Source organism: Gracilinanus agilis, chromosome 1 (genome assembly GCF_016433145.1).
Source record: "Gracilinanus agilis isolate LMUSP501 chromosome 1, AgileGrace, whole genome shotgun sequence".
Taxonomy (NCBI): Eukaryota; Metazoa; Chordata; class Mammalia; order Didelphimorphia; family Didelphidae; genus Gracilinanus; species Gracilinanus agilis.
The window spans coordinates 271,952,154-272,021,082 of NC_058130.1; the positions used below are offsets into that span (position 1 = coordinate 271,952,154).

At 38.0% G+C, this 68,929-nt stretch overlaps 1 protein-coding gene across 2 annotated transcripts; it reads right to left on the reverse strand.

Annotated features, from left to right (window-relative positions):
• Positions 1-27,065: 27,065 nt before the first annotated feature.
• TMED7 (transmembrane p24 trafficking protein 7) lies at positions 27,066-43,567 on the reverse strand. Of its 2 annotated transcripts, XM_044661844.1 has the most exons (4): positions 43,055-43,567; positions 35,236-35,481; positions 31,768-31,895; positions 27,066-27,179 (listed from the first exon to the last, which is right to left on the reverse strand). In XM_044661844.1, coding segments are annotated over exons 1-4 (534 nt in total). In that variant the 5' UTR covers positions 43,214-43,567; the 3' UTR covers positions 27,066-27,178. The 2 variants fall into 2 exon arrangements, with proteins under 2 accessions (XP_044517779.1, XP_044517771.1); XM_044661836.1 differs by lacking the exon at positions 27,066-27,179 and having other exon boundaries at positions 28,921-31,895.
• Between the last annotated feature and the right edge of the window lie 25,362 nt (positions 43,568-68,929).

A 68,929-nucleotide genomic window follows, 5' to 3' on the forward strand; every position in this document is an offset into this window, starting at 1 on the left:
ACCACAAAGAGTTGGACATGACCAATTGACTAAGCAACAACAATATAGTATATATATATATGTATATATGACATATGTGTTGGATATACATATAAATCATATAGTTAAAGATGTATGTATTTCTGTATACTTGCCAGTGCTTGTGAATTCTTGCTGCAGAGAGGCCCAGATGACATTCCATCATTCATTTATCTTTTATGGGAAATAACTAATATCTGTTATATAGTTCCATTGTCAACAATGTTTTTCTCCCCCCTCCTGTTATGTTTTTTCAGCCCACCACCTTTTCTTTTTTTTCTTTTTTTAAAAAAACCCTTACCTCCCATCTTAGAGTCAATACTGTGTATTGGTTCCAAGGCAGAAGAGTGGTAAGGGTAGGCAATGGGAGTGAAGTGACTTGCCCAGGGTCACAGAGCTAGAAAGTATCTGAGGTCAGATTTGAACCTGCCACCCTTTTCAACACTGATCTGATTCTCTCCCACACTCCCACTTCCTTAGAATCTTTTGGGATTATTTCATTATATTGATGAAACTTTTATCTCTAAACAAACAAACAAACAAACAAACAACAACAACAAAAAAAAAAACCAGAGGGATAGTCTTCAAGTTCTTCCACTTTCTAGTCTTACAGGGAAAGTGGCTTGGATTAATGCTCCATGATTATAAACTGCTTGTAGGTGGGACACAAGCATAGCCTTTCTACTTTCTATTTTTTAAAAATTTCTTTTAATTTCTACTTTCTATTTCAATTAGCATTGGCACTGGTAAAAAAAGAGGAACTTATGTCACCCCAAAAAGGAAAAAGCAATGTAATTTGCTAAGAAAAATCTCGACTATTGCATATTTCCACTTAATAATGGTCATTTACATTTATGTGACACTTTACAGTTTATTAAAGGCTGTGAAATAAGTAGTAGAAAGGTTCATTTAGTAAAATCATGAGATATTTTTCTTTTAAGCTATACAATTCTATAATCAGATAACTGACATGGGAACTGAGAGTTCAGTGATGATATTCTTTAGGTCCTTGTTTAAGAATAGACTGATAGATGTATAGTAATAGGGGCAGCCAGGTAGCACAGTGAAAAGTGCACAAGGCCTAGAGACAGAAAGACTCATCTTCTTGAGTTCAAATCTGGCCTCAGACATTTACTAACCGTGTGAGTCTGGGCAAATCAATTAACCCTGTTTGCCTCAGTTTCCTCATCTGCAAAATGAACTGGAGAAGGAAATGGCAAATCACTTCAGTATCTCTGTCAAGAAAATCACAAAATAGGGTCATGAAGAGTCCAACACAACTGAAATGATTCAATGACAACAAATGTATAGCTTAAACTTGTATGGCAGCTTAATGTTTTTTTAAACCCTTACCTTCAGTCTTAGTATCAATAGGAAGTTTTATTTCAAGGGCAGAAGAGTGGTAATGGCTAGACATTTGAGGTTAAATGACTTGTCCACGGTCACACAACTAGGAAGTGTCTGAGGCCCCATTTGAACCCAGGACCACCTGGCTTTTTATACACTGAGTCACCTAGCAGCTTAAATACCAATCAGAGATTCACCAAATAGCTGGCTGTTTGTTTTTTGTTTTGTTTTGTTTTTTAAATACTGAGAATCCTTATCTTAAATTACAGAGGCTATTTCCTAGCCTTATCCCACACTGGCTTGGGATCTTTGACATGCTCTATTTCCCACCTGGGCCAGTTTGCCTGTCCTTAGGCAATCTAGTAGTTCCCTGATCTGGGGTTCCACTATCAGTGTTTCCCAAACTTTTTTGGCCTACTGCCGCTTTTCCAGAAAAAATATTACTTAGCACCCCCTGGAAATTATGAAATTATTTATTGAACTCAGAATAGAATGAAATACAAAAAAAAGTGTGGCCATGACTGCTACGCTGATTTGCTGCAGCACCCACCAGGGGGCGGTAGCACCCACTTTGGGAATCACTGGGCTATATTATGATTAGCTTAGACCAGCATAGCTCAGAATGCTCGGACTGAAAAGATCCACTGTGCCTGAGCCTCTCTGATAGCTGGGATTATAAGATGTCTCTACCACTCTAGTCTAAGAATTATATGGCTCTAAAAGGCAAAAGAGAATTGTGCTAGGCATTTATTTGTTTAGGAAGGGAATTCAGTAAAAGTTAAGGATCTCTTCTAAAGAGACTATCAAAGGATTATAAAGAAAATCTCAGTGATTCCATTGGTGTGGTTACTCCTTTCATCTATTCACCTGCAGATGAAGGGAACAATCCATCCAGACCTCAGTGTAGGGTCTTCATGAGCTGCTGTGGACTCAAAAGATTCTCCATCTTGTGGCCAGCCTTTTGGTAATGAATCTTTCTACACTTAATGAGGCTGGTCCTCAGCAAAGAGTCACACAATATACTTCAACAGCAGTACCAAAATCATTCTGTTCATCACTTCTTATAGCACACTAGTATTCCATTGCCATCCTATGCCACAATTTGTTCAGCCGTTCTCCAACGGATGGATATCCTTTCAGTTTCCAATTTTTTGTCACCACAAAAAGAGCTGCTACAAATATTTTTGTACAAGCAAGTCCTTTACCCCATTTTTTCTCTTAATCTCTTTGAGATTCAGACCTAATAGTGGTTACTAGATCAAAGGGTATACACAGTTTTATAGCCCTTTGGGCATCTTTCTAAATTGCCCTCCAGAATGGCTGGATCAACTCCACCAACAATGCATCTGTGTCCTAATTTTGCTGCATCCCTTCCAACATTCATCATTTTCCTATACTATAAAATTGGCCAATCTGATAGGTATACCTCAGGTACCTCAGAATTGTTTAGATGGGTGGGATTTAGCAAATCCTACCAGAGATCTCATTTTTCTGGCATAACTTTTTAGATTTCAGAATAACTTCCAATCAATCAATCAAAGAGCATTTATTAATGTATTTCAGGACAAATGCAGCATTGTTGTTGTTCAGTTGTGTCCAACTCTTCATGACCCCCATGGATCATACTATCCACATGGTTTTCTTTTCTTTTCTTTTTAAAAACCCTTACCTTTTGCTCTAAAATTGATACTAAGAGTTAATTCCAAGGCAGAAGACAGTAAGGGCGAGGTAGTTGAGGTTAAGTGACTTGCCCAAAGTTACACAGCTAGGAAGTATCTGAGGCAGACTCGGACCCTTCAGGGCAGGCTCTCTACTTACTGAGCTACCTAGCAGCTCCCCCTGTTTTTGTTGTTGTTGTTGTGGTTTTGGCAAAGATGTTGGAGTGGTTTGCCATTCTCTTCTCCAATAGATTAAGGCAAATAGAGGTTAAGTGACTTGCCCAGGGTCACACAGCTGTAAGTGTCTGAGGCTGGATTTGGACTCAGGTTTTCCTAATTTCTGGCCTAGCATTCTATCTACTGAGCAATCTAGCTGCTCTAGATGAAGCATAGTTTAATAAATAGGAAGATGGTCTCAACCTTGAGGTCACAAAAACTGGGGTTCAAGTCCTCCCTCTGAGGAAAACTGGTCATTTGACCCTGTAACATTTCAGTGCCTCATGTACTCTGAGACTAGAAAGTGTGAGGTATAACTAGGTAAGGAAATTTCTTCATCTAATTTCCTATAATGTAGCTATAAAATCATAAGTACAGTCTTTTAAAAAGGGATAGTCGCAGTGCTATAAATACTAAAGTAAGAATGTCTTATCTTTAGTGTCTAAACAATAATAATGATGATGATGATGATAACTAGCATTTAAATAATGCTTCACAAATTATCTCATTTGATCCTCCTAACCACCATAGGTTTAGAATTCGGTGCTATTATCCCCATTTTACAGATAAGGAAACTTAGGCTGACAGGCTAAGAGCTGACATACCCAGGGCTATACAACTGGTGAGTATCTGAGGCCAAGTTCTTCCTCTAGTCTTCCTGATGCCAAATCCAGCACTCTATCTATTGGGCCTCCTAAATGCCTGCTTTCATGTCAGCTTGAAGCACAGAAGCAACATTTGGTGGTTATAGAATAATAGTTATTTTCAGCAGAATTCAGAAACAGGAACTACATAGCCTGCTTAGCTGGCAAAAACAAAAAAACAAAAGGCAAGGAAAAACGATTATCGAAACAACTCTCCCAATATTTAAGTCCCTTTAAGATTTACAAAACACTTTCCTCACCCAGCAACCCTATGAGATAAGTAAAGAGTGGTTAGCTGCTTGTGGGCTACGGTCATCAGTTTGAGAATTCTGACCTGTCCATTTCTAGCCAGCTTGGGCAGCCTTGTGGCACTCGGCTCCTGGGAGTATGTGCCGGAGTTGGTGCAGGCTCCCAGGCAAGGTTTTAGCCCACTGCAACTCAGAACTCCCAGGCTCAAGCAACGCATTAGTCTCAGCGTCTCTGGAAGGAGGGATGACAGACTTGCTCCACCATGTTGTAATAATTATTAAGTGATAATAATTATAGGGCAAGTAGGTGGAACAGTAGACAGAGTGCTCTAATTATCACTAAAATAATATGTAATATGATAATAAAAGGGGAGCTAAGTAGCTCAATGGATAAAGCGCTAAGCCTGGAGTCAGAAAATCTGGCCTCAGACACTAGTGGCTAGGCAAGACACTGCTTTAATCCACTAGAAAAGGAAATGGCAAATCACTCTAGTATCTTTGCCAGGAAAATCCCACAGACAATATGATCCACGGAGTCATGAAGAGTTGGACACAACTCAACAATAACATATAAAACATTATTTTACTTGCCCGATGTAATTTCAATTATTTAATATTTTATCCAAAGTATTAAAAATGGCCAACAATAAAACTCATTATAGTTTTTGGTATACATTATATAGGTGGCACAGTGGATAGAGCACTAGGCCTGGAGTCAGAAAGACTTGAGTTCAAATCCTGCCTCAGACACTTACTGGCTCTGTGATCCTGGGCAAGTCACTTAACCCTGTTTGCTTCAGTTTCCTCATCCATAAAATGAGCTGGAGAAGGAAATGGCAGACCACTTCACTTTGCCAAGAAAACCCCAAAGGGGGTCATGAAGAATTGGACATGATTGAACAATAACAATAAAAAATTAAACAGTTGCTCCTTTGAATAGAGGATAGACACTGGACTTATTTCAGTGGCCTAGGAAACTCCCAGGTGAGGTCACTTTCTCTATGAATGTAGGTCAGCACCTCTTCTATTATTTATAGTCTCCAAGAATTGCCCAGAACAAAAAATTGGAAAATGGGGGGGATGTCCTTCGATTGGGGAATGGCTGAACAAATTATGGTTTCTGTTGGTGATAGAATACTATTGTGCAGAAAGGAATGATGTGAACTGGGAAGACCTCCAGGAACTGATGCAGAGTGAAAGGAGCAAAACCAGGAGAACTGTGGCACAATTGAATGTAATGGACTTCTCTACTAGCAGCTTGCAATGATCCAGGACAATTCTGAGGGACCTATGAGAAAGAATACTATTCACATCCAGAGAAAGAACTGTGGGAGCAGAAATACAGAAGAAAACCAACTGCTTGATCACATAGTTCGATGGGTATGTGATTGGGGATGTAGACTCCAAACAATCACCCTAGTGCAGATATTAATAATATGGAAATAGGTCTTGATCAATGACACATGGAAAACCCAGTTGAATTGCTCAGTGGGGTGGGAGGAGAGGAGGGAAAGAACGTGATTCATGTAACCATGTAAAAAATATCCTAAAATAAATAAATAAATAAACTTAAAAAAAAAATTGCCCAGAAAACTGAGTTGTGTCTTGCTAAGAGTCACACAGCCAGTATGAGGAAAATGAGGCTGAGGGAAATTAAATGACTTGCCTAAGGTCACAAGGCACAAGCTTGAATTCAGGTCTTATTGACCACAAAATCAGTTCTCTATATACTGTGCCACTTGCTGCTTCTCTTTGTTTTAATGCAATTCTGAAAATTAGCTTAAATCCAATAGACCAGAGAAGTCCAATTCAAGGCAAAAGCACATTAAGAAGTACTGAAAAATTCCATTAAAATATGACATTCACTAGTTGCATGTGGCTGATATTGCTTCATCTTACAGGGAATGAGGGAAGAAGGGAGTGGGGGAAAAAAACAAAAACGTTCTACCCTTGCTGCCTTTTGATATGGGGTTCACACTCCCTATTGCTGGCACTGTTCTGCTATAGCACTAATGAACTCAGTTTTTAAGGGATGTCAAAAACTTTATTCAGTCCATGGCAGTGCCCCTGCCAAATCTAAGAGGTATAGACTCAGTGACTATCCCTCTAATTTCATTATTTTTCACATTCCCTAAAAGAGGCAACTACATGGCTCTGGACTTGGTATCAGGAAGACCCGAATTAAAATCTGGTCTCAGATACTTAGTAGCTGTGTGACTTTGGGTAAGTCCCTTGACTTCTATTTGCTTTAATCCACTATAGTATCTTTGCCAAGAAAACTGGATAGGGGAAGCTAGTGGATAGAGAGCCAGACCCAGAGATGGGAGGTTCTGGATTCAAATCTAACCTCAGACACTTCCTAGGTATGTGACCCTAGGCAAGTCCCCTAACCCCAATAGCCTAGCTCTTACTGCTCTTCTGTCTTAGAACCAATATCTAGTTTTAATTCTAAGAAGATAAAGATTTTATAAAAAGAAAAAAGAAAACTATGGACAGTCCAGTCCACAGCATCACAGAGAATCAGATAGGACTGAACAACAATTTAGTAGATAATGGGATGGCCACAAGGCTTTGCACTTTGCTAACATTTTCAATACCTATGTTATCTGACTTCTTTCAGTGACTAATCAAGGGGGTGGCAATAGGGGCCTCCTCTCAAGCTAGTGCAGCTTTATGTTTGATCTTAACTCAATTAAGTCCTGGGTTGAATCCTGCCTCTGCTACCAGATCCTTGGTGAGCCTTTGTTTCCTCATCTGTAAAATAAGGACAACAATACTTGCAATACCTACTCAGTGGATTTTTTTGAAGCTCAAATAAGACAGTACAGTTATCCCTCACTGTATCACGGGTTAAAAAAAATCTAATTCTGTATCAAGGAGTTTTCGCTACATCATGGGATTTTCATTCAAGTTGTAGTATAGCATGTCACTGGTGAGTGAGTATCCATGTAGAATTTTTTGTTGCTAAAATTATATAGATTTAAGAGTGTAGAAAGTGTTTAAGAGCATATGGATTATTTATAAGAGAGTCGAAAAAATTTAAAGGAGAGTGGAAGAGGTTTATAAAGCCTTAAAATACACATAAATAATAAAATAAATATAATGGTGACATTTTGAGGATTTTCACCTATTGTGGGGGTCTCTGGAACTTAAATATATTGATTCCAAGGCAGAAGAGGTGTAAGGGCTAGTGATTCACCCAAGGTCACACAGCTAGGAAGTGTCTGAGGTCACATTTGAACCTCGGTCCTCCTGACTCCAGACTTGGTACTCTATCCATTGAGCCACTTGGCTGTTCTGCTTATATTATTTTTATTTAATTTTTTAATTATCAGGATAAGCTCCAATAAGAGCTTAATCTAGCATTATTAGTCTCAGTCTGGGCTTGAAGTGAAGAAGACCTGGGAACATGAGTTTTTGGGTGACCTTGGGCAAGTTGTTTCTTGAGCCACCAGCAAATTTCTACAAATTATAGGTGGTTTTGTTTCTAGCTCTCCATCTCAGGAGAGATGTATTCACAATGATAAAATTGCAGGTCCTTTATAATGATAATAACAATAACAATGTTTATTATTATTTCTGACTATGCCAGAGCAGAGGAAGGAATATTTTTAAAAAACCCTACTTTTACCCACAAATCCTTCATTTCGGTTTCATATGTGGGTTTTCAAAGTTACCAGAAAGTTCTTTTGGCTTTTTCATTCCTTCCCCACATAAGAGGATGACGCTTAGTGAGCTTGACTCAACCGCTTCCTTCCCCCTCCCACTCTGCTCCTCAGCCCCCTCCATCCCTATTCGTGCCCATCCATGCTCATCCATCCTGGCACACCGAACTGGAGGGCAGGTGAGAGCCAAGCCCACTTCCCGAAAGGGCGATGTCAGAGATCCACCTTGTCCCAAACTTCGTGAACTTGCCTGTTAGTTCGTCCTTCTTCCTCCTCTTTTTCCTTAGGGAACGGGCGTGCGTGGGATGGGTGAGGGTAGAAGGGTCCTCAGGTGTCCCAAACTCGTCCCATCTCCCGCCTCTACGGCGCAAGTGGCCGCGCCGACCGAAGACAGCTGCAGCAGTCACTCGGGGCGAGCTCTTAGCAGCAGCGGAAGTTGGGGCCACAGATAACCACACCCTCAGAAAGAGGGACTTTGTTTAACCTTTGAAATGGTTTCGTCCCCTTTGCTAAAACTTACAGTCAAGAGCAGACTTTGTGCTATTGGAGCTAACTACGGGCTGTTGAAGGAAAAAAAAGTGAATAAAGAAAAAGTGGAAAAAAGTTTCCTTGGCGAAAACTGGTAACTTTCCCCTCTTTCAGAGTGATCTCTGTTGCGATCTCATAGGATCACGGATTTAGAGCTGGACTTTGGACATCAGCTAGTCCGTCCTGATCTGTTCACGGTTGAACTGAGTGAGGCTTTGGGAGGTGAAGTAACAAAGTGTCAGGAAGTGTCAGTGACAGAATTTTAACCCAGAACCTCAAATCTTTCTTCTAAAAATTCAATTAATTAATTAATTAAGACTATTTCCCCCGTGGTTATATGATTCATTTTCTTTCCTTCCCCTCCTCCTACCCCACTCCCGCAGCCAATGAGCAATTCCACTGGGTTTTACATGATCAGGACCTATTTCCATATTATTAATATAATAAAGTGATCAATTAGAGTCTACATCTCTAATCACGTCCCCATCGAACCATGTGATCGAGGAAATATTTTTCTTTTGTGTTTCTACTCCCACAGTTCTTTCTCTGGATGTGGGTAGTGTTCTTTCTCATAAATCCTGCCGAACTGTCCTGGATTATTGCATTTCTGCTAGTAGAGAAGTCCATTATACTTGATTGTGCCACAGTGTCTCTGTCTCTGTGTATATAAGGTTTTCCTGGTTCTGCTCCTTTCACTCTGCAACAATTCCTGGAGGTTGTTCCAGTTCACATGGAATTCCTCCAGTTCATTATTCCTTTGAGCACAATAGTATTCCATCACCAACAGATACCTCAGTTTGTTCAGCCATTCCCCAATAGAAGGGCATCCTCTCACTTTAAGACCTCAGATTTTAAGCCAGCACTTTTATTTATTTATTTCCATATTATTAACTTTTTTTCAAACATTTATTAATATTCATTTTTAACATGGTTACATGATTCATGCTCCTCCTTTCCCCTTCGCCCCCGCGCCCCCCCCCCCCCCATGGCCGNCTACGTGCAACTTTTCAGGAACTCTCCTTTTATCATTATACATTACTTTTATTTGAAAAAATCGTTACAATTGTGATTATTGTTATGTAATCGTGTATGCTGTATTTATTGTTAATAACCATAGAATAAATTATCTTTTTTCTCTCAAAACCAAATATATCTATTAAAGTTCACCTGTTGAAATAAAAATCAACATTTGATTAACCAAGTCCAGGAAAAAATGAGAGCAACATCAGCTAAGAAGAAAAGGACTGGATGGGACACCAGCCATCAAATTGTAGGCTCCTCAAGGGCAAGAGTTTTCTTTTACCTCTCTTCGAATCCTAAGCACTCAGCATAGTACCTCATACATAGTTGTTCATCTTCCTTCCTTCCTTCCTTCCTTCCTTCCTTCCTTCCTTCCTTCCTTCCTTCCTTCCTTCCTTCCTTCCTTCCTTTCTTCCCTCCCTCCATGACTTTCTGTCTTAGCAACAATTCTAAGACGGGGCAAGGGCTAGGCAAATGGAGTTAAGTGACTTGCCCAGAGTCACATAGTTAGGAAATATCTGAACCCAGTTCCTCTTGACTCCAGGCCTGGCACTCTATTCTCTCTCCACCTAGCTGCCCCTAATTCAAGGGTTAAATGGTCTTCTTACCTTTTGGTCAAAGGAGGAAGACTAGAGGAGAGTGGACAGAAGGGGAAGAATAAAGGAAAGAAATGATTACCCAAAGTAACTGGACTCTGGAGAATGTCCCCTCTCTAGAAGAGGGTGTGGTGCAGCAAAACAATCTCTCCCTTGCTTCTTTCTTATGTCCCCTCTCCTGCTACCCATCCAAGACTTCTTTGATGCCTCTATAAGTAAGAAGGGGAGCCTAATATCACTTTCTGCGAATTTGGCTATTATGTAGCCTGAAGTTTCCAAAAGCCTTACACTAAGCAGATGGAAAAGAGAAGAAAACACGGTCCTATAGGGGTCTGATCTGGCTCACTTTCTTAGAGTCCACATATTCTCCTTAGTGTCTGGGGCACCATAAATTAGGAGAACTTCCACCAGTTGTGTTCCTCCTATTGTCAGGAGTTAGTACTCACTGATAATGGCATGGGCATTGTACCCCCAAAACCATAGAAGTGTTTCAGGCAAACTATAAGCAGGGAAAATTCCTTTGCTCCCTTCTCTCCTTGTGACTCCTAACCCAAAACATCTGATAGCTCCTATAAGACCCTGAGAGGATTATCCTCCTTGGATCATCCTTTAGATTTGAGGTGGACAGAGAGATACACCCCCAGGCTATGCCTTGATACCATCAGGCTGTATCTAAGACATTTACCTGTCATATCCCCTAAACTATGAGGGTCACCTCCTATGTCTTCAGGCAGACCCTGCTCAGATGACCAAACACTCCTGCCCATCCCTCAGTGCACACCACTCTAAAGTCACATCTTCACTGTGGCACAAAGTCACGTCTTTACCATGGCACAGTCATGTCTTCACCATGGCACAAAGTCATGTCTTCACTGTTGTAAAGAGTATAAAGACCCCAGAAATCATGTTGTCTGGGAACAGCTTTCCCAGCTATGCTGTTCCCCCTAGGAGGCAGTCTTCCTGGCCAGATTTAACATTACCTTGTAAGTTAATAAATTTTTTTTCTTCTTAAATAAATAAATAAAATGCTTTTTTTATTTTTAAGCTAAGGTTTGGAGGCTTGCATCCTTGCAAAAGATACCCTTCATGAACCCCAGGGGTTCACCTCAATCCTCCCACAACAATAATAAATTAGATTTATCAACTGGCTTTTTAAAAGGAATATTTACTTTAAAGACAGAAAAAAATTATTTAACATACAGACACACACAAATCCTACATGACATTGATCCCATTCAGTTTATGCCCAGTTTCATCCTGGCTGCTAGGTTGAGTTTTTTTTTTAACATTTATTAATATACATTTTTAACATGGTTACCTGATTCATGCTCCTCCTATCCCCTTCACCCCCCACCCCCCGCAATCCCCCCACCCATGGCCGATGCGCATTTCCACTAGTTTTGTCATGTGTCCTTGATCAAGACCAATTTCCAAATTGTTGGTAGTTGCATTGGTGTGGTAGTTTCGAGTCCACACCCTCAATCACATCCACCCCGACCCTTGCGTTCAAGCAGTTGTTTCAGGTTGAGTTTTTGTCTCAAGCTTCTGTCAGCCTGGGTCCCAAAGGTCACTCCTTGGTCCTCGGAGCATCAGTGTTGAAGCTGACTATGAAACCCAAACCTTGGAATGTCAGGATGCTGGTGTGTTGTCCAGAGTTTTTAAATTTCAGGAAGTTGGAGAAACCATTCCATTCATTTAGAATGGAAAAGAACAGACTAAGAAGTTTTAGAAAATGCAGCAAGTATGGAAGGGGACAGAGAGGAAAGAAGGAAGAAAGAAAAAAAAGAAAAGAAAGAAAAAAAAAAGAAAAATTATGTGGAAGGATGTTAGAAAAACTTTTATGTATTTCACAGTTTTGCTTAGTGCTAATGCTGACTTGCACTTGACAGATGAGCATGAAACTTTTGATGAGAGATCCTCAAAATCTTTTTGTTTTCTCTTATGCCTCTGTTAACAGAAGAGCTTTCTTTTTCTTGTAATGATAAGCTTCCTGATTCTCTTGCAGGCAGTAAGGAGGGAGGGGGGAACTGTCCTTGTTTGGTCCAAAGGAGAGAAGTTTCCATTGCTGCTCATGTAAAAGAAAAAATTATTTTTCTTAACAGGGCACTTGGCCTAATGGAATATTGAATAAATATTATAACAAATAAATAAAATTTAAATTTATATATAAAATATAGGGAAATGGTAGAAAACAACTAATGACTTATATATGAATTTTGGAAGCCTTTGGTGAGAAACTTAAACTCAGATACTCCAGAACTGTGGTGTCAAATTCATCTGGAAAGAAATTCCCGTAGGCTGCATATTGACTTAGAAAAACACAAATTCACACCATCTATTTTGTATTAAAATTTTTAGATTAGAAAATTTCAGTGTTTGATAGCCCCATCTGTCAAACTTAAATAGAAAAAGGGATCAAAGGTTAGTTACATATCCACCTATAAAACTACACATTAATATTATCTGTGTTCTATTGTATTTTTATTTATTTTATTAAATATTTCCCAATTACATTTAATCTAGGAGTGTGTTTTCTCTTAAGATCTTATATTTTATTGTATTCCTCCCCCATTACAGGTAGAGACAATTTTTAACATTTTGTTTTCTTACATCTTGCAATCTGAATTCTCTCCCTGACCCATCCCCAAGATAGCAAATGATCTGATAGAGATTGTAAATTGCTATCATGCAATACATATTTCTATATTTATAATGTTGTAAAAGAAGACATAAATTGCACATACAAGAAAAACTCATGAAGAATATGAAATGAAAAATGTTATGTTTTTATTTACCTTCAGATTCTATCAGTTCCTTCTGTGGTGGTAGACAGCAGCAAGTGTGTTTTATATTTCTGATCTAGTCCATTTTACAGATAAGGAAACTGAGGCTTAGGGAGAAGGAGAGTGGCTTGCCCAAAATCACACAGGTAGTAAATAGCAGAGCCAAGATTCAAATTTAAGTTTACTCATTACACTGCACTGCTTCCCTTACAACTAACTAGACTTAGGATCAAAAACCTTTTATTTTCAAAAAGAATTAAAAATTCATCTCTTGTTTTTTGTTTTTGATGAACCTTTTTTTTTTGTTTCCTGGTTGATAGGATAGGGAGTAAAATTTACACATAGCAGGAAAAACATGGAAGTAGGAATCAGTAAATTTACTCTATAGTCCTGGTTTTGTTACTAATTAAGCAGGTCAAAGTCTCTGGGCCTCAGTTTCCTCATATATAAAATGGGAAGTTTGTGGGTGAGGTTGAGATTTTTTCCAGCACTGAAATGTTACGTGCTAGTTGTGGTCCTTCACTCATTTTTCAGTCGTATCTGACTCCTCCTGATTCTGCTAGGGTGTTTTCTTGGCAAAGATATTAGAGTTGTTTGCCATTCTCTTCTCCAACTCATTTTACAGATGAGGAAATTGAGGCCAACAGGGTTAAATGACTTGTTGAGGGTCACATAGCAAGTAAGTGTCTGAGGCCACATTTAAATTCAGGTCTTCTTGACTGATGTCTGGTACTTTTGATGGTCTATTTCAGGCCTGACTCACTAGCTCCCCCAACTTGTCTTTGTTATCACCTTCATTCAAGGTGCCTGTTATATTCAATAATCTGGGAAGAGATGGATGCCACCTTGACTGACAGGGATGGCAGTTGAGAGACTTGGAATGTTCCCAGGTGCCGTGAGCCAGGGGCAAATGTCAGTTAGCCCCACCCTATATATACACCCTGACAGCTACTTTGAGGAGGTCTCTGGACTCAGAGGCTGAGAACTGTGTTGAGATCTCTTTATCATCTCTGATGACAGTTTAGTTGATATGGAAATAAGGACAGGACAAGGGAGTTGTCTTTTATCTCATGCTTCCAGCTCTGGCTCCAGGAGCATGGAGTTTATTATATATATTTCAAGACTCATTTCACACAAAAGAACCCCCCTGAAACTTTGTAGATGCGCAGAAGCTACAAATTATGTCACATCAAAACGCAAAACATTGGCTTCAGAATAGACCAAGGCCAAGGCTGAATTTTAGACTGGTTTCTTATCAGAAAGCCAAGTTGCGGAGTATCCCTCTCAGGGTCGAATTGCCCCCCCCCCCCCAAGATTTTGGCCTTGGCTATACCAGGCAGCAGCATTCCTTGCTGTGTTAACAGTGTTAACCCTTTAAATTCAGGTTTTCTAGGAATGTAAAGCTTTTCAATAAAGTCACAATACTTTTCAACAAGAAATCACAAGGATCACAATCTCTTATTGGCTTCCCACAGAACTGGAGATCACAGATTTCTGCAAACCTCTGTGGTTCAATCTGGGCAGTGGGTGGCTGACTGAAGGGTGGTTGAAGGGTGGCCAGGAGGTTGAAGAAGAAGAGGGTAGGAAAGCCTGAATCTACTTCTTGCTAGACTGTGAGAGCTAGTGAATCATCAACACTATTGGTGACAGAACTGAGAGAATAAAGACCATGAACACATCTGCAGCAATAGCCTTCCCTATTCTCTGGCTTGGATGTGACCAGATCCGGCCAGAGATAGAGGGAGAAGTGAAATCTCAAGCCTCCACCTGATTAGTAGCCTCCAGTCTTGATTGTTAATTAGTCTAATAGATAATAGATCAATAGGGTTTCCAATCCCCAATCCTTGACCTTGTTATCCTTTCCCTACTTATAGATAAAGAGTGTTCAATAACAAGTACCTTCCTGAGTGGTCTTTCTATCATGGCCCTTGGGAAGGGAGTCAAACGCAGTCAGATCCTGAACATTATCCAAGGCTGATCAATAGCCCATTACCTATCTATCCAACCCCAGGTCTGGCCTGGAGAAGTTAACCATCTATCTAACCTCTCAAGGGTCCTTACTTGGGCAGCTGTTAAAGGAATTTCTAACAGGTTATCAACCAAACCTGTTAGAGAGAAGGGGATAACTTACAGCAGCAGCCAGGGTGATAGGAGTAGGTGCTCCTCCCACCAACTGCAGCTGAAGAGATCATAGACAGATACACATCATCACCATCATTATACATCTATATCTCTCTCTACCCCATTATTTCTTTAACATGCCCCATATAATTTCTGCCAGCTTATGTCTCCTATTAACATGTGCACAATGTAAGATGCCTGTTACATGCTATAGATTTACATGTTACATGCAAGGGAAGGATGCACAAAGCTTCCCACTTCACTTCTATTTTGTTCTATGTAATGACCAAATGTTTTGGATTTTAAAAAGGTTTTTACTATTGCTTATATCTTGGAAAACTAATAGCAGTATCACCTTTTATTTCTAGATCAAGTATCCATTTAAACTTTATCTTGTATATGATGTGAGATGTTGGTTTGTTCCTAGTTTCTGCCATACTATCTAGTTTTCCCAGAAGTCTTTGTCAAATAGTGAGTTCTTCCCCTCCAAAGCTAGGATCTTTGGGTTTACTGAACACTAGGTTACTATGGCCATTAACTACTATATTACTTAACCTATTCAATCGATCTATTATTCTATTTTTTTAGCCAGTACTATATTGTTTGAATGATTAAAGCTTTATAATATGGTTTGAGACCTGATATGGCTAGGTCTCCTTTCATATTTTTTAAAATTCATTTCCTTGATATTCTTGACCTTTTGTTATTTTTCTAGCTCTGTGAAATAATTTTTGGGTAGTTTTGTTGTGGGAGAGCTTGATGTTAATCTGGTTCTGGTTTGGGAGAGTATTCTCTTAAAGAGTTACCAGGCTTAAAAAAAAAAGAATTATCAGGCTTCAATGAATATTTAAAAATAGAGGAATTTATTGAGTTGAATGTCTGGGAAGCAGGTGGAGGTAAAAACTGCTGGTAAAGTCTGCCTTCCTGAAGAGGGTCCAGGATTTTTATATCTTAAAATATGTGACTAGAAATGGAGGCAGGGGATATACAAGTGACTTTCCTATGTAGGGTGACTTACAGAGTCTGGGATAGAAGCATAGGTATTCTTCATCATAAAGAAAGGTGAAATGCATATCTCAGAGAACGTTTGAGATGCAAAAGTTAGGTACATATGTGAGCTTATCAGAATACTAAGGGAAATGCTCCTAAAATATGCTGTTTTTGTTCTTTTAGTTGCATCAAAGCTGGTTTTCTTTAGCTAGCACTCCAAGGGACCCAGGATTGGGAAATTCTTCAAATAATCTTTGGCCTGAGATTTCTCTAGAGCAGGGGTCGGCAATGTATGGCTCTCGAGCCATATCTGGCTTCACCCTTCGACCTGCCAGTCCCCACAGAGCCCCAGGATGTGCCCCAGGGGGCCCTTCAGCCCCCACCCCATATTCCAGAGCCTTCCGCCTCCATCTTCCTCCTTCCACAGGCTCTCAAGGCCAAAAAGGTCGCCTACCATTGAGACTTGGGGTGTCCAGGGGGCCCTCTATCCCCATGCCAATCTGATTAATATGGCACTGAATTGGCAAATAAATTTAGCTAGATTTGTCATTTTTATTATATTGGCTTGACTTATCTGTGAGCAATTAATGTTTTTCCAATTGTTTAGGTGATTTTATTTGTGTGAAAAGTGTTTTGTAATTGTGTTAATATTTAGCAGGCATTTTATATTGTCCAAAGTTGTTTTAAATGGAATTTCTTTTTCTAGCTCTTGCTATTGGACTTTGTTGGTGGTAAATAGAAATGCTGATAATACCATAAACAAATTAGGGGAACACAAAATAGTTTACCTGTCATACTTTAGGATAGGGGATAAATTTGTGACTAGACAAGAAAAAGAAAACATTATAAAAGATGAAATGGATAATTTTGATTACATTACATTAAAAAAGGTTTTGTACAAACCAAACTAATGCAATCAAGATTAGAAGGGAAACAAGTTGGGGAAAAAAAGTAGCACAAGTGTCTGACAAAGATCTCATTTCTCAACTATATGGAGAACTGAGCTAAATTTATAAGAATACAAAACATTCCTCAATTAATAAAAGGTCAAAGGATATGTGCAGGTGGTTCTCAGATGAAGAAAACATAGCTATATGAAAAAGTGCTTCAAATCAATACTAATTAGAGATATATAGATTAAAATAATTCTGAATAACAACCTCACACTTAATAGATTGACTAATATGACCAAAAAGGAAATCAGTAGATGTTGGAAGGGAAAATTGGGCCACTAATACACTGTTGGTGAAACTATGAACTGATACAACCATTTTAGAGAGCAATCTAGAACCATGCCCAAAGGGCCATAAAACTATGCATCTCCTTGACCCAGCAATACCACCACAGGGTCTGTATCCCAAAGAGATGAAGGATGGGTGAAAGGAGCTACTCATACCAAAATATTTTTAGCAGCTGTTTTTGTAGTTATAAAGATTTGGAAACTGAAGGATGTCCATTAAATGGGCTGAACAAGTTGTGGTATATGTTTGTAATGGAGTAATATTGTGCCATAAGAAATGAAGAATGGATAGGGGGCAGCTGGGTAGCTCAGTGAATTGAGAGCCAGGCCTAGAGACGGGAGGTCCTAGGTTAAAATCTGGCCTCAGACACTTCCCAGCTGTGTGACCCTGGGCAAGTCACTTGACTCTCATTGCCCACCCTTATCACTCTTCCATCTAGGAGCCAATACACAGAAGTTAAGGGTTTAAAAAGAAAAAAAAAAAAGAAATGAAGAATGGGATGAGTTCAGAAAAACCTGGAAAGACTTATATGAACTGATGCAAAGTAAAGTGAGCAGAACCAGGAGAACACTGTATATAGTAATGGGAAAATTACACAATTATCAATGGTGAAAGACTAAACTATTATCAGCAAAGCAAGGTTCCAAGATAACTCCAAAGATCACATGATGAAAAATTCTATCCACAGCCAAAGAAAGAATTAGTGGAGTCTGATTGCAGATCAAAGCATGCCATTTTTCACTTTCTTTCATGAGTTATAACTGTGATATGTGTCTTCTTTCATGGCATCAGTAATATGGAAATCTATATTGCATGATAGCAATGATGTATGTAGTATAGAGAGAGGGGGTCATATAGTTTTTTCAAGCTTTGGCTGAGTTCTAAAAGCAGTTAGGGGTTTGGAATCTTGAGGAAAAGTACAGTTGGTTTGGGTCTCCCGTGGAGGGAGGTTGTCTGACCATCCAAGCTGCTTCCTTACCTATCTGTAGTATTGAAATTTAGCCTAGCTTTGAAATATTTATTTAAGAAATTGTTATTTTGGATAAACCCTTTATATCTTCCTTCCCAATATTATTTCCTACCTTCCCTCCCTTACCTTGCATATCTGTGAAGTTAATAAGGAGAGTAATTAGAGAGGAGTTCAAATCTGTAAAGGGTTAATTAATATTTGACAGTATTAGATATAGAGAAACTAGTCAGTCATCATTTATTCCCTTTAGATAGCAATAGCATTTGTAAGTTGAGTTAAAGGCTGGTCCTTACTCAGACTCCATCTCTGCCTCCCTTCCCCTACCTGAGGTTCCTGAGACAACTGTTAGGGCTTCCTTTGAACCACTTTCCTGACACATCAACCTTTAAAGATAATAAACCCTTTTGTTGTTTCAACAGACTTATTAGTATAATTGGTCAGTTAGTTATTTAAGAGAGGGAAGAAGAGGGAAAGAACTAACATACTCTGGGCTTGAAGGGAAGCCGGGTATCCATCTTGAAGGAAGGTGTAACTTCAAAACAAGTCCCTTCCTGTGAAATTAACTAAGCCTGTTATTAATTTCAGTTTAGTCTATTTCCCTCAGCCTGTGTTTGAGTCTAAGTCCCAGTCTGTAAAGCCTGCTGTTTTGTCTGTTTAGTTTAATTTCTCCTCTCCCTGAAGATCTCTGTTTCCCTTCTGTGTTATACTCCTGACTTCAGCCCTATTATATCCTGAATCTCCTTAATCCCAGCCTACCTGTAACCTAGATTACCCACTTAGCAAGTCTCTGACAAACTCCTTTCAAATTCCTTTGTACCACACACCTTTCCTCAAATCACCCCCATTACATGTAACCCATATTAGACTAATTACCACATTGGGAAGGAGGCAAATTTTTCCCCTTGAGGGTGTGTGTGTGTGTGTGTGTGTGTGTGTGTGTGTGTGTGTGTACCTTGGCTAACTACTCTTTCACACTTTGGATGCAGGCCACTATCTATCTTATTTGGCAACTTGCATCTGTGAAGAGTGAATCAAACTCTCTTTGTCTATCAATCAGACTTTTAAGTTAATCAATCAAAAACTCAAGTACCCCTACTTAGTACTTTACCAGTCACTAAGTACGAGAGTTCACAAGTCACTTGCTAGAGTGAGTGACAACTCTAGAGGCCACTGGCCCCCTCTCCTCCCAACCCCCACCTTGCAGTGCTAGGCAAATTGAAAGACTGGGATTGGTTCCTGTAAAGTGGGGAAGGGACAGGAAGTGACATGGAAAAGGACTATAAAAAGTCCTGAACTTCCTATCCAAGGGACTTCTCCTTGAGGCTTCTCCTTTGGAGTTCTTTTTTGCAGTCTCTGCTTCTTGCATCTTCTCTTTTGACTTCTTCTTGGAGGATGGCTTCTTGGGGCTTTTGGACTTCAACTTAGAACTTTGGACCTTTTGACTGGAGTTTTTGGCTTTGGGACTTCGACTTTCAGCTTGGAGTTTCTTGGAGTCGGGGACTTTCTTGCTGGGTTCACTGCTGCCTCAGTGAGCTTAGCTCACGAGGGTTTTTCTGCATTGGGATCTTGCCTGCAACCTGCCTAGCTTGCTGGTGAGTGACTAGCATTCTCAAGTGGAGTTGGAACTCTGTCAGGGAACAAGCTTCATTTCACCAGATCAGCATTTAGGGTAGCCTAGGCAGCCTCTTTACCTCTTTCCCTTCCACCTTCCCCTCTTTTTATTAATATTCCAATTAAACGAAATTGCTAAAAGCTGCTAATAGTTTTCCTGACTTAAGGGATAATAATTGGTGACCACTTTTTTATTGACTCTCTTATTTAGTCAAAATCCCAATTTAACCATTATACACCTACAATCTAGGTCTAGATTCCAGACTTCCTTCATATTGTTCCATATTACAGTAGGTAGAGGCTTAGGCTGACCCAGTGTCAGACCAAGATGTCCAATTCAAAAGCCTACTGCAAAAAATCCTGGGAAGATATAAATTTATGTAAAGTGAAGTGAATAGAACCAGGAGAATATTGGGCACAGTAACAACAATCTTGTAAGGATGATCACCTGTGAAACATGCAGCTACTCTGATCAAGACAAGGCTCAAAGACAATTCCAAATGACCCATGATGAAAAATCACCTCCAGAGAAAGAAATGCAAATTGAAGCATTGAAAAAAAATTATTTTTTAAACCCTTACCTTCCATCTTAGAATAAATACTGTGTATTGGTTCCTAGGTAGAAGAGCAGTAAGGGCTAGGCAATAGGGGTTAAGTGACTTGCCCTCAGTCACATAGCTAGGAAGTGTCTGAGGTCACATTGGAACTAAGGATCTCCCTTCTCTAGACCTAGTTCTTTATCTACTGAGCCACTTAGCTCCCCCAACATTTATTATTATTTTTTCTTTATTTTATTCCAGTAAAAATGTACACATAAGTTTTCCAAAATTACATGATTCATATTGTTTCCCTTCCCTTTTCTCTTCCCCCTTCCAGAGTTGACAAGCAATTCCCTGGTTTATACATGTATTATCACTTAAAACCTGTTTCCGTATTATTAATTTTTGTAATAGAATAATCTTATAAGATGTAACAATAAAAAGCTCCCCCCCAATGGATGTTGATAGAAGGGAGAGAGAGACAAGAGAGACAGAGAGAGAGAGAGACAGAGAGAGAGAGAGAGAGAGAGAGAGAGAGAGAGAGAAAGAGAGAGAGAGAGAGAGAGAGAAAGTCTGTGTGGTAACTCTCTCCTCCAGCACTCCCCTGGGGCCGAATATATACTAGAAGACTTTGAGGGGGTGTCACCCCAAAACTGGGTGACCTAGATGGTTGTGTCATTCCACAGGAGTTGAGGGCAAGACTTCCCTATAAGAGGAGGTATGTGGTTCTCCAATCTGATCCTGAATAAGGACAAGGTTCACTCAAACTTCCCCCAGGTTGGTTAATTTCACAGTGGGTGGTCTGGCTTTAAGATGGAGGCAGTCAGACCAAGCTGTGGTTCCCCACTCCCTTGTTGTCTCTCAGACATACTGGAACACTATCTGACTGTTAAATGGCTTTTATTATTCACAAAATCAGGGATTGAGGAAAGCAGTGAAGGGCAGAGGGATTTTGGGGGTGCCCTCTACACTTCCTATGGGGCCTGTCACTTAGGTAGGAACCCTAATGGTTCCAACTCCTAAGCTTCTCCCTGCCCCTTCTCCTTGTATTCCTATTTTCTATTTCTATCCTTTCCTATAATTGTAAGCTTTGACTGAAAAGAGTCTCTCAGCAAGGATGGGCAATGGGTGAAGGACACTAAGAGATTACTCCCAATGGAGTTCAAAATTTTAGCTGACTAGATGGTTGTAGTCTTAAAGGATGAGTTGTGATGAAATGGCTATTATCAGGGAATCAGGGTTTCCATTTCCAAGAGAAAGATGGGTTTTCTCCCTCTTCACTCCACCCAGAGCCCTCAGTCCGAAGACCTCTCTTTTCCTTCCTCTTGGGAGAAATTCCTCAGAATCCTCTGCTGGTTTCAACTGCCAGCAACTGCATTCTCCTCCTTTGGTTCTATCTCCTCTGCACAAAAAATCCATCCATACAGTATCCTGGTTTTGTGTGGTGGGACTTTTCCCAAAAGTCCCACTTAATTCATGCATCACTATTTCCTGTTTCTATTTTATGTTCCCCCTCCCTCCAAAATAATGAATTCTTACCTTGTCTTATCACTATCCTAATTATCTAGTTATTCCTATTCTAAGATGGGTTTTGGAGAGGTTGGTAGGGGAATGAGGTTGCAATTTATATAACAATATTTCCAGGGTATAAAACAATTTTGTAACAAGAAAAGTTTTCCATTGAACACAATGTCTAAATTTACAGTGTAACAACTTTCCTATCCTTAAACTCTTCTAAGTTATTATTTAACCTGTCTATGATGTTAACAGAATTTTAACTTGTTTCTACTTTCAATGTATAAGTCTATCAAGTAATGCAATACAACTATCTTATTCCTAGCTGTTATCAAATTATGTTTTAAACTACCTATGTTTTAAATGCAATGTTAGTTTTTGTATTGAGAATCTGTTAGTATGTTAGTATTCTTAGTTATCTATCCAACTACACTTATATATTTTATTCTTAAGCTTTCCCTGCACTAGTTTGCTAAAAATTTTGAACTTCCCTAGCTCTTTCTGCACTTTCCCTATGTATAATGTCCAAATTATCTCTAAATTTTTAGTATGCTACAGTATCTACATGGTTAGGGACTATTATTTACAATTCTACTCTACTTTTCCCAACCTATATTACAGGTATGTATAAAATTTACATTATTTACACTATGATACATTTGTACAAGCATTAGTCCTACATATCGATGTTAACCAGACAAGAAAATCATTTGATCTTATGTGGTTAAGATCTTATGAGACTTGCAACTATTTATATTATAGACATATATATGTTTTGTATTCACACAATCTTCAGATACTCACTTATTTACATGAGGTCTCAACTAGATATCAGTTTTGTGTTGTGTTTTGCATTCTCTTTATGTACTGTGCATGCAAAATACTCACCCTTGTTTTGAGTTGTTAGTTTTCTCCAAATGTGTGAGGTTAATTTGTGTTTTTGTGCTATCGACACACCAGTCTTACATAAAGCATTTCCTTCTGTCCTCTTCTTTCTGCAATTGTCTATTTTTGTAAAGTTCAAAGTTCAAAAGTTTTTTAGTGTTCCTTTTTGTTGCACAGTTCTTGATCTTTTCCTTCAGCTTTGATGGTCCTTTCTTTGTTCTTTTCTTCATTTTTTCTCTGTTGTTGTCAAAGTGGCTTGTCTGTTGTCTACATCTTGTTGGACAGGATCTCTTTTAGCACTGGAACTTATGGTGTGATTGTATTATGATTATTTTGTGTTTTACAATGATTTTGTGGTTTGCAATGATTTTGAATTTCAATTCTCAGTCCTCATCATTTTCTGTAATTTGTCTATTTTGATCTGTTTCTGGGTGTTCTGCAGTTGTTTCTTTTCAGGTTTCATGTAGGTCATGTGGAACCTCTTCCTTCTACTTTTACACTTGTAGGGGTTGTGAGCAAAATTTGATAGGGTCCTAGCCATTTGGGGTCTGTTACTGATTTTTTTGTGAAGTTTCTTATGTATGCTATGTCTCCTGGTTTTAAATTATGCAAGTCGTAATCCAGGGGAACCCTCTGTTGAATCAAACTGAGTTCATGGAGTTCTGTGAGCCTTTGTTGAAGGGTCTGGATATATTTATGCAGCTCACAATCTGTCCCCAGCATTGAGACATATGCAGTTTTGTGAGCTCTCCCTTGCCAAACTGGTTGGCCATATAGCATTTCAAATGGGGAAAGATGTAAGTCCCTTCTAGGTACTTCTTAGATACCATAACACTATTGGCAAAGCATCTGTTGCATAAAGATGTTGTACTTTTGTGTGGGCTTTTCTCTATTGGTATTACTGCATTGTAGTTGATGGATTGGTATTTTCAGTCTTGTTTGCATGATATGTCTGCATCTTGGCATTGACCCTGGTGTAAATGATGGTTTTTAAGTTCCATACATATTTTAAGTTCAAAATCTTTTGCAACAACTTGGCTAGGTTTTGTGGATCAATATCCACTTACATATGTTTTCCTTTTGGAGGAATATTGCTTTGATTCCATTTATATATTGTTTTCATTGCTACAGTCTGCTCCACATTATGTTTGTAATCCTTCTGTATTTAGGCTTTTCTTTAGGTGTTCTATACTTTTGATGGATTAGTCATCCAGTACATGTATGAAACGTAGCCACTCATGTCTTTCTTCAATACCTATGTCCGGTTCACTGAGCACTATTATATGTGATTCAGACCATGTACAGTTTTTGCATTGCTACCTCAGACACTTCCTAGCTGTGGAACCCTAACCGCTCTTCTGTCTTAGAACTTATATTTAATATCAATTCTAAGACAGAAGGTATAGTTTTACAATTACAATTCAATATTAAGTATACTGCTTAGTAGCATTACTGAGAAGTACTACAAGGGATTTACTTGATCTTAGATTGTATAGGTATTCCACCCACATGAATCACAACCTCTTTACACATTAATAAATGGTCTTCATGAATTATGGTCAACCTGTGGCAAAAAAAAATCCAACTTACCATGACAGATGGACATTTATCTTATGGTGAGTCAAGTGGATTTTTATACAACTCACTCAAAACCGTGGACTATAGTAATAGGGACTACAATTTTCCAAAATTATCATCCACAAATTTTTTTATCCTTTATCTGCTAGTTGTCCCTTTAATTCTCCAGAGGATCCAGGGATACCTATTTACCTTTCCACTTCCATTGTGTTACTTTCAAATAGTATTTGTTCTTGAACTCACCTGGAACTGAAAGTTTTGGCTTCTTTCCAATCCTGCTATTACCAAAACAAGTTGTCATATAACTTTTGAAGAGGGGGAGCAGTGTTTACTGCTGATAACAATTGGAATTTAAAATAGTTTAATTGCAAATCCAAAGTAAATATGAATACTTTTCACATTAATTCTTGTAAGAAAAGCAAGTACCAATGGTGGCTTGGGGTATAATTCAGAAAGAAATGTAAGGATGGAATTTGTGCAAGGGGGATGGGACAAAAGGAGCCAGAAGAAGGCAGTTGGTGACAGTTACTGACAGTTGAGAGAAGCAGAGAATGCTGGGAAACTCCAGAGAAAGGAGGAGAGGTATTCAGGCGGAGGACTGGGAGGAAGAGGAGGAGGACATCCCAGCTCAAATCCAGTCCTGAAGGCTTCCTGAGGATCTTTCTTTGGAAATTGAAACCCTGATTCCCTGATCAAAGCCATTCTATCACTTCTCTCCCATCAAGACTTCAACCATAGAGATAGCTAAGTTTTTCGACTCCATTTTGAGAGTGATCTCTTAGTTTCCTCCCATTACCCAACCTTGCAGTGAGACCCTTTTTCAGTCAAACCTTGCATTTATAGAAAAGGATAGAAATAGAAAAACAGGAAAAGGAGCGAGGGGAGAAGCTTGGGTGGGGGAACCACTAGGGATCCCACCCAAGTGACAGACCCCACAGGAATAGCAAAGAGGGCACCCCTATATCCCTCTGCCCTTCGCCCTTTCCTCCAATCCCTGAATTGCAAATAATAAAAGCCATTCATCAGTCAGATAGCGTTCCAGAGTGCTTAAGAGACAACAAGGGAAAGGGAAACCACAGCTTGGTCTGGCTGCCTGTAAAATTAACTGACTGGGGGGAGGTTTGTGTGAACCCCATCCCTATTCGGGATCGGATACCTCATCTTATAGGGAAGCCTCACCCTCAACTCCTGTAGGGCAACACAACTATCCAGGTCACCCAGTTTATATTAGGCCCCAGGGGAGAGCTAGAAGAAAGGCTCACCATACTGACTTTATCTCCCCTCTGTCAAACATTGGTTATAGGCTCTCTCTGTAGAAGGCATGACTGGAACTTAGTCTTGGAGTATGGAGGCTCAGTGCCTTGTAGGGAAAATAGCTGGAGTCTTTTAGGTTCATTCTCTTGGTTCTTGGCTTGTCATACCTTCCTCAGCCAGTTTTCCTTGACAGTCATCTGAAGACAGCTGAGGCAAATGGAGTTATATGACAGAAGCAAGGTTATCAATATGCTTTCTGAATGGAGTCTCAAATCTCAGCTGCATTTTCATGACTGTGGTCTAGCCCTCTTATCTTCAGGCTGGTTGGGCCCCCCTGGTGCAAGGATCAGTGTTCCAGGCTCTATGGTGCCCCCTAGGGAGGTCTGACCCCTCTGGTGCTAGGACCAGTGTTCTGTGCACCATGGCGCCCCCTAGGAATGTCTGGCCCCTCTGGTGCAAGGATCAGTGTTCCATGCACTGTGGCGCCCCCTAGGGAGGTCTGGTGTGAGAACCAGTGTTGCTTCTGAAACACTATATCATTTAATGGGAAACTTTCTTGTATCTGTCCTCATGACAATGTGTCCCTGTCTTCTGGTTTCACATTTTCTGTGACATTAATAATCATAGTATAGTTGAGAAAACTGTTGCATCCTTGGCAATACCTTGTTGGATCAAAGAGTTAAGGTAGCATTTCAGCTTTGGGGAAAAGTTAATATATACCACATTATATGTTCTCAAAGTAGGTAAGAAATATGCTTCTTCAAAATAATGTACCCGTAAACCCACATTAGCACTTATTTGTAAAGAACTGAAAATGTCAAGGTGTGCACAGTCCCACCAACTCCTTTCAAGGTTTTATATAATTAAAAAAAAAGGTTTTTAATTTAAAATTCTCCTTAAAATTTCAAAACCATTTTTGCTTTAATTACACAGGCTGTTTTTGCAAAAAGCCCTAAGGGATGGCTAAGTAGCCCAGTGGATGGACAGGCAGTCTCAGAGTCAGTCAGGAAACTCTGGGTTCAAAATCCGGCCTTGGACACTTCCTAGCTGCGTGACTCTGGACAAGTCATTTAACCCCAATTGCCTTGCCCTTATTGCTTTTCTGCCTTAGAATCAATTCTAAGAAAGAAGGTAAGGATTAAAAAAAAAATTTCTAAAACTACAAGTATAAAAAATAACAAGCAATTTAATGGCACGTAACTATGATACAATGGAGTTTTAAGTATTTTAGTGGACTTCGGTTCTTTTCACAAGTTACTTACTTTTTCAATTCTTAAACTACATAGGCTGCCTTTTATATATAGTCATGTACAACAAACTATTTGCTGAAAGACAGGATGTGTTGTGAGAATACTGGCAGAGCCTGACAAGACAAAGCAAACATTTTTTTCAGCTGAATGGTTTTTGTGTTTTTAAACACCCTTACCTTTGGTTTTGGTATCAAGTCTAAGACAGAAGAGTGGCAAGAGCTAGGTAATTGAGGTTAAATGACTTGCCCAGGGGTCACACAGCCAAGAAATGTCTGAGGCTAGATTTGAACCCAGGTCCTCTCAACTCCAGGTTTGACACGCAATCCATTGTTACCTAGCTGCCTCAGTAACATGTTTTAAAACATTCTAGAGAGGACTACAGGCACAGGAACACCTTTTCCTTCTCTATTGTCATTGTTTGGAATCTTCCTTAGAAAATTCTTGTCTTTCTCTTGTCCAGCTGGGTGATAGGATGAAAAAGCTGATAGTTTGAATCTTCTTTCTGTAATAATAAAGAGAGCCTATAACCAATGTTTGATAGAGGGGAGATAAAGTCAGTATGGTGAGCCTTTCTTCTAGCTCTCCCCTGGGGCCTAATATAAACTGGGTGACCTGGATAGTTGTGTTGCCCTACAGGAGTTGAGGGTGAGGCTTCCCTATAAGATGAGGTATCCGATCCCGAATAGGGATGGGGTTCACACAAACCTCCCCCCAGTCAGTTAATTTTACAGGCAGCCAGACCAAGCTGTGGTTTCCCTTTCCCTTGTTGTCTCTTAAGCACTCTGGAACGCTATCTGACTGATGAATGGCTTTTATTATTTGCAATTCAGGGATTGGAGGAAAGGGCGAAGGGCAGAGGGATATAGGGGTGCCCTCTTTGCTATTCCTGTGGGGTCTGTCACTTGGGTGGGATCCCTAGTGGTTCCCCCACCCAAGCTTCTCCCCTCGCTCCTTTTCCTGTTTTTCTATTTCTATCCTTTTCTATAAATGCAAGGTTTGACTGAAAAAGGGTCTCACTGCAAGGTTGGGTAATGGGAGGAAACTAAGAGATCACTCTCAAAATGGAGTCGAAAAACTTAGCTATCTCTATGGTTGAAGTCTTGATGGGAGAGAAGTGATAGAATGGCTTTGATCAGGGAATCAGGGTTTCAATTTCCAAAGAAAGATCCTCAGGAAGCCTTCAGGACTGGATTTGAGCTGGGATGTCCTCCTCCTCTTCCTCCCAGTCCTCCGCCTGAATACCTCTCCTCCTTTCTCTGGAGTTTCCCAGCATTCTCTGCTTCTCTCAACTGTCAGTAACTGTCACCAACTGCCTTCTTCTGGCTCCTTTTGTCCCATCCCCCTTGCACAAATTCCATCCTTACATTTCTTTCTGAATTATACCCCAAGCCACCATTGGTACTTGCTTTTCTTACAAGAATTAATGTGAAAAGTATTCATATTTACTTTGGATTTGCAATTAAACTATTTTAAATTCCAATTGTTATCAGCAGTAAACACTGCTCCCCCTCTTCAAAAGTTATATGACAACTTGTTTTGGTAATAGCAGGATTGGAAAGAAGCCAAAACTTTCAGTTCCAGGTGAGTTCAAGAACAAATACTATTTGAAAGTAACACAATGGAAGTGGAAAGGTAAATAGGTATCCCTGGATCCTCTGGAGAATTAAAGGGACAACTAGCAGATAAAGGATAAAAAAATTTGTGGATGATAATTTTGGAAAATTGTAGTCCCTATTACTATAGTCCACGGTTTTGAGTGAGTTGTATAAAAATCCACTTGACTTGTCCATCTGTCATGGTAAGTTGGATTTTTTTTTGCCACAGGTTGACCATAATTCATGAAGACCATTTATTAATGTGTAAAGAGGTTGTGATTCATGTGGGTGGAATACCTATACAATCTAAGATCAAGTAAATCCCTTGTAGTACTTCTCAGTAATGCTACTAAGCAGTATACTTAATATTGAATTGTAATTGTAAAACTATACCTTCTGTCTTAGAATTGATATTAAATATAAGTTCTAAGACAGAAGAGCGGTTAGGGTTCCACAGCTAGGAAGTGTCTGAGGTCACATTTGAAGCCAAGTCCTCCCAACTCCAGGCCTGGCACTCTGTCCATTGTGCTACTTGGCTGCCCTAATATCCTACTCTTAAAAAAAAAGAGAAGTCTATATTATTACGAGGTTTGAGTTTCAATATATTTTTTAAAGTTTCAAATTCTGTGTCAGGAATGAATAAAGATAGCTTTAGAAAAGTATTTATTCTACATGACAATGACTGGCATAATCCTTTGGAAACAATGCCTGCTGAAGAATAAAAGAAAAAAAACCCACAGAATCTTATTCATATATTAATTTGTTTTAATTTTCCCAAAACATATTCAAATCTGCATTGTCTCATTTAAACTATAAATGTTAAACATTTACAAACTAAAACAGGAACTGACAATACACAAGGATTTAAACAAACAAATTTTTAAAAAAATTGTTTTTCAGTTCACTGTATTCAAAGTTTTAGTATTATCAAGCTTTGGGTGACAGTTTTGAACCTCATACTACTACCACTCCCTCTTAACAGAAAAATGTTTGGATTTTTTCAGCAAAGCAATATTTTAAGATGTTTACTTCACAAGTTGATGTTTCAGCATATAAACTTGTATATTAAATCCCCTTCCTTTAACTACTTAAAAAAATATATACAACTATGAATGTTTAAATATGCATCCTGTGCCATGTGTCCAAGCAAAGATCTGGGAATTTTCAAACTATTAGAATAAGTTGAAAAGATGAAAGAACTGGCTTCAAATTTTTCTTTATGACTCAATAGATCAAGCATTTTTAACAGAAGGAAGAAGAAACCATTTGATTAGCATGTCTATTTATCGAGAGATGTATATTTTCTAATATATATATATGTATATATATACACATACACAAGTCAGGAGAGTAGACAAACATCAAAATATTAACTTATTAGCTTAATTTTTTTTGGACCAAATTTTGGTTTACTACTATTTCAAATTTTATTGTTCTCCAAAATAAATAAAAAGAAAAATGCTGGTTTAAAAAATCCAGTATATTCAGTATTTTAAACAACAAACTTTTTTAGAGGCACAGATTATATGATTCCATTCTTGTAATAGACTTGAAATATTCTGGTACCTTACTGCTCCATATATATCCTGCCTAATAAAAGATCTCAAAGACATTAACAGAGCAGAAAAGCAATATGAAAAGGCCATCCTAAAGTACACCTATGCTTTTTATCAATCACTTTAATGTTATGCATAGGATATTCACTAAGTTGAAATAAAATTCGAATAAAGTCTAAATATCTGCACCACAGTTCTCATGTACAAATCTACAACTTTAGATCTTGGTCCAAGTCTTCTTAAATGCAACTCTTCGTTTTTCCTTGAAAAATCTTAAGGATTTAAATCATGTAATTCTAGCATATGCTTTTGCAATGTTGTAGGTATTTAAAGTTAACCACTATAGCATATTTTTCCCCTTTGGGGGAAAAAAAATCCAACCCATCCAAAAAACTTGTTGGAAATGTGTATTAAAAAAAAAAAAAAAAAAGCTCTCAGAATAAAGAATTGGCAACTGATCAGAAATGCTGTCCATTTAGTACTCTTTAGTATCAGATGCCATAGATATTCAGTAATCACATTTTTGTAAGCACCCATTCTCCTACAAAACCATAGGGGGAACCAATTGCTTTTTTTTTGTTTAACATCGGAAAATGTTTTAACTATTTGTAGAGTTTTTGGCTTAGCATTACAGACATGGCAAAATTATCCCATTCTAGGACAGAGGTACTATTCTTATTGAGAGTTTGATTTATATAAGATAATTCTTGTTTCAAAGAAAAATGATCTTATTAGCCCAGTAAATATGTAATACAACATTTATGAGAGGTATAAAACCAATGTAAACCACTTACTGGGATGAAAAAAAGAAAACCTAAAACACTTTGATTCTTTTCTGTAGCTATTTCATAACCAAAAACCAAATATAATCAATTGTGGTTCCAGTTCTAAGTTTAAGGGGGGCAGGTATCATTGTCTAAGACTAAATGTATAACAATGTGCAATGTTAACAAGGAAAATGTCAAATTAGATTTTAAATAGCTCAAAGAATTACAATAATTTTATATACTTAAAATCAAGGTAGCCACAGGTAGAGAAAGCCAGTCATTATAAAGCAAAGCAGGTTTTTATGTTTAGTTAGAAGGTAAAAGAATATACTAATATAGAAATTGTGTAGTCTGTGGTAGTTATCAAAAACTCTAACTATAGCTCTAATCTCTGTGTCTTCAATTAAAATCACTAAGGTTTCAATTACAATTCCTGAAAACTCACTATTTTCATAGTTTCATAAACCACAGAATGAGTATACCTGCTCCTTTACAGGCAATTGGAGAATAACAATTTGTACCATGATATATCAACTCAAAATTGAATCAAAATTATTATGTAACTATGGTAGATTTTTTTCATAACAAATCAAAAGTGCAGTACAGGGCTTGGCCTATAGCTTATCACATTGGTTTAAAAAATGAAAAATCATGCCTGAACTATTAAAAGGGATGTTTTTCTTCCTCCACAATATAACATCTTTAAAGCAACTAAGGTTTTAAAATATCAGCTCCCTATGACTGACGTAGTCTTTCTGATTAAAAAGAATCAACATAAAGTTTAGAGTGATAAGAGTGAATGGATACAAACCACCTTGGAAAGGGCAGAACATTTGTGTTGAATATTTAACATGAAAAGCCCCAAACAAGTTCTTAAGTTTTTCAACTTTTTTAAATAAAAAGGTGTCTTTTCCCATGGTTTAGGAACATTATGTTGCATTTTCCCTGCAACAAATTTAAGGTATACTACCAATATTAAGTTCTTCAGTATCTACTATTAATTGGAAAACAGCAACATTACAGCTGTATGGTGGATATGTAGTATCAATTTCCAAAACACTAGTTATGATCCAACACGGGTTGTAGTGGTTCTTTTATCTGAGAAAAAGCTTTTCAGAAGAAATACCTGCCCTATGCTAACTACAAGAAGAATGATGGCTTCTCCAACTGACCAATAGGCCACTCTTGTATTTAGATCCTCTGCTCGGCTGCGTCCTTGAGCTTCTCTTAATCGGAAGTGAGTTTGGTAGTCGATGACAGATTTCAAAGCTTCATGAATTGAAACACAAGCTGATTCCATCTAGATAGAAATTAAAAAATATTTTAATTTTCAATATATTTCTTTTTAGGAAGAAACATTCCCCCCCCCACATATCCTAAAAATGATCATTTTTGTATCATTTTTTGGAAATTCTATTCTTGAAAAAGAAAGGAAATTTTCTGAATATTCTAGGAGAGGCAATGTAGAGTAGTTTTAAATCAGGAAGCATTATATATCATCTTTGACACTAACAAGTGACCAAAGAGATTATCCTTTTGAAGTCTCTAAAAAGTTTTTTTCATCTCTAAAATGGGAATATGTAAAAGTAACTACATTTCAAAGTTATCTGGGGAATTCAAAATAAATGCCAATCACTCCAATAAAGTTTAATATTCCATACAAAAAAATTATGTTCTGAAATGTTTAATTTTTAAGTTAAATACATATGTTTCCCTGAATTATAGGCAACTGTCTTCTTTTACTAGTTAACATCACTTCTTGCCTTTGTGCAGACAGACACAAACCTTCTACCTTCCAGCTTTGTTCCTACTATGACTACCGTTAAGACTTCTGGGTGATAATGAGTTCTACTGTTAAGACTCCTGGGTAATAATGAGTTCTGGCAGCAACAGACACATCATATGGACATTTTTGTAAGGTATAGGGCTGGTAACTACTGAATCTGGCCTCAGTGCTCCACTCCTTATGAAGTAGGGGAATACAAACACTCCACCTACTGGGGCTTCAAGATGGGAAAGGAAATATGAGAGCATCAGACAGGGAGAACTTTAAGCTAGAGAGAGTAAAAATCAAAGCCTGAACTTTTATGGGGAAAAACTTGGGAGTAACAAACTGGCTCAAATTCTGCAATGTATGCTGAGAGAACAAGCTAACATCTTATTGAATTCTTTGTTATTGTTTATTTAAACATGATAAATGATTCATGTTAACTTCTGAAGCTGAAAATACTAGATAGGAAGGATTTTTTTCCACAGTAAATCTGCTAGGTAAAGTTTTTTTTTCCTCTTCTCATGACTGTTGGTTAAATCAATGCCTTTTCTCTTGATAGTATAACTAATTTCACTATAATTTACCCTTAGTTTGAGGTGGTTGTTCTGCCGCATTTAAATAGATCAGAATTCTTAAAGTTTTAAGTTATCTCATGTCTTAAGAGTAAAATATGCATTTGTAATACATAGCAAATCACCAGTGATTTCCACTGTTTAAAAATTTAACAGGAGTGAAAATATGTTACAATGCTATTTTTCTATTATGTATCAAAGAACTTTAATAAGTGTGTATCTGTAGAAACAAAATAGTAGAGTACTGTGCTTGTTTTTTTCCTTAATAATTTCATCAATAGATACTTTAATTTAAATGTAAAATTGTGCAAGAAGTAATTTGAGTATGAAAACCACATAGCAAAGCAGTGCAAGAGAAATATATGAAAACACTAAAATATAGAAATTAGTAACTAAGAACCTTTTAAAAAGGTTAGAAAGATTATATAAGTCACAGATTTTAAATATAAACCTTACATTTTCATGACTAGAATGTACTCCCTTTTTCATTTCTATTGAAAAGCACCTGTAGTTTCCTTCAAAACTCAGTGTACATGTGTTTTTGATCCCCAGCTGGTACTTACTCTGTATTTTACTCTGTATATACTTACCTGTATTTAAGCTATCTTCTTGTATAGAATATAAGTTCCTTGGGGGCAGGGACAGTTCCTTTCTTTTTTTAACATATCCCCAGCATCTAGTTTAGTGATGGTGAGCCTTTTAGAGACCTAGTGCTGCCCCCCCCCAGGGGTGGGGGAAAAGAGAGGGGAGTGGCCAGAGTGCTCAGCTCAGGGGAGGGCAGGGAGAGGCACAGTGGAGAGGGGGAAGGGAGCGTTGAGTCCCTCTGCCTTTCTGTTAACTGTCAGGGATGGTATGTATGCCCACAGAGAGGTCTCTGCGTGTCATCTTTGGCACATGTGCCATAGGTTTGCCATGACAGATCTAGCTTGTAATAGGCATTTGATAAATGTTTGCTGATTATACATCTATTGCTATGGAGACAACAGAGAATAGCAGAATAGCTAGACATGGAGTCACAAAGATCTGGGTTCAGTCCTAGCTTCTAATATTAGTTGTGTGACCCGAGCAAGTCATTTGATCTTTACAAACCTTAGGCAACCCCATAGGACTTATCTATTAAGTCATATATGGGTTTTGTTCGGTGTTGGTGGAGAGAATTCCTAAAGCAGAGGAAATCAGATCTTTTATTTTTGACTGCACTAATGTTTTGATATATAAGTAGAAGTCGAATTTGAATAAACTCAAGCAGTTTAGGCACTAAAAAAAAACTTTTTTTTTAAACATTTATTAATATTCATTTTTAACATGGTTACATGATTCATGCTCCACCTTTCCCCTTCAATAAAAAAAAACTTTTACAAAATAGGTTCATTTCATTTTTTAAAACTTCTGAACTTATCAATGAACTTATTTATATGCTAAATTTTGCATATGCAAAATAAGTTAAGAATTGTTTCTTTTTTTGCATTTTTAAAAGCTGTTTTATAAAATGTATTACAAAAAATTAACTTGAAAACTCAACTAAAATTTAAACCTCTGATATTTATTTTCTATCTGAAAGAAAAGAGTAAAAGAGGGGAAGGTAAGATAGGGGTGATATGTGGAAGGAAAAGATCTGCACAATTTTCTACCATATACTTTGAAGTTTCTTTTCTACTTTTTCTAACCCTTTTACATGAAGTTGTTTCAGATCCTTTAATAATTTGTATTAAATTCAACTCCTCAATATTTTTACATGGCAGGACACAAAATGTAAAGAGGTTTTGGAGAAATCGGGAAGACATTTATGAACCAATTATAGAGTGAAGTGAGCAGAACCAGAAGAACAATTTATACTCTTAACAATGTGAAAACAAACAACTGTGAAAGACTCAAGAAGTCTAATCAATATAGTGACGACCACAATTCCAGAGTACTGACAACCAAAAGTGTTATCTACCTCTCTAGAGAAGGGGTAAAGGATTAACTACAGAGAAGGAAAGATATTATTTTTGGATAGGGTCAAAGTGGGAATTTACTTGACTGTGCATCTGTAAGGATTTTTTGATCAATTTTAAACAGAATATAAAGACTATCTTTTGTAAGTTACACTTGTACATTTTATTATCATTTCTGTCTTGGTCTCAGGCCACCAAGATCAGCATTTTTTAATCAAACACACCTACCCTCCCTGAAAGCTGGGGGAGCTGAGGTGAGTTGATATTGTGTACTGCCATTATTTCCTATTAATACCTTAGAGAATAAAAGCATTCATACAGTCTATCATTGATACACTGATGAACTATATTTGTTTTTACCTGTGTAAGAGCACTGACTCTGTTCTCACTTGGAAATAAAGGTGGATCTTCTCCAACTTGAAAGTCAAAGTACACAGTTTTGTGTGTAAAAGTGGAGAACTCATTACTGAAACAAAATTTGTATGTTCCATTTCTGATTGCAGTGAAGGTAAAACTATCATACTGTTTTTTCATTTCTTTGTATAACACAACACCATCAGGATCTTCCAGCCGGCAATCTACATCATAATGACCTCCAGTAATAACCTGTGGAAAGATATTGAAAAGTTTGGGGTAAGATAAAAATGTTCCTGTTATAATGCTAAAATGAAAACAGCATAGATCATGTAACATTGTAGGTGATATCATATTCTAGTTTTTCTATTAATGAGTCTCTAAAAAGAACAAGTAGAATTGTCCAACAATGAAACTAGTTTTCTCACGAATTAAGTTTCCTACCACTGGAGGTATTCAAAATGAAACTAGATGACCATTTTTCATGCTACAGAAGGGACTTCTTCAGTGGGTAGTGTAGAAAATTGCTAGACTAGATGAACTCTAATGTTACCTTACAACTAACTCAAGACTACAGTTATAGCTGAAAGGAGTAAATGCAAAAGAAAAACATAAGGCTTCAAAAGCTAGTCAAAGGAGCCTGAAATTTACCTTACTGGCAATAAAGTCACTAAAGAGTTGCCACAAGAATGGCATAACTATTTCTACAGATAAGAAAGATTATTGGTCTGGTATCGTTGATTATGCACGCCAAGTCTCAGCCTTGGATCCCTCCTATCATTCATCATCTTTGATCTTATGCATATGCTGCTTTTAAATGAGGAGGGAGTTTTTGCCCTCATTAGGCAGTCCTTCAACACTACCCTTATCAACTCATGATCCTATTCTACATAGCAACTCTTTCAAACCTTTTATGGTTCCACCCCAACCCCTCCAACAGATTGAGTGTGTGTGTCCCCGTCCATCCCCACCCCCCACCTGGGTCATTCCCACTCTTTAATTTATTTTCAGTTTCTTCCTTTCTTAGGGATCATTTCCTATGGCCAACTGCCAATAAACATATCCATACCTCTCCTTAACTTGATCCCTTCATCCCAGCTAAATATGATCTTCTGCCCTTTATAGCTAAACTTTTTTTTTTTTTAAACCCTTACCTTCAGTCTTGGAGTTAATACTGTGTATTAGCTCCAAGGCAGAAGAGTGGTAAGGGTAGGCAATGGGGGCCCAGGGTCACACAGCTAGGAAGTGTCTGAGGTCATATTTGAACTTAGGACTTCCTGTCTCTAGGCCTGGCTCTCAATCCACTGAGCTACCCAGCCGCCCCCTATAGCTAAACTTCTAGAAAAGGTCAACCACATTAAGGGTCTTCACATTCTCTCCTCTTATTCTTTTTAACTCCTTATAATCTGGCTTCCATCCTTACCTTTCCACTGTTCTGTTTTCTCCAAAGTTAATAATCATCTCTCATTTACCAAATCCAATGACTTTTTCTTAATCTTCATTACCCGTAACCTCTCTGCAGCCTCTTAACACTGCTGATCACTCTTTCTTCCTTGATACTCTCTTCTCTTTACCCCCAAACTCTTTTCTTCTCCTATTTTCCCTATTACTGTAGAGGGCAATACCACCCTCCTAGTCCTTCAGGCTCTTAACCTAGGAGTGATGCTGGATTCCCCATATCCAATCTGTGGCCAGGGCCTTTGATTTCTCCTTTGCAACATCTCTCAAATACACTTCCTTTTCTCCTCTGACATTTCACCACTCTAGTATAGGCCCTCATCACCCCAAGCCTGGATTATTGCAATAGTCTGCTGGTGGTTTTGCCTGCCTCAAATCTTCCCCCACTCAAATCAATCCTTCATTCTGCTGCATAAGTCATTTCCCTAACATATAGGTGATCCCCTTACTTAATAAACCCCCAGTGACTTCCCACTGCTTCCAAAAAAAAAAAAAAAATAGAAAATACTATGTTTGACATTCAGAGCCTTTTATAACCTAGTCTTGTCCTACCTTTCCAATCTTCTTTCATATTATTCCATAACACATACTTTTTCAATATAAGAGAAATGAGGAAAAGGAGAGTCAAGGAAAACACACAGGTATCAAGTGCGGGATATTGGATAAGTAATGGAAACACACTGACAGAAACAGCAAAATCAGATAACAGATTTTGATAGAAGATAAGCTTGGTTTTAGGCACATTTGAGTTTAAGATGCTAGTGGAAATGCAGGTCAAGAGCCTGGGAATGAGGTCAGGATTAGAATTTTAGAGTAACATATTAAAGTTGAGGTCTACATGAGATTGTGGAGAAAAGTGAAGTTAAGAGAAAATATAATGTTAGCCCTTATCGACTGCTGCAAAGAACTCAAGGAATTGAAAAAGGCCTTTGGAATGAAAAGAGATCTATAATTAATCTTGAAGACAATTTCCAGAGTGATAGGGATGTAAAATCCAAATTACAAGGAGTTGAGAAGAAAGGTATTGGGAAGTGAACACACTGGCTACAAATAATTTTTTCAAGGCCATGAAATACAGGGGAAATACAAGACTGTTTAGAGAAGGTGTTTTGGTTTTAAAAAGAATTAGGAAGATATAAAAATGGTTAGGAGCCAGTGGAAGAAAGTAAATATATATGAGATGATTGTGACTGCTGAAATAAAGGGGACAGGTAAAGAGTTTAGCTTTAGTAAGTATTAGGATCTCCCTTCCTCTGAGACAGGAGAGAAGAAAAGATTTGGAAACGATTCATAAGAGTATTATTAAGAAAGATTAATAGAATAGAATTCACAGGCTCAGACAACTAAGACCATCTTGTACAACAAACACCAGAACAAAAATTCTCTAAAACACACCCAAAGGTTAATTAGTTGTTCATAAGCCTGGAAGGCCACTACCTCCTGGAGTAGACATTTTTGGTAGGGAATTTTCTTAGATCAATCCTTAGTTTCCTAGTAACTTCCTTGAATTGTTCTTAGTTTTGTCCACTAAGAACAAATGTAACCTTTTTTTCACATGATAGCCTTTAAATTCTTAGAAGACAGCTATTAAATGTCTTCTAAATCTTCCTTTCCTCCAGGATAATTGTACCTATGCCCTTTAACCAATTTGTACTCAGCATAATCCTGAGGCCTTATGCCATCCTGGCATCCCTCAGTAAAAAAAGAGGCTAGGTTAGTGTCAACCATGAGGGGTTTCAGTCACACACTGGCAAATGAAAGGGGATCAAGGGAAGAGGAAAGGGCTTTGGAGATAACAAGAGTTAAAATGCTGCTGAGCAGCAGTGAGGATCTATCTGAAGGTGTGTACTAGTAACCAGAGATATAGCATAATGTGGTAGAAAGAGCCTGACTTTGGAATCAGGAGAAACCTGTGACACTTAGCTTCGTGACCATGGGCAAGTCAATTAAGTCTCTTTGAGACTGACTCCTCACTTGTAAAATATGCACAATACTACCCCCACAGTCCTTACCTCACAGGTTGTTGGGAGATTAAATGAGAATATATGTAAAATGCTTTGCAAACATTAAAATACTATAGCCATTTCAATGATTAACAAGTATATGGCATCTTTATTTCACTTATAGCTAACAAGCATCTACTAAGTGCCTAATATAGATGCAGCACCCATAGCAAATACTGGGGATACAAAGAATGGTACTCCTCTCCTTCAACCCAAGCTTTCCTTGTCCTCAAAGAGGACAATGGGAAAGAAAACCTGTAAATATTTAGGTACATACAAGATATAACAGAGTAGGTGGTTAATCTTAGCAGTGTGTCAGACTAGGAAAGGCCTCCTGTGAAGGTGGGATGTAAGATGAATTTTGAAGGAAGTCAGGGATGTTAAGAGGCAAAGGAGAGAGAGCATTCCAGGCATGGAGAGGGAGTGTCATGTGTGAGGAAAAGCAAATAGGCAGGTGTAATTGCACTATAAAATGTAGGAAGACTAGAAAAGTAGGAAGGAGCCAGATTATGAAGAACTTTAAATACTTAACACCTCTTCTTGATTCTGGAGGTAGCAGGGAGCTACTAAAGTTGTTAAGTGGGTGCATAATTACCTTGGTCAGGCCTATATTTTTGGAATCACTTTGGTAGCTGACTGGCGGATGGATTGGAAGACATGAGAGAAGAGACAGTAGAAATGACAAGATTTGACAACATACTGCCTGAGATGAGTTAAGGATGACACCATGTTTCAAGCCTGGGTAGCTAGGGAGTTGGATATCCTCAACAGTAAAGCAGAAGTGGGGAAGAGAGAAGGGTTTTTAGAGAAAGGTTAATGAGTTCTATTTTGGATATACTGAGTCTGAGATGTCTAATGGGACATAGTTTGAGATATTCTATCAGCATTTAGTGACGATCTATGTAGTAATCTTTATAACTAAGTTTGTTCACACAGTCCCTTCAATGACCAAAATTTTAAATGGTTTACCCAGTAAAGTCCAAACTGAGCTTAGTATTTAAAGCCCTCCACAATTTAGCTACTTTTTGTATTTGAAAGTCTTATCTCATCTTTGTTCTCTTGCCAAAATGAAGTATGTAAAACATATTTCTTTCCTGCTTTGGGGATGTTTCTTCCCTTCCTGCTGAAATTATATTCATTCATATGATAAAAAAACAAACAAAACAAAAAAACAACAACCTGGGAAGACTTAAATGAACTGATAATGCAAAGGGAACTGAGCAGGACCAGAAGAAAAATGCAACGATAATCAACTGAGAAAGACTTAGCAACTTTAATCAATACAATGACCCACAACAGTTCCAAAGGACTCATGATGAATTGAGAGAGAACTGATGGACTCAAGTGCAGGCTGAAGTATATTTTTTTCTCCTATTTGTCAACTCCTTCCCCTCCAATATGGGTGTCTTTATGTGTATAAAGAATATCATATTTCTTGCTTTCTCAATTGGAAGAAAATAAAAATAATTTAAAAATATTAAACATTTTTTAAAGGTCTAGTTCAAAAGCCACCATTACTGTAATGATTATCTTACTTCAGACAGAGTACTTGGTTTTTGGTCATCTTTGTTTTACTTTGAATTAAGTAACATATGTACAGACACCACCACATCTTCTCTAATTTATTAGCAACTCTAAGGATGGGGATGATCAATTATGTGACTATTTTATTCTACTGTTAATCATCACACTTTTTTTTTTTTTTTTTTAATTTTAAACCCTTAACTTCTGTGAATTGACTTATAGGTGGAAGAGTGGTAAGGGTAGGCAATGGGGGTCAAGTGACTTGCCCAGGGTCACACAGCTGGGAAGTGTCTGAGGCCAGATTTGAACCTAGGACCTCCCGTCTCTAGGCCTGGCTCTCAATCCTCTGAGCTACCCAGCTGCCCCCTCTGAGCTACCCAGCTGCCCCAATCATCACACTTTTGAAAAAGTACTTTACACATTTAGGATCAGTATCTCCCTATTATATCTATGTCACCTTAAGAAAACCTATAAAATATTATGGCTGTAAAGAGACAATTATGAACTTTAAAACATTTGGGGAAATTATAAGGTTACAATTTAAAAAATATTTTTACAAAAATCCTGAATGAGGATGCTTTAAAAACAAAGCTATCAACCTAAGGATGTGGCCTAAAAACTTTTTCAAAAAAGCATCTATTATATGAAGAATTGTTCTTTGATAAAATGCTTGTACAGTAAAGCTAATGGACTTCATTAGGGTTACATCTCACTGCAATCAAATGAACTAATGAAATGGAAAAAATTATAAAATAACAAACTAAATTTAGTTGCTTATCATTTTAAATTATTTTTTGGGAAAAGACAAGTAATAACAACATGAAGGGAAAGAGTTGATATTCAGTTTAGAAGTAGAAAAAAACTTTAGTAGGGTTTAGAGGAAAAGATTATTCAATTAATTCAACTATCTCTATGGAGAGGAGGGAACCAGAATTCAAAATACTCAAACTTGACTTCTGCAAATGTCTTCATTAATCAAAGCTTACAAAATGCAAAGCATTTCTTTCCTTTTTTTTTTTCCTAGCAAATCAGTGAAGTTACTGCTAACAGTGAAATAAGTTGGAAATTTGAGGAAACTAAGAAATTAAAGAAAACCCAAAGAATCAATGTGTCTAGGGAGGTCAGAGTTGAGGTTTGTAAGAAAAGGGTGGGAAGGAGGTTGTCTACTCAACTAGTTATCTAGAACTACTTACAGGACTTACCCTGGGGTCTGTTAATCTTAAAAATTTTTATAACATAATTGATTTATATTATTATCTTACGTATTTTATTTTATGCACGATTCTGAGAAGGGGACCATAGGCTTCACCAAAATTCAAGAGGATCTATGAGGTTCAATTTTTTTAAAAAATTTAAACATTTATTAATATTCATTTTTAACATGGTTACATGATTCATGCTCCTACTTTCCCCTTCACCCCCCCCCCCCGCACTCCCCCCACCCATGGCCGATGCACATTTCCACTGGTTTTGTCATGTGTCCTTGATCAAGACCTATTTCCAAATTGTTGGTAGTTGCATTGGTGTGGTAGTTTCGAGTCCACATCCTCAATCATGTCCACCCCGACCCATGCGTTCAAGCAGTTGTTTTTCTTATATGTTTCCTCTCCTGCAGTCCTTCCTCTGAATGTGGGTAGCGTTCTTTACCATAAATCCCTCAAAATTGTCCTGGGTCATTGTATTGCTGCTGGTACAGAAGTCCATTACATTCGATTTTACCACAGTATATCAGTCTCTGTGTACAATGTTCTTCTGGCTCTGCTCCTTTATGAGGTTCAATTTTTAACTAAAACCCTATTTCCTGCAAGAAACTTTTCCCTAGTCCCTTTATTTTTATTTTTTCTTAAAACCCTTACCTTCCGTCTTGGAATCAATACTGTGTATTGGCTCCAAGGCAGAAGAGTAGTAAGGGCTAGGCAATGGGGGTCAAGTGACTTGCCCAGGGTCATATGGCTTCTCTAGTCCTTTTAAATGTTAGTGTCTTGCCACTGAGATTATCTCCAATTGATCCTTTTTATCAAAGGATAAATTTACCGTTAGAGATTGCAAAGAGGGTAGGCATTATTTTTTGACTCCTTTGTATCCTCAGAACTTTGCAATGCCTAAGACTGGCTACATGTAGATGCTTAAAAATGCTTGTTGACTTCCTGGATCCCCAGTAATTCTAGAGCCTTCCCTCGGTGGATTATTTCCAATTAATCCTATAACAATAGGCTTTTATATAGTGCTTACTATATACCAAATGATTTACAATTATTTCATTTGACCCTCACAAAGTGCTCTTATTATCCACATTTTAACGAAAAGGAAATGGAAGGACTTTCTCCGGATCACAAAGGTATGTCTGAGATCACATTTTGAACATAGGTTTTTCTGGTTTGTACACTGTTGTTTGCAAGTGTCTCAAGACTGTAAACTCCTCAAGGGCACGGGCTGTCTTTGTACTCTTTTTTTTGCCTTTCTTTGTTTACCAGAGCTAGGCTCTTTATAAAGCGGTTACTGATCAACTATAGGACAAAACGAGAATATATACACTTTACGAATAAGAAATATGAGATAGGATGAATCATCCACTGCACCCTCCCCCAGAGAGACTTGCTTTATTCATTCATATTGAATGAATAACCTTAATAAATGCTTTTTGGGTTGATTTGCATTTCATCTTTGATTCATTCCAGAGCAACCTGCCGACACTTAAGCTTGATTCCGACTTAAAACCCCACCACTAACCACTGCTCCCGGCTTCCAGAGTAATGAGATGCTGGTTGCCGACCCTGTTCGCCCTTCCGGCCAGTTCGGGCTGGCTCCCTCCCCGTCCCGTCTCGTCCCACCCTCGGTACCTGGAACTCGAGGGTGCACTTGGTGCCCTGGGTGATGTCCTCGTAGAAGCACTGCTTGGCGTTGTCGGGCAGTTCGAAGGTGATTTCCGAGCAGCTGCCCGGCCCCAGCGCCAGCGTCAGTAGGAGGGCCGCCGCCCAGGCCGACCCCGGCCGAGGCATTTCCCAGGCGGGGGACGGCCGAAGGACCACGGCGACGGGGCTGTGTGGAAAAGACACACAGAGCCGAGTGAGCCCGGGCCCGGCCTTCCCGCTTCCCCGAGGCGCTCACCACAGTGGAAGGGGCCTGGAGACTTCGCAGGCCCTGCGGAGGGTTGGACTGAGCTGGTCTCCCGGGGAAACGGCTCCGCGAGGCGCGAGCCTGGGTTTAGGAAGTGGACCGGGTTGGGGAGGGTGAGAGACCTGGACGGAAAGGAGGTGCCGTGACAGGTAAAGGAGAGGGAAGGGAAGCGGTAAGGTTACCGCGGCAGCAGTGGCTACCGGGGTGGCGGCGGCGGCGACGACTACAGAGGAGGGGGGCCGAAGAGGCCGGAAGCCACAGGAAGTGAACGAAATTACAGAAGGAAAAGGGGCGGGGGGAGCGCCTCCTCCGACCCGGATATACTCACCCCCGCTCGCCAGCCTGGGGCGAGCCGATCGAGTGCCTACGTGGAACGCGGGCGAGCTAGGCGGAGCTGCAGGGGGCGGGGAAGAGGAGAGAGAGGAGTTGCTGGGTGCACGCGCCTCTCAGGAGGCGGGGCTGATAGGAGAAGAGGAGCACAGGCACCTGCCTAGTTCGAGGAGGAGGGCGGGGGTTGCTGGGTGCACGCGCCTCTTGGGAGGCGGGGCTGATGGGAGAAGAGGCGTGCGGGTACCTGTCAGACTGGCGAGGAGCGCGACACCTCTGTGTGTGGAAAACAGCAAGGGCGTGGAATCCCCAGTTCCTTGCCTAGCGTTGTAAGGTTAAGAATGCACAAACTGAAAAAAGATGAGATTGAGTTTTAGAAAAGTTAAAAAATAACTTTTACAAGAAAAAAAGACACTTTGTGCATTTCGAGCCAGATAGGAGGGGAAAAAAGGAAAGGTTAATGTAATTAAAACCTATAGAGGACATTACTAGAGAGGAAGAGAGTGTCAAATATTGCAAAGGACATTCCTGTAACTTCCCTTATGTATTTTAACAGAGCTCCAGAACATTTGTCAAAGCTTTTTAAAAGTACTAACCACATGGACCTTGTTTTCCTGATCCTTTGTGTATACAACTATGTCCTAATTAATATGGTTTATGAATCCCACAAAGCAGTCCACATTTATTTGAATCTGTACTATTTGAAGTTATAATTATATAAAGTATGATAACTTGTTTTAGCCCAATAGGAAGAGGCAGTGCAAATTTGAATAATGTGACTCCTTCAGAGGATTCATTATTTATATAAATAGGAACCTAGCTGTATGCATGCTTATAACAGAATTTATGATTATTTGAAATTATGTTCTTTTTAAAAAATTAAATTTACTTTATTTTCAGCTTCAAATTCTTTCCCTCACACTTTCCTCTAACTCCTGTTAGTAAATCAAGAAAAACAAAATCTGACACAAATATGTGTAGCCAAGAAAAATCATTTTCTACATTTAGCTATGTCCCAAAACCCAGATATTGCTTCAGACTGCACTCTGAGACCACCACCTCTCTATCTGGAGTTGGGTAGCAGGTTTCATTATGACTCCTCTGGAATTGTGGTTAGTCTTTTTTTTTTTTAATACATCATCCACTGATTTTATGTTTTAAGATCATTTATACCACTACATCTAAGATATCCAGTGACATACAAGTAGAGTTAGACATTTAAAAACTTTTCCCTTAAATACAATACTATTTTGACAAAAACTGTGTAAACAGGACCCCAGATCATACAGTTATAGGTCTCCATCAACAAATCATCAAGGAGGAACTTTTAGTTAAGATGGTAACAGGAAAAGATGTTTGCTTAGGGAAACTTGGCTAACAAACTCCTAATCAAAATTTAAAGGGTGCCAGATGAAATTATGATCAATAAAACCAGCAGGAAAATCAATAAATTCCTCAATCCATTCCAATTTCAATAAAACCAACAAGCAACATCAATAGGTTCCTCAATCCAGTCTAGGACTGAACAGAAGGCCAGAAGCCCAATAGATACTCCCAATGGGGACAACAGAAGCCTGGGAAAGGGACTACTCAGAGAAATAGATCCAGTTCTTGGATAGTCAATTCCCAATATTGATTGACCCCAAGGAGATGGAGGTCAGAAGCCAGCATAATCTCTAATATCCAGTATTTTGTGAGGGCACAAATAGGGTACAAATTCCAATTCCTATCCCTCTTGGTGATTATGGAAGGAAAAAGAAATGGATATAGGGCCAAGACCAGCACTCCACCAGAGGGGATGGAGGCAGAAACCAGGGATTGTAGCATAGAATAGGGAGTTCTTGGTCCAAGCTAAGACTTTGAGAGCTGCCAGGGAAAAGAACCAAGAAGAACCACACACCCAGAACTCCAGTAAGGCATTGATAATGGAATCCAGACTACACTAGGTCATATAGGTCTTGGACCTGCCAGGTGGGGCTGCCCTAAGATGCCATACCTGGCTCCCCTCCTTTCTACTCTTTCTGTCAGTTCCTCCATCTACTTTTCTTTTCCTGGCCTGGTACTAGCTACTCATCCCCATCTCTGCTTTAGGAATACTGGAGGAAATTTCTTCCCTAGGCTTATTTCCCTCTTTGGGACCAGTCAGTCCCCTTTAAGCTCCCTACTCTGCAAGGAAAGCACCAAGTTTACCCCAAACCCTCATAAATATATATATATATATATATATAAAATGTACTCCCCCAAAGTATGAGCTCCTTGAAATCCATTTCAAGGAGATTATTTATTTTTTGCTCTTTGTACTCTTGGTAATTTAGCACAGGGCTTGGCTTATAGTAAACAATAAATGTATTTCATTTATTTCATTCATATTGGAAGCCCCATAAACTTTAGCCTACCAGGCTCTGCCTAAGCCTGTTATCCACACATGCTAGGCTGAATTAAATTTTAGAAAGATTTAAGAACATCAACCCCTCTAAAAAAGTCTGTGACACACCCTTCTATCAGTACACATAGGGTCCAGGAAAGGTAGGCTCATGTTGTAAATAGATAATTTACAATTCTTGGTTGTTGGAAGTCTTTTCTCCCTTTTGTGGGACACCTACCAAGATCCTCTTAGGCATGATATCACTTTTCTGTTGGACTCCTAGTAGTGTCCCGAAGCTGCCTTTTCTCTGGGTGTCTAGTTTGGTTTTAGGACCTGGTGCAATCATTGTTGCCCGTGTTAAAAGAAATGGAGGATATATTTATCTCTCTATCTAGAATCTTCAGAGAATTGATTATTTATATTATATATATATGAATCTCTACAGATAGTGTGGATGGAGCAGGGATTATATGCCTAGGCCTAACCTGGTTGTAATTGGTGAGAGAGAAAACTCCTCTCACAGTTGTTGTTGGTATAATCTATGTCTCTCCTCCCTGACAGGCTTGGTTGACTAAGCTGTCAGTCATCCCCTTTCTAACAGTTTGCCCAGGCAGGGAACCCCTAAGAGGTTGTGTGGATGATTAACCTCTCTAAGGCTGGATTAGTTGTTGGTTAGGGCTATTGATTGGCTATTGGAAACGGTATAATCTGACTGCATATTGATCTACCCTTCCCAAGGGCTTTGGTATAATAACCACTCAGGAAAGGTACTTGTTGGTAATCTCTGTATTGAATCTATTGATGGGATAAGGAAACAAGGTAACAGGATTGAGGAATTGGGAACCCTATTGCTAATTCTTTGGCTTTTAATCTAAGTTGTTGATCAAGTTCTGGAGATTGCTAGGCTTGTAGAGAAACTGGAGGTTCTTCACCCTCTCACTAACTCTGACCTGACTTGGCCACAGCCAAGCCAGAGATTAGGGAAGGCCATTGATGATGTTGATTGATGATGAATCAGTAAACTCTCACAGCTCTAATAACAATGCAATGATGTTGATTGATCACTAGCTCTCTCAGTAGGATAACAGGTCACAGGTTTCAGGCCTACCCTTTCACCCTTCACCTCTCACCTTTCCCAGTTCCTGCCCCAATCTGAGCCCACTTGCCTTGTCACTTGGGGTATGTATAGGGCTGGGGCCAACTGCTTTCTGCCCTTGGCTCATGGCACCTGGGACATTCCGAGGTTCTCAACTGCCGGTCCTGTCATTCAAAGTGGCATCCATCTCGTCCCAGATAATGATTTTAAAATCCCGCGCAGCTCTTTTTTGGGGACACCAATGAAAAGTCCACAGTTTCTGAAGTTAAAAGGATCACCTTGGGCCAAGGGGTAATGGGTGTCTCAGACGCTAGGCTGAGAGGCTCTCCTCTTCTTCTTCCTCTGTCTCCTCTTCCTTTTCCTTCTTCTGTTCTTCCTCCCCAACCATCCCTTGATTGGAATGGCTCTCTGTCTCACTACCACCAGATTCCTAGGCTCTGATTTGTTTGGCTATTTTATGTGAAAGCTACAGAGTATGTCCAAGGCTCCTCAACCAATTCAAATATCCTGTGCAATATTATTCCATTTCCTTTAATGACTTTCAAGGACTTTTTGCACTCATTATAAAGCTTTTGATTCATTGATTCACCAGAGAAGACTGGGACTCTGTTCATTCCTATTCATACCTTTCATTGATTAAGTAAATCAGTTGAGGTGTTCTCATCTGATGAGAGTATTGAGGTATAGCTTCTTATTGCTTTAGGTGAGCTGGGCTGATTTGATTGCTGGCCTCAATGACCTCCATTCTTATAGACAGATAAGGAATCTAAGGTTCAATGACTTGCTCAGAGTCACATGGCCTGACAGTGTTTGAGGAAAGATTTGAAGACAGATATTGTGGACTTCAAATCTAATACTCTACTCCAGCTAACTCCTATTAGAAGTGGCAGAAGGTATTTAATTTCTATTTTCTAAGTTTCAGAAGTTTAAAAAATCTAAATCAATTCCTACATACATTATAGCATTATCACATGTTTTTCTAGATAGTTTAATTTCTATGGAGTGTGTTGTTTCAACCACAATTTTGACCTATATATTATGGATAGCTGGGTTCAACTTTAGGCTTTTAAAACCAAGATTAATCTTAAAACTGAAACATGGGTTTGTTGGCAAAATTTCTTACATACAAGAATAATTAATTGGATCTTCACAGCAAAACTATGAGTCAAACAATGCAAATATTATTCACATTTTATAAAGCAGGAAATTGAGGCAAAAGATAGTTTATGTATGTGCCTTACCTGCAGAGGCGGTGGGTCAAGTCTTATAACTAACTCTAGAGCCAGAATTTGTAACTGGGGCTTCTGATTTAACCTTTCTTGACTTCATATTTGTCATCTGTAAAACGAAGGGATTAAACCTCTAAATGAAGGTGACCGCTAAGGTCCCTTTCAGTTCTTAATCCTTGATTCTTTGACTTTGAACTCAGTGGTGGTAACTCTAGACCAGTTATGGCAAACCTATGACATGGGTATCAGCACTGACACACATAGCCATTTTCGATGACACACTGCTGCATATAGAGAAGTATGGGGTTGCATGCTAAGGATGAAACATTTGCTATAGTGTAGTGTAGACACTCAATGCATTATAGATGACAATTCTACCTATATCAATTTACCTATTTTGGTTTATTAAATACAGTTATATATTACAATTATACACTTTTGTTATTTAAACTATAAATATTGCGAAATTATGGTTTTTTTCTCAAAGTGACACACCACCTGAGTTATGCTCAGTTTTTTGGTGAATTTTGACACACTAAGCTCAAAAGGTTGCCCATCACTGCTCAATGTAAAAAGGGGTTTCGATTAGGTAAATATTAAAAGGTTGGTCGCCAGGGGATTGAACAATTATCAGTCCCCAATTAAAGATTAACTTCAAGTTAAAATGACTTTTGTGGAAATTCATTTACAAATGAGAAGAGGAAGTAGAAATAAGGAAATAAGAGAGAGGATAAGATAGGATAAGTAATCTAACACAGTAGGTAATTTGCTCTGATCCCCTAGTTCAATCCAGGTAGATCTAATTAACCCTCAGCTGAGGGAAATCCAGCCTTCATCCCAAGCCGGGGAAGCCAGAGGCCCAAAGGGCCTTGAGGGTGAATGAAGCAAAAGCTTCAGTCACAGAGTCTCTATTAAAAGGAAGTTCCTTAAGAGAAGTTCAGGAAGATTCAGTCTTAACACTCACCACATGGAACAGTCTCACCAGCTCCAGACCTCCTTGGGTCTCAAACCAGAAGGGCTCCTTCAAGTCCTGGTCACGATCCAGAAGAGCTGGCCCAGCTCACTGAGGTCTCTTTTTAAAGGGGCCTCTTTTGCACCACTTCCTGTGGCCTCCTTTTGGTTTATGTGTCCAATCACAACAGACACTTTTCTAAGGACTGTCGGAGGCAGTTAGTAAATTCTGATTTGTTACTCTAGCACACGTGGATTATAGACCACCCAACTTGCGCATTAAATGGAGATGTTTTCACCTTTGGTGATTAAATATTAAGATGGGCAGGGTAGATATAATCTCATTATTGCATCTAGACTATACCACTTTTCTCTGTTGAATCCATAAAAACAGATCTTGGGCTATTGGTCTAGGACCCAAGAGAAATCAGGATAGGGATCTGTAAACCAAAATGAATTTAATGAAAATCTAACAAGAGGTACAAAGAAATATTTTAATAAACTGATATTCAGTTTATTCCCTTTTTAATCCATGTCAGATGGTGTCTGAGAAAAGAGAAGCTTGAGCCAGCTCCCCAAATTAACTAATCAAATTTAATAATTGAATGAGGTAAACTGGACCAGTAATCTATTTGTCCATGAATTAGTCTTTTAGATAGCACCCAAAAGTGAGCCAACTAAAATGCTGACAATGTTATAGGCTCATTAGTTTTCTATTTTTTTCTTTTTTGTGTGGCATACAGGTGCTGGAATTTTGTTTGTTTAGTTATCAGAAGACCTTTAGAAAGAGGTAATGGCCACAAGGAAGATGTAATAATAATAATTCACATTCATATAGTATATAACAGGGACTACAACTCTGGCCTCTATTGACTGAAGGTCAAGTAGGGACTTTCGACCCATATGCCACCCCTAGGGTTCTCTGGTACCCTTAAGGGGGTTTGATGAAGTCTAGGTTCTATGCCTAGACTCCAGTCCATCAGCATGTTTCCCCCTTTATTCTAAGAGGTCTCTTGCCACTGTAATAGGTGGAAAAGGGGTTTTTTGGTTGAATATATTAAAGATTAGGTCTCCAAGGAATTGAATAATTATCAATCCCCAAAATGATTTTAGTAATTTATTTACAAAATATAGGAGAGAGTGGAAGTAGAGAGATGAGAAGAGGGTAGAGTAAGAGATTTGTATTAAATTCTGGGCTTTATTCTGGCAGGGCTCCAGAGGTCCAGCCAGAGCCTAAAAGTCAATTAACAAGGGGTTTAGCCTCAAGGGCTTCTCCCAATCAAGGGAGCCTCCCAGAGGCTAGTACCTCCTGGGAAGTTAAAGGAGTCAGCCTTCTTCACTCACCATGTGTAGTTCTAAGAGAGAGATTTAAGAGCAGTCTCACCAAGGTCTCAGGATCCCAGGTCCAGCACTCCTAACAAAAAGACTCCCTGACTCACTCAACTCTCTCTTTTTAAAGGGGTCACTTATGCATCACTTCCTGTGTCTTCCTCCTAGTTTACGTGTCCAATCACAACAGATGCTTCTCTTAGGATTGCCCAGGAGGCAGTGAGTAATTTCTGATTTGTTACTCTAGCACACGTGGGTTACAGACCACCCAAAAATGGAGATGTTTTCACCTTTGTTGATTAAATCTAAAGATGGGCAGTGTAGATTTAATCTCATTATCACAATCCCCCCTGTGATCATTTGGGAGACTGGTCTCCTCAATTGATCATTTGATGTAATCATCTTGTACCCCTAAAATTCTAACTACAATAGTTAGAGATAAGAGGTAAGTAGAAGAGATAGAAAGAGAGAGAGAGCAAAACCAATGTTTTGCTAGGCGCATTGACAAAAGGCCGATTGGGGGGCAATCCCTTTTGGCAAAAGAGTTTACAATACTTAAAGTACATATAATCAATATTAATTTTTGATTCTGCAGTAATATGTTTAAAATATATTTGCTATAATATTAATGCATACCCACAAAGCCCTAGACTATGGTAACCTGTCATTTATTGTTAAATATTTTAAGACTGTGATTAATGATTCTGTCTGATTCCAGAAGAAGGGAACAACAGAGCTACCATACAGTGCAAGAAGCACAAGGTCATGGAGACCAACTAGTCCCATTGGGATTGATGAGAAACTGAATAGTGCCATGGAGCACAAGGTCAAAAAAGTCAATACCAATCCAACTAGGATTGTTCAACTTTTATGCCAATACTAAAGGGCTTGAACCTAGTGTGAGACTCGAAGTTGTGACGCTTGACATATGTTAAGTTGTAGAACCCTTTGTACTACACTGCTAGTCAAGTACTGAAGGTTGGCCATCATTCTGGCTCCCCTATCTCTGAGAATGAAAGTAAATCATACCTGGGAATGACACTTCCCTTTTACATAAAAATCTAGTCTTTTTTCTCTTATAATATGGCAACTTTCTGTAGTCTTGGCTGCCAATGGGTAAGTACAATATTACTGCATTTTGTCTTACAGATTTATGGGACAGAATTTACTTTAATTGGACCCTAATACAAGGGCCTGTTATGAATTTACTATTGTTTTTTAAAATTTTTTTTAAACCCTTAACTTCTGTGTATTGGCTCATAGGTGGAAGAGTGGTAAGTGTGGGCAATGGGGATCAAGTGACTTGCCCAGGGTCACACAGCTGGGAAGTGTCTGAGGCCGGATTTGAACCTAGGACCTCCTGTCTCTAGGCCTGACTCTCAATCCACTGAGCTACCCAGCTGCCCCAATTTACTATTGTTTAATCAGAAAATTTTACATACATAGGTTTTGATATTTTGATTCTTATTTTGAATTTTTATTTCTCCCAAAATTTAATTTTATGTTTTTGTTTTTTTGTTTGATAACTGACTCATACACCCCATAACTCAATGATGTATTCTGAGTTGATCCAGGTGTTGGTCAACCACTCTTTTCAGGGGGGATTGTATTTTTATAAAAATCCAAGCTTTAAAATTTTGTTCGAGAAAATTTTCAGGAAAAGAAGTCTGCTAATGCTTTGAAACCAGAAAAAAGACTATTTGCCTGCAGAAGCCTATACTGAATCAAGATGATCCAAAATGAACTTTGGGATGCAACTAATTGAACTTGAAGGGATTGAACGCAATTATTTTGAATTGTAAACTCTTATGCCAAAGGGGATTGCCCCCTAATTGGCCTTTTGCCAATGTGTCTAGGAAAACATTGGTTTTGCTTTCTTTCCTTCTATCTTTTCTACCTACCTCTTATTTCTAACTATTGTAGTTAGAAGTGTAGCAGTACAAGATGATTATGTCAAATGATCAGTTGGGGAGACCAGTCTCCCAAATGATCATGGGGGGATTGTGATAATTAGGTTAAATCTACACTGTCCATCTTTAGATTTAATCACCAAAGGTGAGAACATCTCCAATTTTGGGAGGTCTGTAATCCATGTGTGCTAGAGTGGGTGACAATCAGAATCGACTGACTGCCCCCTAGGCAGTCCTAAGAGAAGCATCTGTTGTGATTGGACACACAAACTAGGAGGGAGGCACAGGAAGTGACGCATGAGGGACCCCTTTAAAAAGAGAGAGTTGAGTGAGTCAGCAAGTCTTCTGGAGAAGGAGGTCTTCTGGTGAAGGAGCTCTTCTGGTTCATGGAGGAACTGGCTGGGACCCTGAGACCTTGGTGAGACTGTTCTTAAAATCTTCCTTTGGAATTCCATGTGAATGTAAAGACTGAATCTTCCTAAACTTCTCTTAAGGAACTTCCCTATTAGTCTCTATTAGACTCTGTGACTGAAGCTTTTCCTTTATTCACCTCTGGCCCCCCCACCCCCCCAGCCCTTTGGGCCTTTGGCCCTCTGACTCTCGGCTTTGGTTAATTAGATCTACCTGGATTAATTAGAGGATTGTAGCAATTTACCTATTGTGTTAGATTTTTATTTCCTTATTTCTTCTTCCTCTTCTCAATTGTAACTAAATTTCCTTAAAAGTCAATTTTGATTTGAGATTATTCCTTAATTGGGGATTTTCCCCCTGGCAACCAATCTTTTAAAATATTTACTCCAACGCCTCTTTTCCACATTATACCGCCTAGTTGCATTAACTACGCAACAGTCAGATTAAATTTTTATGAAGGAATTTATTTCAAAGGAATAGAAAGAATAAACATACTAACACCTGAGGACATAATCACTACCACCATTCATGCTCTGAGGAGAGGGAGAGGAGTAGGGTCAGAGTTTCACTCAATTCCTATGTAGCACAGTCCCAAGACTCAAGTTCCAAGCCCCATTTGGCTTCCCTGCTGGTTGCAACATTCATCCTTGAATCCTATCTCCAAGGTCTTTCTGACTTGATTCTGGGTACAGTGGAGATTCTATAATCGACACCTATATAAAACAGAACAAAACATGAATTTCAATTCTACCACCAACACTTACTATTGTGTACTAATTTGGCTTTTGAAAACTCTTCAAAATGTCTTCCCTTTCTACTTTTCTGTACCTTTTTGTACACTTTGTTTACTTATTTACTTACTTTATTCCTCTTCATATATTCTATGATCCAGTGACCACAGGCATCCTGCTATACTCCATTTCTCTACTTGATGCCTTTTTTTTTTAAACTATTACCTTCTGTCTTAAAATCAATACTAGGTATTGGCTCTAAGGGCTAGGCAATTGGTGTTAAGTAACTCAGGATCCCACAGCATGGAAGTGTCTGAGTTCAGATTTGAACCCAGTTCCTCCCATCTCCAGGCCTGGCTCTTTATCTATTGAGCCACCTAGTTGCTTCCTACTAGATACCTTTTTACTGGCTGTCCTCAAACCTAAAATGCTGTCTCTCCTCACTTCCTTCTCATGGATTTTCTATCTTCCATAAATGTTTAACGCAAATCTCACCTACTCCAGTGGATCTTTCCCTATTTACCACCCCACCCCACTTCCTTTACTCTGAGATTACCTCCAATTTATACTATATATCTTTTTAAATTAAATTTTTTCAGTTGTTGGGCATTTATTTTTTTCTCTATCACTTTCCCTTATGCCCCCAAAGAAAAATGAAACTATTATAACAAATAAATATTGTTAAGCAAAGTAAATTCCCATCTTGATCTTGCACAAAAAACATTTCTTGTTATTAAGTTCATCAACTCTCCATCATAAGGTAGGTAGAATTCTTCATTATCAATCCTTTGGAATTGTGATTGGTCATTTCATCAATCAGAATTCTGTAGTCTTTAAAATGTCCTTATTTCTCTCCCACTTATGCTTATTTCATTCCATATTAGTTTATTTGTCTTTCCAGATTTCTAGAGGGTCATATCTTTCTTCATTTCGTGTATCACAACAGTGTTCTATGAAATTCATGTTCCATAATTTGTTCATCTATTCCCCAATTGTTGAATACCTTCTTAGTTTCCAGATCTTTACCCCTAAAAATAAAAGATTAGCTATAAATATTTTGGTACATATAATACCTTTTAATTTTTCTTTGCTCTCTTTGGGGGTATAGATTTAGTAGTAGTATCAGTGTATGCACAATTTAGAGACTTTTTTGGATATGGTTTTAAATTGCTTTCCAGAATGGCAGGACCAATGCATCACTGCTAACAGCACGTTAATATGCCTCTTTTCCCAGAATTCCTCCAACATTTGTCGTTTTTCCATTTTTGTTGACTTTACTAATCTGAATCAAGGGTAAGGTAGAACTTCAGAGTGGCTTTAATTGTCATTTCTCTAATTTTTCATCGTTTGGAACATTTGAAAAATATACATTTTGATAGCTTTGATTTCTTCCCTTGAGAATTACCTTTTCAAATTCTATGACAATCAATTGGGGAATGATTTTATTCTCATCAATTTGAATAAATCTTATAAATCTTGGAAATGAATCTTTACTGGAGGAATTTGCCACAAAGATTTTTTTCAGTTCATTATTTCCCTTCTACTCTTAGTTACTAATTCATATAATTCTGGGTTTTACTATAATCAAAATTGTCCATTTGTATAACTTACTTTTGCTTTTTTCTGAGATCATGATTGTTACTTCTTTTTTTTTTTAATTTCAGTTAAAGCATAATAGGTTCTGTTCCTGCCCCTTATTTTTAACTCTATGTATATCTTTCTGTTTCAAGTATAACCCTTTGTTTTTTTTTCTCATAGGACTTTTTATTGTTTCTCTTCAATACATTTTTAAAAACCCTTACCATCTGCCTTAGAATCAATATTGTGCATTGGTTCCAAGGTAGAAGAGACGTAAGAGCTAGGCAATGGGGGTTAAGTGACATTCATAATCTCACAGCTAGGAAGTGTCTGAGGCCGGATATGAACCCAGGGTTTCCCATCTCCAGGCCTGGATCTCTATTCAATGAGCCACATTGCTGCCCCTTTGTCCTCCATGGGGTCATATTTTGCTTGTGAATTAGATTTAAGTGAGGCAGAGTTGTACAACATCGTCAATCTCGCTCTCCCAGAGTCATCTAAGTCCAGTAGTAAGAAAAGTCAGGACAACTGACAATGGCTTGGGATGCAATAGATGACCTTGGTTCTTCAATGTTTGGCCAGGCTCTAATCCCTCCACAGGACTTGCTACAGCTGCTTTTATGAGTGTTGGAAAAAAATTGTTCTCATCTGCCCATTTTTAACCAAGGGAAGTCTTCAGTGCTTGGGGTAGACATCCCCCTAACTCACCAATAGATTTAAGGTCTGTCAACCTGGTTTATCTCATTTGCCAAAATGGTTTTACTAGAATGTGACGGCTGGACAAGCTACAACTTCTTGGAGCTATAGCTGAGAGTTGGGTGAAAGTTGTACACCAAAAATGGATAAGCAATCCTGAAAAGGACTGAAAAAATGTCCTGAAAAGGACCTCTCACACTTAGAGGTGCTAGTCTTCCCTGAATACTTACATATTCCATTCCTTTTCTAATTTCTCCCAATATTCTTGTTTCATTTATAAAATTTCAAAAATGACAAATTAAACCCATTTACTTCTAGGAAATCTAACTGCAGTGTCCAATCTGTATTTTTCTTTGAAACTTTCCTTGTAGATGGTTGGGAGGAATTCTTTCTTGGGTTTGTGTCTTTAACATTCTTGCCAATCCTTGAATGATGGGATTATTTTTTTGTTTGCTCTTTCTTTTAACCTACTTCCTGACTGAGGTTTAAACTCTATTTATTTCATGAGGGAATAGCTGGGCTGGTCTTGCTGCTGCTTTCCTGGGGTATTAAGTATTGTGTTGTTTGAGGCTCTCAGGGACTGCTCAGGTGGTGACTTACAAACTTTTAGTGTTTCCAAAGTAGTCTAATCCAGGATCAAGTCTTTTTATTATTCTCCTGGTCTGAACTCTGCAAGTTCCTTACCTAGCTTGTTTCTAAGTAACATGTCTGTGGGCTTTGCCAGTTTGGAGTTCCAGTAGACTGTTTCTGGACTCAGTCTCTATGAAATAGCTCTGCTAATTCTGAGTGACAGAACTTCCTTTTGGTTTTGGATTCTTGCCCTGATTATTCTAAGCTTAAAAATGGGCTGGAAGTTGGTACCCAGCCCCTGGGGTACAAGCCACCCTGTTGCTGCTTGCTTTTGAACTTGCTCCTTTGATCTATGCAGTCTAGGTTATCTAGGGCTACTCCTCACCTTGGAAGGCCATCCTTAGTCATAGACACCCTCTCAGTCTGCCTTTAAACTGCAACTTGGAACTGAGTAGTGAGAACATATCTTCTAGTTTGCATCTATTCCTGCTCCCTGATCAAGATTAGGCATGGAACAAGGCTAGGCCCTTTTCTTCTGGACTTGAGACCTCTTCTTATTTTGGTCCATAGTCTCTCCCTGCACTAGGATGCCTTGCACAAGTTATTCCTGGCTAGATTCCATCCCTAATATCTGAAGATCTCTCTCTATGTCTTCCTATGCTAACCTGGGCAGAAAAAATGATTCGGTGATATTTTTTCTTGGAATTCTCCAATTAAGATTTCCAGATCTATTTGGAGTGTTTGTGGGGAGGAGTTTGACTTGTACTTCCTTCTATTGCACCATCTTGGTTTTATCTCCTCATTAAATAAGGTCTCAGATTTTTTTTGTTACCATAGAAAGCACAGCAAGTACTTAACACTTAATCCCTAGTATGACAGGTGCACACCTGGCTATAAAAATAGTAATTCCTATTAATATAGTATATTAAGGTTTACAAAGTCCTTTTCTCACATAGGAACTATGAAATAGGTAGGATAAGTATTATATAAATTTTACACATGAGGAAACTGAAGCTGAAGAGGTGATTAGGGGGTGCAGTGCATAGACTACTAGACCTTGAGGCAGGAAGTCCTGAGTTCAAAATCAAGATTAGCTGTGTCACCCTGGGCAAGTCATTTAGCTTTTTTTGCCCTTGTTTCCTCATCTATAAATGAGAATAATAATACTGCCTACCTCCAAGAGTTGTTGTGAGGATCAAATGAGATACTTGGAAAGCACTTTTCAAATTTTAAAGCTCTATAAGTGGTATTATGATGATAGTATTATTAATTGTCATTATTAAAAATAATGAGAAATTAGGTTATTTGCTAGTCTGTGTCTGGGCTTGAGATTCAGAGTTCCTGACTCCTTGTTCTTTCCACTTAATCTCTCTAGATTCAGACTCCTTACCTGTAGAAGAAGAGACTGACCTAATTTAGACGCTTCTGGGTCTAAATATATGATCATAAGGCATTTTCATTCTGGGGAGAGAACAGCATTGTTACATGAATGGGAAGAGAGGGAATTTATATATTTCAGAATAAGATACCTAGAGAGTCATTGTGTTAATTTAAGAGAATAACTCTCCAATGATGGAATTTGAGTCACTGTATTATACAGTGGGGAGCTCCTTTTGGGCATGGTTATTGTCCCAGTACCTATCAAATCACATTTTATAATGCACTATATTTCATGTACAGTATCTGCTAAATTATTGTTTTATGTTATTGTATTCTTCTTTGTAAATGTACAGTATTTAATATACAATAAAGATCTTTTGTAGGTGGTTGGAAAATTAACATCGTTTATATGGGAAAGGGTACAGAGTTCAAAATTGTGATCGTACAGAACATCTCTCACCTATTGTAGTTCTACTGTCAAAAAAGGGCTTCTTTTCCCTAACAGGTGATAGGAAGTTCCAACAAAAAAGTGTTTTAAATATGCTTGTAATCAAGAGATCTTCTTTCAGAGGCTACTTGTATTCATAAATTAACTAAGATCTTTCATCTAAAGTGGAATCAATTGCTAGGTAACATTTACAGAATGCTTTAAGATTTTGAGTAGCATTTTATAAGCATCATCTTAATTTATTCTCACAACAATCCTAAAAAAGAAATGATATTACCTCTATTTTACAAATGAGAAAACTGAAGGAGACATAATTTAAATGCCTTATCCAGGATCACACAGCTAGGAAACATCTGAGGTAAGATTTGGACTCAGATTTTCTTGACTCTAGGTTCAATTCTATCTGCTGTACCATCTAGATGCATTATTAATATCTTATGAAAAAGTATCTTATTAGTATCTTACAAAAATCAAGGCTATTATTTCTGATCATTTTTAAAACAACAACTGGGAGTGGAGGATGTTAGGAATTATTTTAAAAATATACTTTATTGGTATCTTTTGGTTTTGCATATCTGTTTCTCATGGCATACTCTCCTTTCCCCTGCAGCTAGCCATCTCTTAAAAAATAAAAAATAAGGAACAATTTTTAAAAAGGAAGAAAAAATTCACCAAAACTTATGTTTTGTTAATATGTTAAAAAAGCCTGATGTTATTTGCAGTGTTCCATACTCATGATCTCCTACTAAAAACCAGTAGAAGGAAGTGGCTTCTTTGAGGCCAAGCTTGATCAGTTTCAGTTTTTTCTTTCCATTTACATTGTTGTAGTTCTGTATATTTCCTTTCTGGTTCTGCTTTGTATCCATTCATGTGAATTTTCCCATGCTACTCTGTATTTATCACAGTCGTTTCTTTTAGCACTGTAGTTTTCCATTACATTCATGTACCACAATTTGTTTAGTTATTCCTCAGTCAACAGGCATCTACTTTATTTCTAGTTCTTTGCTACCACAAAATGTACTGCCAAAAATATTTGTTATATAAAAGAACTTTCTTTTTGTCATTAAGAAAAGTTAAGCAATTTGTGGAGACTTGCAAGTCCTATTCATCCTTTGTTTAAAAAGGAGGAAGAAAGAAAAAAAGAGATAAGAAAAAAGAAAGAAACATCTTTTAACTATAATAATATTAAATTTTTTAATTTTAATTTGTTTTTTTCATTACATAGAGAAACAATTTTTAGCAATTGCTTTCTGACATTTTGTGATCCAAATTCTTTCCCTCCCTCCCTCCCCTCCTCTTTTCCTGAGAATAAAAATACCAGCGCTGTCATGAAATACATATTTCCATATTCCTCATGTCATTGAAAGAAGATGCATATCATACATATAAGAAAAATTCATGAAGGAAAAAAATTGAAAAATGGTATGCTTTGATATGCATTCAGACACAACAATTCCTTCTATGGTTGTAGATAGCATTTTTCATCATGATCCCCCTGGGGTTGTCTTGGATCCTTCCATTGCTGATACTAGTTTAGTCCTTTATAGTTGATTATATAGTATTTCTGTTACTGTATACATTGCTCTCCTGATCTATTCACTTCGCTTTGTGTATTTCCAGGTTTTTCTGAACTTGTCCTGTTCTTGATTTCTTATGGCACAGTAGTATACTATCACAACCATATACCACAATTTGTTCAGCTATTTCCCAATTGATGGATACTCCCTCAGTTTCCAATTCTTTGCTACTGCAAAAAGAGCTGCTATAAATACTTAAATATTATTGTAGATATACATCATTTTATTTTTCTTTTGATCTCTTTGGGATTTAGACCTAGTATTGGCATTGCTGGGTCAAAGGATATGCATAATTTTATGGCCATTCCGACATGATTCCAGATTGCTCTCAGAATGGTTATATTAGTTTACAGTTCAACCAGTAGTGTATGGGTATCTCAAATTTTCCCACATCTCCTTTAACAGTTTTAATTTCCCTTTTTGTTCATATTATCCAATTTTAAAGGTTTCAGATGGTACCTCGGAGTTCTTTAATTTGTATTTCTTTAATTGATAGTGATTTGGAGCATTTTTTTCATATGACTATAGACAGTTTTAATTTCTTCATCTGAGAACTGCCTGTTCATATCTTTTGACCATTTATCAATTGGAGAATGACTTATATTCTTATAAGTTTGGCTCAGTTCTCTATGTATTTGTGAAATAAAATTTTTTTTGGGAACACTTGCTATAAATGTTTTTCACTTTTATTTAGTTTCTCTTTTAATCTTGGTTGCATTGGTTTTGTTTGTACAAACCTTTTAAAATTTAATGTAGTCAAAATTATCCTTCCTCTCCGCCCTTCCTGTAATATTCTCTCTATTTTATTAGGTTGTAAATTCTTCCCTTATGTATAAATGGAAATTTTGAACCTTGGACTTCATCCCCCATAAGTTCCTTAATTTCCCCCAAATTCCCTTTAATCTCTCCTGCATCTCCATGTTTGCGTGGTCACGTTATTGTTTTATAGTTGTAACTCCTCCCTCTTTCTCTTTGCTTCCTGGGAGCAAGCTGGTTAGTATCTTTTAGTTAGTTTCTTTTGTTAGTTTATTGTTAATAAAATATTTATAAATATGATATTTAGTATTTTGCATATTAATTTTGATCTCCAAATTTTTTGGCTAACCACAACAGGATAGAATTCTCAAATATTTTTTTAAAATAGATTTTCAGTATAGTTAGTAAGTTTGCCCCAGAGCTGAGAACTGGAGTTTTCCTTTCTCACCTTATGCTCCTGTGGTTTTTTTCTTTGTTGGCCACTCAGCTCGCCTGCTTTTGCCCCATCTTGGCTACTGCAGATTCCACCTTCCAGTCCGCCTGCTTTCACTGCCACTGCCTTTTCATGCCCATCTGTTTGAGCCAGTGTTCCTCACTATTCCTCACCCAGCCTGTAGCCTGCCAATCCTAGCCAATCCTAATTGATTTTTTTCAATGGATTGGTAAGGACTCCAATCCCTTCCCCCACTCCACATGGGTTTTCTAGCCTGCGGCGTTTTTTTAAGCCGAAGACTTAAACCAGTGGTTCCCAGACTTTTTTGGCCTACCACCCCCTTTCCAGAAAAAATATTACTTAACCTCCTGAAAAATTAATTTTTAAAAAATTTTAATAGCAATTAGTAGTAAAGATAAATGCACCTGTGGCCATCACCATCCCCCTGGATCACTGCAGCACCCACCAGGGGGCAGTGGCGCCCACTTTGGGAATCACTGTCTTAAACTGATCCTGAACTCCTGGCTGAGAGAGACTTGCAACTAGAGATTTTTTTTTTTCCACAGGAAGGGGACTTCTCTGCATTTTTTTTCCTTTTGAGGGCAGGGAGACTAAATCAGTAGATCTGAAGTAGAAGTTTTTGGGATTTTTGTCTCTATCTTTTGGCCAGTTCTCTCATATGTAAATACCCTATTGTTCTCCAGCAAGATTTTGCTTTTTTGTGTTTAATCTCTAAACAAACTTCCATTCTTTTTTTTTGTTTGTTTGTTTTTTTTTGAATAATGCTGTTTCAAAGCATGCTTGAAACTCTGAAACACCAGTTGGAGTTGGTAAAGTTACAAAGTGCAGTTTGGATCTGCTTAATTCTTTTCCAGGGTTTTTTGTGCTGATTGAGTTCCTTGCAGTTGAGAGCTTGACAAATCTTAAGATTCAGGGGAGAAATTCGTCTCCTCACACCCCTTTGGCTTTTTGGTTTACCCATTATGAGGGTTGTGCACGCTATGCTCTGTGAAAATTTGCCCTCACTATGATGAAGTTCAGAGCTCTGACAAATGAAATCTGAATGGTTGATTTATATGGAGGAGAAACCTTCAAAAGAAATCTGAAAGTTTATTCCTTGCTAATTATTTTTAGCTTTTCCCCTCAAGATAGTAAACAAGCCTTTTGGGACTGGCAAAAAGGATTTTTGACTACACTGCTTGTAACTGGTCGTTTGCTTATATTATTGTATTTGCTGATTTCTTTAAGGTTTAAATTTTTAAAGTTTATCTGTATTAATCTAATTACTATCTATTCTGTTATATGATTCTTTATCTGTACCATTTCCCTATGATTTTACTGAACAACATGTCATTGTAAAAAGTCCATGAACATCTTACACAAAAATTTTTTTAAGTTGTAAAAAGCCCATAAGTCTTATGTATCCTGGATTTTTCATCTTAACTACCGAGATCACATGCTACTTTTACAACCTTGGAGAATATAATGCCTTAAGAATTTAAATTATAATTTTATAAGGGGTGTTTAGAAATGACTTTAGATATCTTCTGAATGGATGATAGGTTTTCATATATATATAAAGCAGGAAGCCAAAAAGAGCTCCTTCATGCATGATATTTTAACTTTTTAGTTTAATTTACTTTCCTACCAGAAAGATCTAAAATTCTTGGTGATGTTTTAGACCCAAATAGGTTTTCATAAATAATTGCCAAGGTTGAAAGATTTGCTATACTTGTAGAATTTGTGACAAGTATAGATTTTTTAAACATCACATAGCAAGCAGCTATTTATAAACTCATGTGAATCCTATATAATAATGGGTTTGTTTGCTATTGTCAATAAATTTTGAGAATTTGATATTTTATTTGAATGTATATTATCTACTATATTATTGTTTTTATAAATCTGTTATTCTGTAAAAATAATTTGTATTCACAGTAGTTCATGGCCAAGTTTAAAAAGGAAATTGGATCTCATTTTTTGGGTGAGAAAGTTTTCGCTGATTCTAAGCTATATATTTTTGATTTTTAAAACATTCTTTTATTTTTTCCCCCTTGTATGTGCAATATAGTTTTTTTTTGTATGCAATACAGTTTTGAGTTTTCTTTTTTCTCTCATTTTTGTACTTGAACACATTATCAGTATTAATCTTTTTTTAAATTTGCAGGAATACAAGTTTAAAATACATTTGTTCTAATATTAATGCATACCCAAAAGGCTTTAAACTATAGAATAATGCCATTGATTGTTTAAATAATTATGGGACTTTGTTTAATGATTCTTTCTGATTCCAGAAGAGTATTTAAAAAGAGCCACTGCACAGTGCTAAAGAAGCACAATGCCAACCTGCATAGTGCAAATTGGGCACAAGGTCAAAGAGACCAACTAATCCCATTGGAATTGATGTAATTTTGAGCCAAGACAAGAGGACTTGAACTTGTTTGGGGTTCAAGGTTGTAGAGCTTAACATACGTTAAGACGAAGGTCTTCCTCTGAACCACATTCTATCCAAGAACCTCATCCTGGCTACTATTCTGGCTCCTATAATCTAGTCCCTTTTCTATCTTTTATAAGTGTGGCAAACTTTCTGTAGTCCTGGCTACTGATTGATTTTGATTTCTTTATCTGAAAATTGCCTATTCATGTCCCTTGCCTATTTATCAATTGGGGAATGGCTTGATTTTTTATACAATTGATTTAGCTCCTTGTATATTTGAGTAATTAGACCTCTGTCAGAGTTTTTTGTTATAAAGCTTTTTTCCCAGTTTATTGTTTCCCTTCTGATTTTGGCTGCATTGTTTTTGTTTGTACAAAACCTTTTTAATTTAATATACTCAAAATTATTTGCTTTAGATTTTGTAATTTTTTCTAACTCTTGCTTGGTTTTAAAATCTTTCCTTTCCCAGAGATCTGACAAGTATACTATTCTGTATTCACTTAGTTTACTTATAGTTTCCTTCTTTATATTCAAGTCATTCACCCATTCTGAATTTATCTTGGTGGAAGGTCTGAGATGTTGATCTAAACCTAATCTCTCCCATATTGTTTTCCAAATTTCCCAGCAGTTTTTGTTAAATAGTGGATTTTTGTCCCAAAAGTTGGGCTCTTTGGGTTTATCATAGACTGTATGGCTGATGTCACTTACCCCAAATCTATTCCACTGATCCTCCCTTCTGTCTCTTAGCCAGTACCATATTGTTTTGTTTTTTTTAAACCCTTGTACTTCAGTGTATTGTCTCATAGGTGGAAGATTGGTAAGGGTGGGCAATGGGGGTCAAGTGACTTGCCCAAGGTCACACAGCTGGGAAGTGGCTGAGGCCGGGTTTAAACCTAGGACCTCCTGTCTCTACGCCTGACTCTCACTCCACTGAGCTACCCAGCTGCCCCTACCATATTGTTTTGATGACCGCTGATTCCTGGCTACTGATTGGGTAAGTGCATAATTACTTAAATCACTTTAATTGGGCCCTGATTCAAGGACCTATTATAGTTTTATTTTTCCTTTACTTAGATTTTTTTAGAGATAAAATTTTGACATTTTCTATTTTATCCACAAGTTCTTTTTTCTCATTTATGTGTTTTTTTTAATGTTTTTTATTTCTTTTGCAATTGATTCATATACCTTATAACTCAGCCATGTATTCCTGAGTGATCTCTGTGTTATTATCCACCTCAGGGGGGACTTTGTCATTGTTGTAAACTTTGATTTGAATTTAGGAAATTTTAAGATAAGAAATTTGTTACCTCCCAGAATTCAGACAATGAACCTGTTTGGAGAAGGCACCATGAAAATACCTGCAGAGACCACACACTGCATCAGGAAGATCCAGAATTGAACTTTAGGATGTGAATTTGAACTTTGGGGGTTGAAAGCATTTGTTTTAAATATATACTTTTATGCCAAAGGGGACTGCCCCCAAATTGGCTTTTTGTTAATGTAGCAATCATTGATTTTGTTCATTTCCCCCCCTTTTATCCAGAAATTATTGCAATTTATATGTTGATTATGTTTTTATGATCCATTGGGGAGACTGGTCTCCCAAAGGATCGCAGGAGGGATATGTATAAATGGAAATTTTGAATCTTGGACTTCATTCCCCCATAAGTCCCTTAATTTTCCCCAAATCCCCTTTAATCTCTCCTGCACCTCCACATTTGTGTGGTCACATTATTGTTTTATAGTTGGCTGTAACTTCTCTCTCTTTCTCTTTGGTTTCCTGGGAGCAAGCTGGTTAGTATCTTTTAGTTAGTCTCTTTTGTTAGTTTATTGTTAATACAATATTTATAAACACAATATTTAGTATATTGCATATTAATTTTAATCTCCACACTTATCCAGAGGCCTGACAGGTAAACAATTCTGTGTTCCCCTAATTTGTTTATGGTATCACCCTTTATTTCTAGATCATTTACCCATTTTGACTTTATTTTAGTGTATGGTGTGAGATGTTTACCTATACCTAATTTCTGTCATCCTATTTTATAGTTCTCCTAGCAGTTTTTGTCATATAGTGAATTCTTCTCCCCAAAGTTTAGGTCTTTGGGTTTACTGTGGATATTTACTACTGCATGTTGATTGCCTAATCTATTCCATTGATTTACTACCCAATTTCTTAGCCACTACTAGATTGTTTTGATGATTATTGCTTTAAATACAGTTTGATATCTAATATGGCCCAAATTGTCTTTTTTATTATATTGATTTGGCCTAATCATGAGCAATTAATACTTTTCCAGTTGCTTTGACCTTATTTGTGTGAAAAATGTTTTGTAATTGTGTTTATATAGTTCCTGGGCTTGTTTTGGTAGGCAGATCCTAGGATATTTTATACTGTCTATAGCTATTTGAACTGGAATTTCTCTCTCTCTTGCTGTTGGATTTTGTTGGTGGAATAATTTCTTTCAAACACTAGAGGGCACAATTGATCAAAAAAATCAGAAAAAAGTTCTCTTGGTACATTTCTTTTCTCCTTCATTCTCTACATTTGCATAATTTCTAGTACCTGACTAAATTCAGAATCATAGAATTTTACTATTTGAGAGGATCTTAGGGATCAACTATTCCATCCCTCATGTGAAGAAGAATTTGCTTCACAACTAATTTGACAAGTGGTTACCCTGCCTGCCTGAAAATCTCCAGGAAGAGGAAGTCACTGCATACTCAGTCAGTCTATTTACCATTTAAAAAAAATCCTTACCTTCTGTCTTAGTATCAATTCTAAGAGAGAAATTTGGTAAAGGCTAGGCAATTGGGGTCAAGTCACTTGCCCAGGGTCACATAGCTAGGAAGTATCTGAGACCAGTTTTGAACCCAGGTCCTCTTAACTCTAGGTCTGGCACTTCTATCCACTGTGCTACCACATTTCTCCAACTCATTTTACTTTTGTGCAGCTCAAATTATTAGGAAATTAAACAAAAACTCAACTAGTATTCAACCTAAGCAGTAGAAATCGGATCATCTTTCAACATGATTGTTCATTAAATATATATTTTTTAAAACCCTTACCTTCCATCTGTGTATTGGCTCCAAGGCTCATTAAATACTTAAAGGCAACTATCATATCTCCACTTAATATAATTTTCTAAAGCTAAATATGTCTAGTTATCTTACACTAATCCTCTTATGGTATAGTTTCCAGTCTCCCCTAAAGTCAAATTAAGTCAATATGTATTAATTAAGTGCTTAAGATGTGCCTGGTACTGTGCTAAGGCCTGGACAATACAAAGAAAGGTGAAAACTGGCATTGCTCTCAAGAACTCACAATCTAATTTGAGAGGATGAGGGTGGGGAAAGAGAAGATGTAAACAACTGTGTTTATACAGAATATACAGAATAAACTAGGGGATCATCTTGGGGAGAAGGCAGGAAGATTAAGGAGGTCTGGGAAAGATTTCTTGTAGAAGATGGGACTTTAGCTGAGACTTAAAGGAAGACAGGGGAGCTAAAAATTGGAGATGAGGAGGGAGAAAGACAGTTCCAGGCATGGAGGGCAATCAATAAACATGTTTAGAGTTGGAAGATGGAAGGTCTTATATAAGGAATGGGAAGGAGGCCAGTATCACTGGATTGAAGAGTATATGGATGGAATACTGGGAAAAGGGCCAGCAAGGTAGTACAGTGAATAGAATACCAGGCCTGGAGTTGCCTCAGACACTTCCTAGCTAATATGACCCAGGCCAAGTCTCTTAACTCTCATTGCCTAGCCCATACTGATCTTTTGCCTTGGAACCAACACACTGTATTGATTCTAAGATAGAAGGTATGAAGTTAAAAAAAAAGAATACTGGAAAAGTAGAGGAGGGAAGGAATAAGCATTTATGTAGCTTCTATTATGTGTCAGGCACCTTTTATAAATATTATCTCATTTGATTCTCACAGCAACCTTTTGAGGTAGGTGCTATTATTATCTTCATTTCACAGATAAGGAAAGTGAGGCAAATAGGGGTTAAGTGATTTGTTGAAGATCATATGAGTATCTGAGGCTGGATTTGAACTTGTGTCCTCCTAATTCCAAGACAAGTACTCTTTCCACTTAGCTGCCTCTCATAACTGGGTTGAAAGGGGCTGGTTATAAAGGGCTTTAAAATCAAAACAGAGAATATATTTGACTGTAGAGAAAATAGAGAGCCATGGAGTTTGTTGACTAGTCAGACTTGTAGTTTGACAGTTGACTGGCCAGTGGAGTGGAGAGAGAACAAGAAGAGACTTTAAGCAGGGAGTTCAAACTAGACCTGAGGTGGTAAGGACTTGTACTAAGATGAGAAGGGGACATATCTGAGAGATGCCTTGAAGATATAATTGATAGACTTGGTAACAGATTGGATATTGGGGGTGTGTTGAAGTATAAGAGAGAATGAGGAGTTGAAAACAACCCCTACGTTGCAAGCTTGGATGACTGTGAAGATGGTGACATCTTTAACACTAATAAAATTACAAAGAAAGAAGGAGTTATGGAGAAAGATAATTATTCTGTTTTAAATGAATTTAAGATGTCTATAGGGCAGCTATCCAACAGGTAGATGGAGATGGGAAACTGGAGGTCAGGAGAAAGATTAGGACTGGATAAAAAGATTTAAGAATCCTCTTCATAAAAGATGATAGTCAAAACTATGGAAGCTGATGAGATCACCAAATGAAATAGTATAAAGAGAAAGAGAAGAGGACCTAGTACAAAGCACTGAGGGACTCTCTTACTGTAGATGGGAAGGTTTGGGATACCAAGGTTGAATATATATAGGGAAAGGAGTCAGTCTCCCTGATCTGTCACTTTTATTGCCAGAGGAAAAAAAGCCTAAGAGTCAGTCTCCCTTATCTGTCACTTTTATTGCCAGAGGAAAAAAAGCCTAAGGGACATACAGTTTGGGGCAGAGCCCCTAATCACAGTTCGGGTGTCAGAGAGTAGGAGAGTCCTGCTTTTGGAAGACTGTTCCTGACCCAACTCTGGAGTTCACTTCTCCCTAAGTCAAGATGTGAGATGCAAATACAGTTGTCAAACTCATTAGTCATAGCAATAGGTGATGGCTGATACTTCTTTGAAGAGAATTGCTGGTAGATAGAGCATCATCAATAAAATACAGTACAAGATAGGAGGGAGAGAGAAAGTGAAGCAAGTCATCTTTTTTTTTTTTAAACATTTATTAATATTCATTTTTGACATGGTTACATGATTCATGCTCCTACTTTCCCCTTCAACCCCCCCCCGCGCCCCCCCCCACCGCCGATGCACATTTCCACTAGTTTTGTCATGTGTCCTTGATCAAGACCAATTTCCAAATTGTTGGTAGTTGCATTGGTGTGGTAGTTTCGAGTC

Excerpts from the sequence above, each read along its gene's own strand:
- TMED7 (XM_044661836.1), bottom strand. The coding sequence starts at position 43,213 with ATGCCTCGGCCGGGGTCGGCCTGGGCGGCGGCCCTCCTACTGACGCTG. Across the intron at positions 35,482-43,054 it reads AGTGCACCCTCGAGTTCCAG|GTTATTACTGGAGGTCATTA; the intron begins GTACCGAGGGTG and ends ATCTTTCCACAG. Across the intron at positions 31,896-35,235 it reads GAGTCAGTGCTCTTACACAG|ATGGAATCAGCTTGTGTTTC; the intron begins GTAAAAACAAAT and ends ATTTCTATCTAG.